Below are 72,089 nucleotides of genomic sequence, written 5' to 3'. Positions count from 1 at the left end.
TGATGATATTGGTGGAACTTTAAAACTGCTTACTACAAAGGCTAATTTGCAGAGGCCCTTTAATGCTCAGATAACTTCTGCACTAGCTATCTGTAACTTCTGTAGGAAAAGAGTTAAAGAAATTGAAGTTGTCTTTGTACAAAAAAAATTACATAGTGGACATGTCCCTACAACTGAATGAACGATTCTAGTAAACTATTACATTTCCTTGTACTCACAGTATGCATCAATCTGTGCCCTTGTTAATAAATGAAATGGGTGCGAAAAGGTTAAGTACTGATCATCATCTCACAATATGATTTAAAAGACAAGTGTGATGATTGCAGTTGGTATGCAAATTCCTCCGTAGCTTTGTGTATGATTCACATTGGTACTATACATAGGATTTTCAGAAGCAGTTAATACTGTTGAAAGGGACACAACTGTTAAGTTTATACATCCACATGGTTCAATCTTCATATTAATGGCTTCAAAGTGATATTTTGTAAGTTTCCTTTTCAGCATATGTTATGAGAAGTCAGTGTGCATACAGGAACAGGAAGAACCAACTGACCAAGAAAACAAATGAACTCATTAATTCCAAATTACAGGAACATTTAAGGAAAATTATGATGAAAAGAATACTACTTACAAACATTTGTATGAACACGTGACAAATGAAGGATGCTATTCATACAAGTCTAGACGAAGAAGAAGATTTATGTAAACATTATAGTACTAAACATGGACATATAGGGTTCATTTATGAATGGTTATTTTAGTTTGTATCAGATATGTTGTGGATTAAAAATCATTTTCCTCCATACTTTGATTTTATCACAGTTGTTTCATTAACATAATGGTCCTATAAGCAAGTACAATAAAACAAAATAATATTTGTATATGGATCCGTGTAATTACTTATCTTTCATATAGAAAATAAGTCGAAACATCATGACCTAATTATACAAGCTCATAATAGAGCCCTGGTGGGAGGGAAGGACGAACGTTTTCGCCATAAATAGCATCAGGTCCCTTGGTAGGTGGTAAATGCTAAGTGAACATCTTTATTATATCTGGTTTTTATGGAAATTATCACACTTACACATGCAGGTATTGCACACTGAAACACTAACATAACAGTTACAAACTACTTTAATATTCACACTACGAATAACATCTATTATACAATTGAGCTCTTAAAATTATAACTAATTATGTTGTGAGATTTGACAACATCGTTGGAATTTAACACATGGTTGGTAACTGGTTGTGACTAGCAGACTGTGCGCATTGTTAATGTGTTAAGCCGTCCTTGCATTGTCTCAAAAGGCACTGATTTTAACAAAGCAAGTTTTCATAAGGTTGAATCAGTGTCAGGTTAGGTTAGGATTTTAGTATGCCTTGAAAGCAAGGGCACATTCTTAGACAATTGTGTCTATCTAACCCAACCTAACCTAACCTAACCTAACGTGTCACTGAATCGACCTTACGAAAACTCGCTTTTTTCTGTTATCAGAAAAGGTTATCAGAAAGGAAGAGCATGGAAATGATATGTGCTGCCCCTCACTGCCGCCTACCCCTTCCATCTCGACAGAATGATCTCTCCTGCCCGCATCACTCCACTGGCCCCCACTTTCTCAGCAACTTCTGATCCTTATTTTTAACGTGGTAACGATATTGTAAAGAATTACGTTCTTTTGTATGTTGCTATGCCGCTGTTGAATAAAATATACTTTTACTCATTTGTCTAGGGAAGTAATGTGACTTACGTGCCGTCGTCAATAACAACCAGCAATATCTCGGTAATAGTTATTTACGATACTAATTCAATATTCCATTTTACAATGCGAGATTGGAAATTTGTCAGACGAGGCCGCAAGTATTGTAATATGAAGTTACGACATATGTATCATACAAAGTTCTATCCACTTTGACAAAAAAATTAATGTAAACTTTTCATGGACAGCTATATATATATATATACATTTGCTTTTGTAACTGACCGATTCATGTAGAGGGCCTTGTAGGAGAAACTTTGAAGAATGTTATTATTGTCGGTATTGTTATAGTGACTAGTCAATGTAAAACATATCACACATATAAATGTTTATCAGGGGCGTATATTGCAGGTGTTCAAGGTGTGCGCTGGACACCCTGTAAATTCGGTAATTTCATTTTTTATTTTAAGTTGTTTTATATAATGCAGCAATAATTTTAATTTATCACAATTTAAATGCGAGGTAATCTCATTGGAAGTTGACGTATATAGTTCAAGACTAATTTTATTTATTACCATTTAAATATTTTAAATTCCTGCTGGTTGAAAGTGCACACATCCCCAGAACGGCTTTCATTTCATAACGTAGGCTACGCTCTGCCTGACAAAGTGGGATGAGGTCTGGTCTGGTTGTCCAGCCCGGACAAAAGAACATCCCCTGTTGAGAGTTACTGCTACAATTCTCTGCGCGCGCACGGTGGCATGGTGGGGATACTCGCTTCTCTCAAGCTCGCACGTCGTCCTGTATACAGGCAGCTCAACTTGTCAATTGGAGCGTTACAAAATATTGTGTTTGACGTGTGTGTTTACTGTTTGTGTGAGTGAATTTACTGTATTTAGGTTTTACTAGGGTTCATAGCTGTGTGCCAGCGCAGGTGAACAATTTAAATTACTTATTTAATGATAATAGCACTTGGAAATGTACACTGTAAAAGATCTTTTGCAGAAGCCATTCTCTTCTCGCCCACTAGGAGAGAAATTACATATAGTGAATAAGGATAGACCTACCCCGCCACTACCGAATTTAGTGCAACAATATAAAACAAAAAGCGAACAATATACTAGACATTTTTCTATTTCACAATATGAAATTGTAGAATCGTTAGCGGGTTGTGGAGCTTCAAACAGGTTATTTTGCTGGCCATGGTTATTGTTTGGTCATAAATAATGCAATTTTGAATAACGTTATTTGTAGTTTCCTCCTTTCTCCGGCATTTGCAGGGCAGTCATTGAAACAAGGTGATTAATTTTTAAGAAGTTGTGGTGCGAGTACTTTGAATAATATTTAAATGTTATTTTCTTTGAATTTTATGTAATTTTTCCATTAGTTTAAGGGCATTTTAATGATCATTTTAAGTAGATTTTTAGGTCATCAATATTCGCCCCATAGTTATTAAATATAAATAATACTAAATTATATATTAAAAATGGCAGTTAATGTTGACCCGATATTTCACTTAGGCCTATAATAATTGTGCGAGATAGACCAACTATATATTTTTAACAGAACACCCAAACTCCAAATCCATTAATATGTCACATCAACGGATGTGTATACGCCACCAAAACATCATAAGATGAAGATTCCAGGTTCAGCATACGCCACTGATGTTTATGATATTAAATTAGCAGCATGCTGCTATTGATTTATTAATTCCAACAAAATCGTGACAGAGATATGAAGATGAATCTGAGAAATCTGAACAGTGGTGTAAGAAAAAAAAAAGTAGAGAATGTTTCTTAAAAGGTTATGCTGGCATATTTTTCAATGAAAAGTGAAAAGGAGAAATCAAGTTCTCTATGGACTCATTATTCCATGCCGCGGTGTACAATCTCATTGAAGAAAAACGTGAACATCGGTAAGTACACACAATTGTTAGTTTTTTTTTAACAGAAAAGTGATGGGTATAAAGCTAAGAAATCCAGAACTTTCTTTAAAGAAGACATATATAAGTTTTTCTTAGAGACAGACGTCCAGAACTATTTAATGATGAAAATTTCATTGGTTTTTGGGGTTTCTGGAGCCTGTTGACATGAGAAGTTAAAGAATTTGAGAGTTAGTAATGTTGACACTAGGGAAACATTAATGTGAATAATAAATAATAAATTTAGCTTCCCTTATGAAAAGGTTGCCAGATTTGACAAAAATTTATACCTAAGTAGCGTTTGTGCTCATCTGCAGTTAAGAAAGGGGGGATATTATCAGATAGGTTAGAATGATTTGAATGCCGCGAGAAAAATAATAATACGGAATGATTGGCATTGATATCTAAACCACAACAGCCATCGGTTAAGATAACTTGAAATTTCCATTATCACTCCCATACAAATGATTTCTCAATATCTGAATCGATCCTTTGAGGGCACTAATGGCTATTTCCTTCACAATGCTGTGTGTTAGGCCCAGGTTTTTACATTTGTTGGCAAAGAAGGAGGGTATGGTACCTCGTGCTCCCACCATCAGACCTATTACATCAATGTGGGACAGGCTATATTTATCTTTATAGAACGGGATTGTTGGTTCATAGATCCGTTTCTTTTCACTGTCCACCTCATGCGGTTGATCTGCATGTGTCTGTAAATACAAAAACCAAAATTGACAGGGAATTTGCTTGACAGAAGGAAATATTAAGGAGTACAACTGTCTACAGAATATTAGAAAATATACTGTTTTACGTCCAGCAACTGCGACACATACAGCTTTTTTGTTAGTTACACAAAAATGGCAAATGTTCTTCACACCCTGTGGGTGTTGGCACTTCTGGGGGCATTCCTAAATGCATTGCTACTTTTCTTGGATTGGCAAATCCGGAATGTTATATGGGACACTGCTTTTGCAGATCATCTGCTTCATTGTTTGCTGACACTGGGACTGACATTGTTACATCGAAGAGGCACGGGATGGTGCTCTAATAAAGTTATATTGAAACATCAATGGAAAATAAGAAGACAACTGCTACGAAAATTATGAGAAATAATTTTGAATATGTATGATAAGACTTTCTTGTGTTAAATTCTAACGTACCTTGTTTATATGTTTCGACCTATTTATGGGTCATCTTCAGAACATGTAAACAAAGTACGTTAGAATTTAACACAAGAAAGTCTTATCATACATATTCAGAAGTGATACAGTGTTAAAAGTAGTGTAATCAAGATGTATATAGAAATAATTCAATTAATTGTAATGTGAAAGAGAATATCAATTGTGTAGCCTCAACATCGGAAGGAATTACTTTGACGAATTGTGAAAATGTTACCATTAATGTGTATAACAAATAACATTTTTATACTTTACAACACTCAATGCAGTAAAGATGATCATTACAATATTTGTTTCAATGCTGTTATGTTTCACTTTAGGTTATCACAGCAGATAAAATCTATTTACTTTAATAAAACAATGTAATAACAGCATCCTTATGGCAGTGTGAGTAAAAGAGAAAAAATAAACACGTAGGCCTAACTAGAACATTTAAAGTTAACAATAAATAGTCATTTAGACTGTATAAAACTTTATCAATAAATTACTTTTAATTAATTTTTAATTTTTTCAATACTATAATAATTTTATCCTTGGTAATTACTGGTAGACTACCTGCTTTAGGCTATTAATCTAATTTACATAAAGATGAACAAGTTCTACACGACCCATGGAAAAAGAGACGAAATCTGGGAGAAAGGACTTCTCTTCCACAGATACCATGATCGACCGCAGTTGGACAAGACCAAACCAGGAATAACGCAGTGCCCTAACAAGATTGTTGGTACATGGTTTCCACTTAGAGAAGGGAACGATATATCGGTATCGAAATTTTGATTCAATATATCGTATAATATATCGGTTTTCTCATAAATTTATAGTTTTTTTTTTTGTGAAATTATTACCATTATTAATAACGACAAAATCCACACTAGACAACTCAGAGAGATGGTGCTAATGAAGGTGGACAGTTACATAATTGTGCAACCTTGAAAATAATATCCAAATCTAATTGGCTGGACTGGAATTCGAATTCAAACTGTTTAATATGCAGCACCAAATTCAAAATTCAATTGCGAACGTAAGACAGACGGAGGTTTATCTACGTACTGGAGACTAAGAGGAAGGCAGAAAATAGGAACGATTGGAGAATACTAGTTTTGCAGTAAAAGAACTACCCATGGGCAGAACACTTACTTATGTATATAATATTTTAATATTGTTATTAATGTTCTCCAAGGCAGGAGCAACTCCCACCCTGAAAGAGAACCGTCTGACCTCAAAACGAATATCAAAACTTTTATTTCTATATTCTGAAATGGAAAGAGAAAGAAGGATTTAATACCGATGTTACATTTGTTTACAGCTATGATTTCTATGCACAACCTAGTACTGATATTCTGTTTTCTTATTATATTTTAGTGCATAAAAATTCCATCCCTATCATCATCACCATTGTTGTTTGGAATGTTGGAGTGTAACAATAACTTCCAATGGGAACTTACTATAGAAGGATTGTATCAAATCAACTGTAAAATTTGTTAAAACTTGTAACATTCTAAGTAGGCTACGGTTTACTTACATTTAAAAATAACTACAAGTTCTGTTTACTTACATTTTTAAAGTGATTACGTTACGTTGTTAGGTAGAAAAGAGCATTATATCTGTGTCCTGAATTGAACCCTATAATTATAAAATTAGAATAATTGAATAGTGTTCGAATATCAAATACTCAAGCATGTAGATTTCATTTAACTCTTTTCCGTTATACCATTTAAGCTTTCCTTACCTCAACCATAATTTTGACTTAGGTTAGGACCTAGATCATACGGTACTGAAAAATTTATTGTTACAATTTTATTGGATTGGTGCATAAGTTCGTAGCGTTTTTCTGTACTTTCATTCATCTGCTGTCCATGTTTCCATAGCAACCAAGTATTTATTTACGCTACGAACTTATGCATCAATCCAATACATTCATGCTTTTTACTGTTATGATTTACTGTTAAAATTTAAATAATTATATTGTAATACAGTAAATGTAAACCTGAAAATACAATTTGTTTACTGAAGAACGATATATCGATATATTTTCTGCAATATATGTCGATTATTGAAATTAGGTTTGCAATATTAATATAAAAAGGGTACTCATATTATTTCCTCCATCACTATTTTCACTAGAAGCTATATTCCTAGCAAGCATACCGCGAGCCAGCGACTAATTATACTTACCTATACGTGCATTGTGCAACTTATGTGGGAAATAACGTAACGATCTGCATGAAATGATCAAATGAACACGATGCGCACGAAACAGACTAGAATCGCAAATAAACCACCGATACAAATACGTATTTGTACGGTTGTACTCTTTTGCGAATTCACACAAAGCTACATAATTAGATTATTGACCCAGCTTTCGCCGGGCACTACTAAAAATTGGTTATAGACTCATCAATTGTTCCCTTCCACGGAAATCTTTAGTAAAAGGCGAAAGATTTATACGATTTGAAAGGAAACCAGAGTAACATCAGAAACCTTCACAGGAATACATAAAGAATAAACTTCATATACTACCTACGAGAGTGAATATATTTGGGGACAGATTTTAGAAGTTACGTTAGGATATACAACGACATTGAAGAACTATCAATATTAAATGCATTCATTTCTATCATACTTATTGTCAACATTACTAATTTTGTTGGTTAAGTTCAAAGAATTTATCATTTAAATCATTTATACCTATGTCTTACTGGAACGTTTAGAATATACTGCTATCTAGTGACAGTTTTGAGAAACACGTAGTTAGTCGTAGTCAGCCACGCTGCCCCACAACAGTTACGTTGGTCGTTTGATCGATTCTAAAAATCGATTAACTCGTGTATACCAACGAGCTGAAACTGTAGCTCAGCGATTCTCAACCTATGGTACGCGTACCACTGTAGTGCCCACCGCTGTGGAGTAATGATCAGCACGTCTGGCTATGAAACGACCGGGCCCGGGTTCAAATCCTAATTGGGACAAATTACCTGGTTGGGGTTTTTCTTCAACCAATTGAAGCAGAATTGCTGGGTAATTTTCGGCGTTGGATATCCAACTCATTTCGCCACCATTAATTCACCTATTATTATTATTATTATTATTATTATTATTATTATTATTATCCATACAATAGCCCGGGTTAAGTTCAAGATGCGGCGTGCTGTATTTGTACAAGAGCGCGGCCGTTCGGCTATTCAATCTTTCACAAAAATAGGAGTGTTAAGCACAATAAGCAGCAGTGTAAAGGCTCATTTACATCGAAAATTAAACATAACGTACGCGTTAACTTAAGAATATAAACGTTACGGTAAAATCAAGAAGTCATACCATCATTCACGACGGGAACATAAACATAACCGCAAACATACTTGGTAACCATGGAAACATAACAACGACGCAATTTCCTCATATTCTGTCGTATACTTCAGCGCTTCACGATTCTGTTCTGTTCGCAAATCACTTAAGCATAAGCATGAAAGTTTGGAGTTTGCAAACTTTCATTTAACGTCTTACGGTAATTTTTATGTCAATTCTTATGTGAATCATTGTGAATTATCCCATTTGGTAGCCTGGGCGCAAACTTCTGTGTTTATATTACGGTTATGTTTAATTTTCATTGTGAATGGGCCTTTAGCCTTCGGTTCCTTCCTCCATAAAAGGGGGGGGGGAACCACATGTGGTACGTGACCCACAGCTGGGTGGTATTTATAGTTTGAAAAATAAAAATATGAATTATCATAACATATAATATATATAGCCGTTTTCAAAGTTTCAAATAAGGAAAAGACCAGTAAAATAATGTGTGTTTGAATATAAAATTATTTCTTTAATGCGTGTTTTAACATTTCTAATATCTGGCCAATTTCACTAGACCTTATTGTTATAATATATGAAGTTTCATAACTAAATATCGAGTTCATGTTTGCTGTAGCGAAAAAAATTCATGTTTTCACAATCTAAATATAGTTAAAAGAAAAACTGAGACTAATAATTTCTTTGTACTTGCTAAAAATGTCTTGAATGTAGATGGCAACTTAAATAATTACAAACTACAACTTTCCAACTTGATATGAATGTTGACGAAGAACTACGAGATTCATTATTATAGCCCTATGTCTGTTCCGGATACTGGGATTAAAATAAAATTAATAATACATGGTTATTATCAAATACTTTATCAGACATATAGATGTACACAATTTGGCACACACATACTCTATACAATAATACAAAAATATACACATACAGTACATTATCTAATTACAATAGTTCAAATTCAAAGGCTCAATACACTACATAAAGGTTCATAGAATTATGCGCAGATTTTTCTGATAAACCATTTCATAGTTGTCTTGTATAATGTACAAGATATTACATATGTCTTCATTACGAGTTTATATGCTGATGAAAACGTGCAGTAGTGTTGTCAGAAAATGAGACCGACTTGCACGTAAATATTATAGATTAAGTAAAATAGGTAGGCAATGTAACTTGTATGTCCTCTGAGTAAAACATTCAAAGCATGTAACAGATTACATAAAAATTGTTATAGGAAATAAGATAATAAGTACAAAAAGCTGCTGTTATAATACCTTTGGATGTGAAATCTCAATTCATTTCTGTAATGATGTAAATAATTAAATAAATCATCAAGGAACTTACGAAACAATCACAAGAATATTAAAATAATAAACATGGAAAGACAGACAAATAAAATGTTAAAAGATAACAACAATAGGCCTAGGCTACCAATATTTTCATGTGGTTCCAAATCATACAAGTTAAAAAATATCAGGTTAGAAGTAAAATTGCGGCAATAAAAACGAACCCATGACTTGTCAGGATATTTTTTCATTAATAAACTTCCTCGTATGCAATCGTGAAATTAATTCAACAATTCATAGCATAATGTTGACAGTTTCAAATGTGTGGATAAACACAAATAGCCTTCATTGGTCTCCAATCTAGGAAGACAAACAATAACTCAATGCAATATTGTACCTATTAGTTTTTACTCCTGTCCGTCGCTATGATTCTGTGGCTTCCAAGACGTTAAGTCCATTGAAACCATGTCCATATGACTTACGTCCTCTAATATTTTTGTCCACTTTCATTTATGTCCACATTTTAAGTTCGTCCATTTTTTTGGATCCATGACTGTTATGGTTATGTCCACTTTTATTTAAGTCCACTTTCATTTATGCCCACTTTTTAATGTCCACTTTTATTTAATACTGGGTCGGCAGTATTTTTAGCTTCCTGATTGTTCTTCGAAACTATCGAAACGACTACCTTCTTTCGTCTATAGAGTACATTGAGCCACAACTATGGATGAAGCAAAATTGACCCAGTCTAAAAAGAGAAAAACCTTTGCTATTGCATAAAAGTTTTTGTTATCATCATTCATACAGCAGTAATGGGCAAATGAGATAGGCCTACTGGAGATGTGAAAAGAGAGATGTGCTTGGCGGGCATTTGAATGTGCGACACCCTATTAAAAGATCGTATCTACAAAATTTAAGTCGAGTAGAAGAGATTGTTCGGAATTACAACCACTGCAACGAAGAAGTACACATCAGAACTTACCTCAAAGCTATTAGATATCTGAAGCTATATGAAGATGATCAGGCAGAAGAGATTGAGTAGGGAATTGAAGTAAATTTGTAGAGGGACATACTGTAATGTATTGTACAATCATGTAGTGGACGTAAAAATGTGGACATAAAATTTATGTAATTGGATTAAAATAAAGTGGACATATACTTTATTGGACATATATTTATGGACATAGTGTAATGGACTTTTATGTAATGGAAATAATAAAATGGACATTAAAATTGTGGACATTATAAAAAGGACCTAACGTCTGTGTTTCATTCTGTGCATAGCTCGTGCGCTTCCTAACCAAGCGGTCCGTAATTAGATTCCCGATGTGGGAGATTTATCTCAATTCCACGGATTAGGTGCTATCCCTCGTTTTGTTGTCCGCGGTGCCCCTGCATCGCGCTGACCACACAGTCAATGATCCGCAATGTGAGACTAGTGTTGGTCCAAAGATATATTCTTCCCTAACTTACACCTAATCGGCACAAAAGGAGGATGTAAAACAATACAAAGAGAGAAGTAATTGTTTTCATTGCTATTGAACAGATGATCCACCTTAAATGAGAGTCATTTGTTTTATGTCGTAATGTAAAGATGGCATGACATGTTTCATAATGTTCTGTAGTTACAGATCAAAGCAACTTGAAACTAATTCGTAAACCAAGGCAAATTCTACAAGGCTGCCTTGGAGGGAGTTTTGATTCGTAGACCTGACCAGCTGACATCGTGTCTCGGAGCTTCAAGATGGATATCAGGTATTGAGCCTTCGAAATTGAACTAAACTATTTGCTATGTATATGAGAACAAAACAGCACAGATTAGAATAGAATCAAAGGAACATCCTTTTGTGCAAACTCCTTTCATTATATTATACATTATATCATGATATAGGCCTACATTATATCTTTACACGCTCGCGGAAAGAGCGGTAGCGGCAGTGCACAGCCCAGCTGACCATACGTGGCTCGCTGAACGCTCGGTTATTATGAGTAGACATCGCATCTTTAGGTTTTTACCTATTGTTTTTCTTAATAGGCTATCAGGTCTATCAGTAACTGTATAGGTACCGGTATCCTACAAGCAAAACTCAGCTCAGACTCGCGCCGCGCATTCTATACCCGTCTTACCCCCTGCAGTAGGCGGGTTCTTTGACAAGCGGCTACTGGTATAACTACTATACTCCAACCACGAGAAAGTCTCTGGGGAATGAGACGCAGCAGAGTAATGCTGCGAATGAATGTTGATGTCATAAGATGTCATAAGGTCACACATGTGGGTACTCTTATCTCTATTGGCTAGCTCTCACAGCACAAACGATAACATTGATACACACATATTTATACTACCCTAGTTACAAAATTGGATCAATGTTAATCTCCTGGTCTTTTAATCCCTCCATACAGGAAATAACATATGCAGGAGAGCGCATGGTTTTTAAACTGGCGTTATAACGGTAATATTATTTATCTACTTCGCTCCAATAGATGACGCAATAGTAAGGACATTCCTTTCACGGTTGATCTGGTTGGAGAACAGTATAACGGCTACGGTTGCGGACATGTGCATTCAAAGAGCAGCTGTAACAATAACCAATTAAGTGAATATAACATTACAAGATGTCAACATCGTCTCTTTCTAAGTCACAATCGGTATCTATCTTCACTGGCACTGTTCTTATATTTAAATTTTAAATATTTAAATTAAATTAAATTAATATTTAATATAAAACGCTATGTCACTCCCTGACTCTGTAGCAATAACACATGTTCACAAAGAAGATAATACGTGCGCATGTGCATAGTGTCGGTGGTGTGATTGGAGACGGGGAGCATGCTGGGAAAGGGAGCAAACGTCATCTGCGCGAGACAGTCACGCCCGCTGATTTCTGCGCACTGAGTTTTGTTTGTTGGATGCCTATATATGCCTGCTATTGTAATAGGTCTAATGAAATTTCATAGTGCCTAAACGCATCTATTTTCACATTACGACCTATTTTCGCTTTTCTGCACCTATAACAGCCTTTTTTCGCCTTTATTTAAATCGTATATCCCCACAAAAAACAGTATTAATTCAAAATATTAAAAACGTTAATCCTCAAAGACGGAATTGGTGAGGGACCGACACTGCCACAGCCTAACAATAAATTATATTCCAGTAGTCGGGTAAACGGGCGCGGCAGTCTTTGTAGGCAGAAAAGTGTCGGTCCTTTTATTTATGGCGGTAGCGGCAGCCATATCAAAAGACCTTGTCAACAACAGCTATCCAAGCAAAATCCATTGTGAAAAGTTAAGACATTTTCTAGATAGTCTAGGAAAGTGCTTCATAATTTTGGTAGGCCTATTGTGCTTCTGTGTTTGTGCTACAAAATGCCGAAACTGTATTAACAAGACAATGGATTTCAGATTTCCAGTGTTTTATGACAGATGGGAAATTGGTTTTGTGCCTGACCTGTAATAAAGAGGTAAATTTAATTTTTTATATGGGCGGCCGGGTAGCTCAGTTGGTAGAGCAAGCTGGCTACGGAGTGGAAGGTCCGGGGTTCGATCCCAGGTGGTGACAGGATTTTTTCTCGTTGCCAAACTTTCAGAACGGCCCTGAGGTTCACTCAGCCTTCTATAAAATTGAGTACCGGGTCTTTCCCGGGGGTAAAAGACGGTCAGAGCGTGGTGCCGACCACACCACTTCATTCTAGTGCCGAGGTCATGGAAAGCATGGGGCTCTACCTCCATGCCCCCCAAGTGCCTTCATGGCATGTTACCTTTTACCTTACCATGTATGAATATGGATTTTATTTTTCATTTCACAAAAATACTTGGCCCATGTTTATGTAGATCTGCACGTTTATATTTAGGCCTAATATGTGGTCATACAAACGTAGGTCAGAATATAAGGACAGTTTTCGGTAACGACATCCCTGCACCACATGGTACTAACTTAAACGCACATTACAAGTTTCAACCATCAGTGAAATAACATTCTAAAACTATAATCTGTTTCATTTTTGCAATGTTAAATGTATTGCAGTTTCAGCAATTGTCTTAAAGCCTATATTTCTCAAGCATTACCAATACTGCCGTTTCTCTATTTATGTAAATTTGTTCGTGGAATATTTTACTTCTAGTCCTTACGATTTATTTTCTTAAATGTTACTGTACCTATTTTAAAACAATAGGAACCTATTTTACATACGTTTCCAACCTATATAGGCATCTAAAACTTAATTTTTAGGGCCTAAAGACCCGATGTCTAATTTATGAGTCAAGAACAAGCAAGATAAACCGTAGGATGGGCAGTTTTTTACAATCTGAAATTATGAAAGTACTAAAAAAAATGCTTAGGCCTACCTTTTTAAAAACAATGTTGAAAGCGTTCCCCATTTGTTGCAAGGCAAGCGATGTTGCGTCTGAACACATTTTGATTGATACGTTGCAGTTTTGCTTCCGAAATGTTTGTTATTTCTTCCCGTTTTCAGTAATTCTGCAGCATTATGTGTTGATCCCGCTCGTGCTAACTTCGAGAGACATTTTCGCGGCGATTGTTCTAATCGAACATCGATATCATGCAACTTTTCCTCTGTTAAAAAAAAAGCATGGCGTTTTCGTCTTTTTTCTTGTCCAGTACAGATCCCGTACTTTTAAATTTATTCACTATTTTATGAACTGTAGTCTTTTAAAGGTGGATCAATACCTGGAAAACTTTCTTGAAATTTTCTATGACACTGAACAGATGATTTGTTGTTCTTTTAAGTTATGGCAAATGCAAATTATTTGCTCTGTATTAAATCTCCGAACCGCGATTCAAGCAAAAGACACAGACAGTGAAATTAAAGTCAACACTGCACCAATAAGAGATGTACTGTTCTGAAATTAAACTCTATACTGCACACAAGAACGCACAACCGTCTTATCATCGACTATGCTTGTCCTTGAGTGCCAGCGTGGACAGCTACCTACTGCAGACGCTGGTTCCCTATGCACTGTAAAAAACGGCCCCTTCTACGATTTATTTCGCTTGTTCTAGACATCCTTTTATCTGTCTTCGACTCTTTTCGTTACACGATTTGACTTAACCCCTCATTCAAATATTTAACACAATTCATGTATGAATGTAAAATACTACATTTCAAACAGTGCCTTCCCTATTAAATCAAAAGGTCGTACTTGCAAGAATTATGTTTTTGAGTTGAAAGATATATATATGCTTGTCTGTTAAATTTAAGTGAACGATTAGATTCATTGCTGTTACAACTTTCTGGCTTAGTAATATGACACAAAACGTTCCTCTTAACTAAAATATAGGCCTACAATTTTTACACATACGATATTTAAAAAACGTTTGACGTGAATTTAAAAACGTAATTCACGGATTTGTAGGTCCATTAATAAATTTAATATAAGGCTGTACTTATTCTATCTAATCTGATGGTGTTCTAGTGTTACAAATAACACAGAATAAAAATATAAATTACATAGAGAGCCACAAAGAAGAAGAAACCACGACGCGTGGGCTAAGAAGTGAACAGGAACTATCTATGATCCATTTTGGGTGAAAATGAAAACATACAGAATATGGTATCATGTGTGGAAGAATGGATACCGCTTTCTATGACGGAAAGCGCTCTTATTTCGGACCGCTTCGAAAACAACGGCCATGATCATAAAATTATAAGAAATACACGGCTGAAGGACAATTAATCCTCTGTGCAATATTAAATCTAAACTATGTACAAAATATTCATATTCCAGATTCGTACAGACAGAAGAAACTTCGCGAAAAAAAACATGACATGCAATAACACGACAGTCTTCTGTATAAACAATGCCACGTCATAGTAAAACGACTCCCACAGATAGCAGGACAAGTGCGGCAATTGAGAGCTATGCTTCAACTGCTAGTTTTATTCCTTAGTATCCTAAACCAGAGCAATGAGTAAACAGAATATCAGAAATGAAATACGCAATGAAAGAAAGAAAAAAAGAAGTGAAATATCCCTTTGGTTTTTGTGATACTTTACGACAGTGGTCGTCAGCACTCTCTGAAATTGGTAAAGGGTAAGCGGAGCAATGTGATATGCCCCGTTGTGCAGCAGGAACTGGTAGAGGGCATACTCGCCATGAGCCACGGATGCACCATAGTGCAGTCTCTTCTCCGCGGGTAAGAGACGCTAGCCCGAGAGTGCATTGTGCTGATGACCGCTGCTTTACGATAAGATACGTGTAGTACAAACAAGTCATCTTTAAAAATATGATTAAAAAAAAACAGATACTATGTTATCTTACTTATAGCGAAATAATCTCACATTCTTCACGAAAATTAATAATTACATTTTTGAAAAAAATATACACATACACTTTAATAAGCTACAGTATGTGTAGCTTAAATTCGTGTATTAATAGTGTGTTATTTTCATCAATCAATATTTAAAAACATAAACTCGATTTACTAAAGTTTAAGAAATGTAAAATGCGAATTTCTGTACTGTATCATATAGAAGAAATGAGGAAGAGCCTGCCTCGATAACCACAGCTGTAGACTAAAGATGAAAACAAGACGACAAGATCCAGATAAGCAAACTGGCCCCCGAAGGGGTGTGAAAAACAGAGAAAAGAAATCCCCTATCCCTGTCGAAGTTCGGACTCATGACCAGCGGAACAAAGTGAAGAACTAGAAGATATCCTAAATGGGATTGCCGTCTTTGTCCTTGTAGAGGTCGTTGTTGATGTCGTACTTCTCGGGCGCCGCCGGACAGTCCACGTTGTAGTACCAGTCGCACACTCTGTAGTTCTGGTTGAAGACGGTGCCGTTGGGACACAGGAAACTGAACTTCCTTCCGGAGGGCAGGCACCAATGCCAAACCTGCACAGTGAAGCCAGCACACTCATTAGTTCATATTTACGCAGACCTGAGAGGAAGGAAATATATACACGTTTATTTTATTATAAATGGGAAATATTCTGATGCTGCAAGAAACTAGGTCTCGACATTTTGGCAGAAATACGTTTTCAGCACTTCTAATACCAAAAAAGTGGTCTGCCGTCTGCCTATCAGCCAGTGGCGTAGCATGAAATTCTGAGCAGGGGAAGCTAACTCAAGTTGTCTTTCAAGTATGAGGAGACGTATTGCTAAAATAGTCTTAAAATAAATAGTAGTCGATGTCAAGTCAGCAGTCCGAAGATTGGTTGGAACCTCATAAGTAACACCAATAAGGCATGACCTCAAATGGTAATAAAATATGATGCGGAGTTCCCGGGTAGCTCAGTGGTAGAGCGCTGGTACGTTCAACCAGAGGTCCCGGGATCGATACCCGGCCCCGGAACAATTTTTCCCTTGAAATTATTCAAATCTGCTTTACAGGGAGCTTCACCTGAAAGACTAGATTTGCATAATATATACGTTACTGTGTTCGTTAACAGAAAACCACAATTTCAAGTCACACAGAGATTGTGTGCACTCGTTGTGGGTCTCTGGCGTTTCGTCAGCCCACGCGAGTTGTGTGGATATAAAGGGAAAAGTTGAGACGGTGTCGGGTGGAGTTCCCGGGTAGCTCAGTGGTAGAGCGCTGGTACGTTCAACCAGAGGTCCCGGGATCGATACCCGGCCCCGGAACAATTTTTCCCTTGAAATTATTCAAATCTCCTTTACAGGGAGCTTCACCTGAAAGACTAGATTTGCATGATTTCATGGTTTACACATATCTCTAAGAAATAGACACATACGTACAATTTACCATTAGCTCACTCCCTGTCATATTTAGAGAAATCACAATATTAACGGTCAATAGATACAGTCTTAGTAAAGTTATGTCAATCGCTATAGCGATGGCAGAATTTCATTTGAACGACATAACAGAAACGAGATTAATATGAGCCAGTCACGTGGGTAGAAAAATAAAAATGTAATTTAAAATAAAGCTTTACTTGAAGATTGGAGAGAGAGGAAGAAAGACCTGGAACACTATGGTCCGTCTCACAAATCTGTGGAGTAACTTCGCACATATGGGGGCGGAGTCTATCTTTGCCGGAGTGTATTGAGGGCAGCATCAGCTGGAGTGGTAGAAGGTAGAGGTCAGATAGAAATTATCCCAATCGATTGCTCGCTTCGTTCAAGCAATGCCTTCCCCAGAGCAGTCATTGGCTCTAGCCCTTCCACATACCACTTGCGCAGAAGTCTTGTTTCGTCTTTTTACTCCACAGATTCTCGGGACAGACCACAAAACTGAGACGGTTAGAAGAGACGTCGCTATTTTCAGGATTCGTGAAGAGTACCTGGCACTGGGCCTCGGGATCGGCGTAGTACCCGGGCACTTTGTCGCTGCACGAGAAGCTGAGATTGTCAGGCACCTCGTTGTATATCGGGTAGTCCACACTGTCGCCACTACCAGCGGTATCCTGCAACAAAAGGATTGCTATACTGTATTACTTCTATACCATGAAGAATAGCTGTGACCTCTCTGTGAAGACAGAGAATGAGATAATTCCTGAATTTCCCTGTTTAACCAGTTAAAGAGTTTTTGTTACCTCAGTATCGTCAGCAATCAGTCAGCACTGTCGCGTGATTTCGTAAACTATTTTAGAATGCTTTTCATTATGTTTCAAAAATACTCATAACGTTCGCGTAGATTTCAAAACATGTTTGCAAATGTAGGTTGTTGCAAGTGCCGAAAAATTCTACGATTTTTCCTCGCGATTCCACAATAATAATTGTTGTCGGCGGATTCTGCCGAAAAATTCATTTCTTCAACATGCCCCATACAGGCCCATATGCATAGCGTGGTATAAGGTCGTCAGGTGAATGCGATGGATACGAAAAATCTGTTCCACGGAAAATTATACATTAACCAAAATGTTCCCGGGGAAAATTGAGGGAATTTTTGGTAGTGTGGTGAAACTTATCAACAACTTGTAACAAAACCGCGTTACTCGGCGGAGCTTTGTGAAACTTAATATGCACCTCATCTGAAACTTGTTTCAAACTAGTGCCATTTGCGCGTTCTAGCCCGTATGAACCGAAATAATACTCTAAAATAAACACTTTTTCCTCAGTTGTGAGAACCATTTTACCAAATCTTCACTATATTATGTATTAACAATACAACAATGAGTTCAGATAAACAAACTTCACCATGGATACGATAAGTACATGCGCAGTAACAGTACGAGAATTTCTGTACTGTTTGTTTTGGCGCATAGCGTACATGCACAGATTAAATCCAATATATGTATAGCAAAAATAACTAAAATGATCTCTCAATTAATAACACTTAATAAAAGAATTGTATTCCAATGGATACCATCCCATTGTGGAATCCTGGGAAATAGGAATTCAGAGGGGGCAGCATTGCTACTTACAGACCTATTACTAAATCTACGTATTACTTTGTGGAAAGATTTATTAAATCTACATACTAGACTTCAACAAACAAAATTTGATAACACAATCTCAAGGAAAAAATGGAACTCCTGCACAGTTAATTCCCGATTTACCAAGCAAATCGTCTGAAGCTGCATTTAGATTGGCAACAGGTCATGACTGTTTGGCACCTGCATGGAATTGGAATATATCAGTCCCCTAACTGCCCATTGTGCAATTCAAATCAAGAAATGGATTCGGAACACCTCAAAATCTGTGCTTCAGTGGCTGACCATGACGATATCTTTGAAAAATATTGGAGTGCAAGAGGTCAAATGACTTTATTGTCAAACGCCTGACATTAGAAAACAACAACAACATATATATATATATATATATATATATATATATATATATATATATAAATTCTGAATGTATCGGCATGCGCTTCCAGTTCAACTGAGTAACTTAGGCTCGTAATGAGATTTGGGATTGCGCCATCAATTTTTTGAACCTAGTTTCGACCACGTGAAAGTGGCCATCACCGGATACAGCGGAGTTGTAGCACCGGATGAGGTAGCAAACAAATCCAATGTCATCACTTCCGGAACATTTCATTGTTCGAATTTTTGTGCATGACACTAATGTATTCATGTTTTATATGAGGTGGGACCGTGAACCGAACCTCCTTCCGCGGTGATGTGGCGCACCAGTTGTATGGGATTGTGCGGAAAAGTGAGCTAACCTGCAACATAACCGCTGCGATTTTGTTTCTTATTCCTAGGACAGTAAAATAAGTAGATTTCAGTTATATGATCATGTCTCGTGACCAGAATATTGTACGAAATGGAAATATAAAAATTGGAGATTTATCCTTTGAAGAGGTGGAAAAATTCAAATGCCTGGGAGCAACAGTAACAAATATAAATGATACTCGGGAGAAAATTAAACACAGAATAAATATGGGAAATGTCTGTTATTATTCGGTTGAGAGGCTTTTATCATCCAGTCTGCTGTCAAAAAATCTGAAAGTTAGAATTGATAAAACAGTTATATTACCGGTTGTTCTTTATGGTTGTGAAACTTGGACTCTCGCTTTGAGAGAGGAACAGAGATTAAGGGTGTTTGAGAATAAGGTTCTTAGGAAAAATATTTGGGGCTAAGAGGGATGAAGTTACAGGAGAATCGAAAAAGTTACACAACACAGAACTACACGCATTGCATTCTTCACCTGACATAATTAGGAACATTAAATCCAGACGTTTGAGATGGGCAGGGCATGTAGCACGTATGAGCGAATCAAGAAATGCATAGGCTATAGATTATTAGCTGGGAGGCCGAGACGTGGGTAGGAGGATACTATTAAAATGGATTTGAGGGAGGTGGGATATGATGATAGAGACTGGATTAATCTTGCACAGGATAGGGACCGATGGCGGGCTTATGTGAGGGCGGCAATGAACCTCCGGGTTCCTTAAACACCATAAATAAGTAAGTAAGTAAGTAAGTATATATGTATATAAGGTAAGTCTCCCTAAGGTCGCCACCTTAAGCAAATTTATTTTTAAATTGATGAAGTCATATTTCCAAAGTAGGCCTATAACAATTGAGTTGCAGTGTTGATACTAAAGAACATCTGAAATAAAAATTTCGTAAAGAATTTCGTACAAAAAACAAAAGAGACAGGGGATGTAACTGGCGAAGTTAAGACTCATATGTTCCCGAAGTTCGGCACTTGTCTGCCTGTTGTAAATTCAAATAATATTTCGTCTTCGGCTAAATTTTCGGAGATTCATTCCCACGCTTCCTTTGACCTCGCTCTTACGTTCTTTTTTTTACTTTACTATTTAACGACGCTGTATAAACTACTGAATTATTTAGCGTCGATGGAATTGATGATAGTGAGATGGTATTTAGCAAAATAAGGCCGAGGATTCGCCATAGATTACCTGACATTCACCTTACGCTTGGAAAAAGCCTCTGAGAAAATCCAACTAGGTAATCAACCCAAGCGGGAATCGAATCCACGCCCGAGCGCAACTCCGGATCAGCAAGCAAACGTGCTTCTGCCTGAGCCACGCAGATGGCTTCGTACGTTACTTCAACCCCTGACTTTGGCATAGCCTATTTTTATAGGAAAATCATTCTCAGCAATGTAGGCCTAATTTCACTAAGAACCAGCGTTCAAGAACTTTTTTCTTAAAATACCAAAAATGATGATCAGGGCCGGATATTTATGGAGATCGCAAAAACCACGGTATAATATAGCCTATATACAATAGATTTTTATTAATCTTTACGAATTAAGTGATTCTGATTAATTAAATGTGGATAAAACAATCACGACAAATCGCGAAATAGAGTTCTAATAGCGAAATATGAACACATTCGCGAATTATTACTATTGCGTCGTTTTATAGCGAATTTCATATTCTGAGTTTTTATTTTCGGATTTTTTTTTCAATTTGAATTTATTATACAGTAGAATTTCAAATTTCCGGATCGCCAATTATCCGGATCACGTTTCAGGACAGTTTGAAATTTTTATTCAAAGAAAGTTGTATATGTTGAGGTCTTTTTATTTCGTGTACTATACTACTATATATAGTAAAGTTCTATTCTATATGGAATATGAAGAGTTCTTATAATTTTAATCCATTAAAAATTGTATTTTGTTTGAATATGTGTGACTTATAAACTGTAGGCCTACAGTCATTTTGCACTTTTAATACATGCAGTAGCTTACTACTGTTGTTTCTAGACTCTTTTCATTTCCGACCCAATTCGGATTCCTGCATATCCGAATCATACTACCCCGGATAATTGGAGTTCTACTGTATATCCAAGTAGGCTACATTAAATGGTAGTCCAGGTGTTCTGACCACATTAGTGAACTCAAAAGACGGAGAATTCAACATTTCACTAATAATTTGGAAGTGTTAATTTGAGGGCTGCAAGTTTTTTTTTTTTTTTTTTAATGAATGTGTGTTAAATACAGTCTCAATCCAACAAATATTGTCTTTTGGCCTTACCGCACCTTATCAGAATCCAACGAACCTTTAGTGTTATTTGGAAAGTAATATTCATACTGAGTTAATACTCCAATTCAAAATAATTATATTTTCCAGAATTTCCATTAATCTCCGCCAAGAGTACAAATCAATCTCCAACAATCTCCGCCGACACCAATATTAAAAAACACAAATGATAAAATTAATCGTCCACACCTGTGGAGTAAATGTCAGCGCGTCTGGCTGCGAAACCAGGTGGCCCGGGTTCGAATCCCGGTCGGGGCAAGTTACCTGGTTAAGGTTTTTTTCCGGGGTTTTCCCTCAACGCAATACGAACAAATGCTGGGTAACTTTCGGTGCTGGACCCCGGACTCATTTCACCGGCATTATCACCTTCATATCATTCAGACGCTAAATAACCTAGATGTTGATACAGCGTCGTAAAATAACCCAATAAAATAAAAAAAAATAAAATTAATCACCATAAATACCTGCCCCTGATGGTGGTGGTGATTATGCGATTTAAACCAATTTCTGTAAATATGTTGTCTTCTGTTTTGTAGGCGGAGACCTGATTTGTTGACATCACATCTAGGAAGTCTCGCCGTGTGTTTTTCTGGTAGGACTCGTCAACCATTGGGGTCGAAGCTGGCACGCTACCGGGTCATAATACACCGGTAGCCTCATGATAGGCCTAATTAAGAGAGAATGGAAGGCATGACATTTGCTCTGTACGGACATTTTGTTTTTGCAACGAAATGGTTCTGAGAGGGTTTCGCTCGGAGGACAAATTTCACAATACTCGCCGCAGATCTCGATGCTCTACTGTTTTACTTTCTATTCATCAAACATCCGCTCAAATGTCAATCGACAATGCATCACATGGACATAATTTTTTGATTGGAACGAATAAAAAAATTCTCAAGATATTTTCACGAAATCCATCACGGTGACTCAGTGTTGGCGAGCTGGGCTTAGAACCCAGACAGCCCGGGTTCAAATCTCACTCTAGTCTTAATTGATAATGTAACTTCTGTTGGACAAGCCTGTGGTCCAGATAACACAGGAATTTTCTCCGGGTGCCAGGAGAGACCAGAAATGTCAAATGATAACCAGGGGCCTGTTTCACGATGTTTACAATCTTTGTAAATTGTAAACTTTGTTCGTAAATTGTAAACTTCTGTTTCACAATCTTTGTTTGTAATGTTGAACTTTACAAAGGAAATCAAATCTTTACAAATTAAATTTTGCGCATTTTACAAGTAGCCTATTCTGTTTCCCAATGAAGGGTAATTTTACAAACGTATAAACTTTACTTGTAAAGTTTGCACATTTTCTACAATAGCTCTGAGATGTGTAAAGTTTGATATTGCAACAAATTGTGAATAAATACAATAAAGATATATTTATTAAATTAATTTTTGAGTAACTGGATAATATTAAGAATTAAACTAAAGCAGTTTTTATGTTATTAAGTAGCTCTAATGACTCAGACGAAGATATTAAATTTAGGCCTAATCAAACAAAGACGTAAGTAACGTAAAATTTTCCGGTCAAGAATTAATAATACGCTCGTATACTAGCTGTAAGTTCCGTGCGTTAGCAGATAAGCACGGAATTTCTAAGATATCAGTGTGCAAAAGTACCCACAGAGTAGTTGATGTAGTTAAAAGAGTTAAATTCGAGGCAGGTTTTTGATCACCAAAATGTTATTTACTGTAGCACAGAATTTTTATGCTCTGCTGGGATCACTAATGTTTGTGAGGTTATGGATGCAACATTAATAAATACTGATGGATCAACACAAAAAATGAACCTGATTTTGTGGTTAGACATTGTAATTATTTTATCAATTGCATATTTGTACGTGGACCAAATCTGTTATTTACTTATTTGACTGAATCTAGCGCTAACTTTGGTCATTTAAGTAATAGATGTATTGGTATACTCGACCAATCACATCACACGAAACTCCGTTGTCGCCAATATACTTTTAATTTTTTTAACAATACTTTATATTTTCTGTTGGTGAAATATGAATGAGCAAGCTTAGAATAATATATTTTAATACAAAATATAAACATATGTATCGATAGTGGTAAAAATACAGCGAATTTAGCTCTGCTCCTTAGCGATTTTTGTAAACTGTTGTTGGCGATATTGTATAGGCCTAAACAATAATGCTTATTTGTAAATTTCTTTAGCTGATTTTGCAAAGTTCGTCAAACTTTGCAAATTAATAAGATAGCATTGTGAAACACAGTTTACAAGCATTTGTAATTTTTTACTTGTTATTTGTAAATTGTTAATTTGTCATTTTTAAGGATTGTGAAACGGGCCCCCAGTGGCAATGTATAAAAAAACTATAAAAGAACCGTTTGTGAATAAAGTTATTTGGAATCAATAATCTACATCGTTTTATTAATTATTACTGTAGTCAAGACATGTGAGCTCGCAATATGGCGTATTCAACCATTAAAACAATGTCAAATCGCTCAAATCTACCCATATACGCAGTATGTAGGGTCTGTGCCTATCGATCTTATATACCTACAAACATTTATCCTAATAAAACGAAAGATGAATGTTGAGACATTAATCAAACAAGCACTTTTCTGGGAGAGAGCTTCTGTGATGCTAATTAGAATCGTAATAGACCTCCCAAGGCTTTATTACGTCACACGTGGTATTTGTCACTCAGTTCGCTTCCTGTTTCCAGGAGTGAGCGACGACACCTGCTCCATGAATCATCGGCAGCGCTTCCTTCCTATCTTCCCACATCTAATTAATTATTGCTATCTGTTTCATACTCTTTGTTCTTTTTTTCTTTCCTGTTCCTTCCAGTCTCTTTGTTATCTTCCTTTCCTCCTCTTATTTTCTCTGCTTTTCCTTATGTTTCTCTTATTTTTTCCTCCTATTTATTGTCAAAATAAATACTAAAATAGATATTCTAATGCAGTGTTTCTCAAACCTTTCTGAAGTGGGGACCACTTTTTAAAGTCAGAACAGTTCCGCGGACCACCTTACTCTTGTTCCTTTCGAAAACAAATTTATCATTTTTGTAGCATATTTTAATACCACTATACTTACATTTTAATGTAGAAATAATTGATTAAAATTAATTTAAGTCAATTAATTTTATATTAGCATTAACTAACTAAGTTAATGTTAATAGAAGAAAAATTTTTATATCGTCATTTGCAAAAACAGAAATAAAAAAATTAATGCAGAAACATGCCCGATTTTTAACAAGTAAAGATGCAATTTTGCAAGTTCTATTATTGGTGTACGACGTACAGTACATGACCATTTGAATGTGCAGACTGGGTGTCAGCAAAACTATTAAGAAAGTCATAAATACATGAAAAGGTTCGGTACTTTGGTCCTGTTTGAATTCGGGTAATCCCTAGCTGGGTAACAGGCACAGCGCCAGATTTGCACGGAAAAGATGGCGAGAAACACTACGTTCATAGTGCTTTAAATCCCTCTTTTGTTGCTGAGAGTAGAGTGGGAAGGCGATAGACGGGTAGATTAAATAAATTTCATAAAATATCAGTACTGGGAGAAAAAGTAAAAGGCGATTGCCATATGTCATTTACAAACTCTGAGATTTTCAGTTATAGTGTGATACGCAATTCGATTGAATTTTATTTTTTCTCTGTCTTTTTTGAAGGACCACAAGGGCAGACATCGAGGACCACAGGTGGTCCGCGGACCATAGTTTGAGAAACGCTGTTCTAATGAAGTTTGTTAGCGCACTGATACACGTTAATGGATATATTAAGTCGATTTTGATAGAAAGTGAAAGCATTCACTTAGAACAAATTATTATTATTATTATTATTATTATTATTATTATTATTATTATTATTATTATTATTATTATCAACAGATTCGGTTAAATTGGAAAATATTCAAAGAAAATTTATTTCCTTATGTGCTTTTCGATTTATACCCAGTTCCTCTGACTTTAACTATGAGATTACCTGTAAATATTTTAACTGTTGTAGCCTTTATTCTAGACGTCAAAATCTTGATTATCAATTTCTTTGCAAAGTTATCAATGGTGATATTGATTGTGAGTCTATCATAAACAACATCAGCCTTCGTATTCCTACAAAAGGTTTAAGATTTCAAAAAAATTTTTATAACAGAAATTCTAAATCACTTTCTCCAGTCTGTAGATGCATAAAATATGCCAATTTGCATGGGCACAATTTAGATCCTTTTAAGGTATAGTTTCGTATTGATTATTAGTATTTACTGTTCTTGTTATCTATTTTATTTATGTATGTTTTTGTTTATTTAAGATATTATTTATTTGTTTTTGCACCTTTGTATCTTCTGTTTGTGTATTGTGCTGAACTATAATTGGTCTCTGGCTGTTGTTCAGCACACAAATATTAATAATAAATAATAATAAATAAATAAATTATTATTATTACCATTATTATAATCAATATTAATCTCTTAATCTGATTTCCGACAAGATTTACTCGAGTTGTCACACATGTTTTTCTGTGTCGGAAGATTGGAGATCATGGTCACCTCTGTTTATGGTAGGAAAAAGTGAAATTTCACCTTAGCTCCGACGGCAGTTTCTAAATTTATTGAAGTCGTGACTCTTTTCTTTGCCTTTCACGGTCGTGTGGACTATGGATTGTCTGTATGTACACAGAACCAACTTCTATATAGGAAGATTGAAAGTAAATCTCCAGTCAGTAGTTAGTTTTTGGGGAAAAAAGAAAAGAACTGCTTTCGATGGCAAGTTCGTCCCTGTATCAATGATGGACAAAGTCACGGAGGGCAGGTTTCCACCGAATTCATAGCACCATTGCTCATCACCGGCCTATCATTGTCTCATAACTCTGAATATGTTTTATTTTACCCGTATATTAGAAATAAGTATATGCATATTGTTCGACCCAAGAAAATCCCCTGAGATTTGTACTAAACTATTAATAAGAACCTTGAAGCAGCTTTCTTCGAATACTCTAGCTTCCCTGTCATTCTACTTCTTATTCACTCTTGATTGCTGCTTATCACAATATTATCGACCTATCGCATCTGGTACTGGTATGATATGATATGATATGATATGATATGATATGATATGATATGATATGATATGATATGATATGATATGATATGATACGATATGAAATGATATGATATATGATATGATATGATATGATATGATATGATATGATATGATATGATATGATACGAAATGATATGATATGATATGATATGATATGATACGATATGATATATATGATAAGATATGATATGATATATATGATAAGATATGATATGATATATGATAAGATATGATATGATATATATGATATTATTTATTTATTTAGCTAATAATTGTAACATAATAGTACATTATGCAACGAGCCTATAATGGTAGTAATTAAGACGCAAGTATGATTGTTTATGAAACGAGCGCAAGCGAGTTTCATAATTTTCATACGTGCGTCTTAATTACCATTGTAGGCAAGTTTCATAAGACTTTTTATGCTTGACCATATTTCTAACTTGAAATTATTTAAAATTAGGTCTTCTTATGGTTATGTGCGAACTGACCTGAATTGTGAGATGTGCGCAGACGAGAAAGTATTGATTTTTTCCGAGGCCGAATGTCATTGACCTTGGCAGAGAATAAGTTGAAGATTACTCTGATATAACCTGGAAATTGATTTAGAATTGAAAAACGAGATGACAAATTGAATTTATTTGAATATTATTTACAATTAACGCTAATTATTATAGTAACAGAACATAACCTTCTGCGACAGTATTGGATTTCCAGCCTCCGTGACTTTTCGCTAATTGTCTTTCGATTGCATATCCGAGAATAATCGATATAACGGTACAAAGCTGACTTGTCATTGGCTGAACACCTGAACTTTAATAAGTAGGTGTACTTTAATGACATGCATTAAAGGACTGCTACTAGGTGTATAATTACTGAATTTCGGCATGGTCGAGCATAAAATATAATATATACAGAAAAACTTTAGCTCGCCCCTGAAAGAGTAGAACTCGTGCTCAGGGGCGGATTCCTCAATTGAAATTAAGAAGTATATAATACAATTTGGCTTATGTCTACTATGCAATAAGAATATATAAATTTAAATTTACAGTTTTTCAATTTTTATGAAGTCCATGCATAACTTTTTAAATTTAATACTAGAACTATTAGAATTGACAAGATTAGGATAAGATATGATATGCTATAATATGATATGATATGATATGATATATATCTATTCCACCAGCTTACATCGGTCGTGATGGCCCTTCACATTTCTGTACACAGTGCCATCACTCCCTTGGATACGTATTCTGCTTGCGCTTTTTTAAACATCCGGCTATTACATATAAATAACCCTGATCACTTTTCTATCACGTCCCTCACCTCAGTTTCCCTCCCTTCCTTTTCTCCATACCCCTCCCTTTCCCAGTTATCTATCTTATTTTTACTAATTCCATTTAACTAAATAATCACTTCTCTCATTTTCTTATAAATTGTTCCCAATATTGTTTACATTAAGTTGAACTCTTCCATAGTTGTCAACATATTTATTCACTTGAATCACTAACGTTCACTGACCACTTGTGATACTGGTATGTGATACGTCCAATTTCTCTTTTATCCTTCATAATTCTGTTATATTCTTTCAAATACAACTGTGAAAATTGGAGTGAGAAAAGTGGCCAGCAGGCTTGGAGTTCACATAGACACTTCCTCTCAGCCCATATTCCCTTGCAAGAACTCGCGATCTCGTACCATTTGTTTATCCTCTCATTTCTCCTTCTCAGTCATTGTCATTGGTATAGGTCAGCCATTTTCAACTGGTGTGCCGTGAATGATCCGCTGGTGCGCTGCGAGTAAGTGAAAATAGTAAAGGTTGTCATAGCAAAAAGTGGAAAAGTAAAAGTTTAAAGAGTTGTAAAAAAAAAACCGAGTCCACAAGAGTCAACTTTCAGGAACGCGGCATAGGACAACATTCAGTAAATACAGTAGAGATGTGCGAGCGGCGGAGAAGAGATACTAACGCGCATGTAGGGTTGTAAGTTCAGTAAAAAATTATCGTACCAACCTTAAAAGATGATGTATTTTACTTGCCTTTATGAAAAAAATCTTACATTACATACTTCGGCAAAACATGAAATAATATTGTATATTGTCATATTTCCTAAATAACAAATCAAGAAAACCTGCATAGGCCTAATACCATAATTATCTGTAGTAATCTCAAACCTCGAGTGACATTTATTAGGACTATTTCGTGAATAAAATAAAAATATAAATAGAAGTATATCCCTAAAATTCGCTCACAAAATGTTAATAATTGTATAGTTATGAATATTTCATCTATTCAGACATTGTGAAGTCGAAATAGATGAATAACGATTACTGCAATAAGGAAATTGAATGTTATTCAGTAATGCCAATTGAGAAAAGCGAAATACAGATTTAAAAATGTTAATTAAACGTACTACGCTTTTCTCTTGTTATTATAACAGAAATACGTTTTCATTATCTGCTGAAATCATAATTTAATTTAAACATTTTATAGTATAATTACAAATAACCTGATTAATACATTAATTAAATGAACAATTGTTATGAAGGAGTGTCATTTTCTTTAGATATAATGGACATGGAATAAATTGGAAGATGAAAATGTAGATGTGAAAGTAAATACACATTTCGCACATTATTTAGTATAATGGATTCATGCTCACTGATTTACGTGGAAACATTTGGCGACACTGACTAAACAAAAGAGCGACCATGCGATAAATTGATAGTGATAAATCGAACTGCAGAAATTATCGCTATGTATGACTATGATTGGTTGGAATTCAAAATTTCATCACACTTCATTGGCCGAAAATGGAATGACGTCATAAAAACGAAAAAATATTCTATAATACGACGAGTCCTAATAGTTTTCCGATAATTTAATTGAGCTTAACGAATGTTTGTTGTCAAGATAATTATTTCGAGGCCGGAGATCGAGAAATAATTATCTAATGAGTAAATATGAGTTTAAAAAGCGAAATCACGAATTGTATTCGGCAAGATAATCTCTATGCGAACAACTGCAATTCTGAACAACTGAACATTAATATATTATTCTTAAGGAATTTAAAATATATCGGTTTGCTTTATTGCCGTGATAACAGGATTATGTTAATTTTCATACAAATTCTTATGCACAAATATTTTGAGCCTAATTTTTTAATGATTTGTTAGGTTTTTATGGTGAATTTCTCCAGAAATAAACTTCTGGGTATTCCATCGTGTCCTGGAATTTAACACTGCAAACGTTTTTACGTACAAGTTGCATACTCAGGGCAAATAGGAACGGCCTGAAGTATCACCTACTTTCTTGTGCCCATTATGCTTATCTATTTCAAACTCTCGATCTGCTCTAATGATGGAATCTGTATGTAGTTCCGAAACGTTAATGATATGTTCCAAGGCACGGTGGAATAACTAAACGTCTACTGCTGGACCCAAAATTGTTTTTTAAAGATGTATAATTATGCAAAATAAAAGGCCTAATTAATACAGGGTGTTTCAAAAATACGGGGCATAATTTCAGGTATGTATTTCCCACATGTAGACAATCAAAATAGTTCATTACAACATGTGTCCGGAAAAGCTTCATTTCCGAGTTATGGCCTTCACAACATTGAAATTCACCGGAACGTTTTTCTTTCCGCAGGTCGTTGTCATTACAGAAGATGTTCAAAACGTCCACCTCCTGCTTGAATACAGACCTCTCATTGACCTGCGATGTCTCATTGACCTGCGAACACGATCCCAAACTCCAGGAGTAATCTGCTGTACACGTTGCAAATGATAAGGATACAATTGATACTCTTTCAACAGTCTCCAGACAGTCGTATGAGGAACATTGATTTGCAACGCTACCCTTCGTGTGCTGATAGAAGGAGTCATGTTCACAGCCTCCAGAATCTCCTCCTGTACTTCTGGAGTTGTAGATCTTGGTCGTCCCCTTCCCAAACCAGGAGAGTTAAATTTTCCATACTCGCACAGACGGTAATGGAGACGTACAAATGTCTTCCGCTGTGGGTACCTCTCCTGGTACAAACGACGAGCCAGCGCAGCAATGCCGTCCACCTTACCGTACATGAAGTGTATCTCTGCCAGCTCTTGATTTGAATACATGTCGCACAGTCGTTGCCTACACAACACTGAATGTAACCTTCGCCTCGGAATGAACTGTCAGAGTGTCCCCTTAATGTCTCCTTTGACGGCAACGACATGCGGAAAGAAAAACGTTCCGGTGAATTTCAATGTTGTGAAGGCCATAACTCGGAAATAAAGCATTTCCGGACACATGTTGTAATGAACTATTTTGATTGTCTACATGTGGGAAATACATACCTGAAATTATGCCCCGTATTTTTAAACACCCTGTATAATAGAAACAATTGAAGTTTCGAGACGCATTGCTTATTCCAAATTTTTTTAACTTTATTTAATGTACAAAATAAATTTAAAAAATCGTTAGACTGGTTTGAAGTGCATCGCCATTTTTTTAAATAAAGGCTCTTTACTGTTTTATAACTTTTGAGGAGGTGGAAAAATTCAAATATCTTGGAGCAACAGTAACAAAAATATAAATGACACTCGGGAGGAGCTTATGTCATCCAATCTGCTCTAGGGTTGCAGTCCCAAACTTTACAGTGCCGGAGCTCTTTATGTTTTTTAACCTATGGGGAAGGTGGAAGGTTTGGATGCAAAAAAAATAAGACAAAGAAATAAATGCCATAAAGTAAGACTGTCAGGATAATGCAAGGCAACACCAATCAATACCTACTCCATTAATTAGCTTCTGAAGCTCAAGTAAACCGAAATGGTCACTGTAAGGGTGATTATTCTGCGCAATGTAGACTTAATAAGCTGATATAAATTTCGCTTTTGTTGCTTCAAGGTGGGCTGCACTCGTTTATTCGCCAACATTTTCAATTGATTGGTTTTCAGACGTATCAATAATTTTTGTGCTATATTATGAGCATTAGATTTCTTGTGTTCAATATTTTTTTTCGTAGTGGCTTAAGTTGATCTGATCTGATCTATTCGAACCGTAGTAATTTACTGAAAATGAGCACCATTCATTAGATGCAGAAATACACTCTTTTTTTTAACACACCTAATGTAGTTACTTCATGACACACTTTACAGCCTAGCTTACAATCGATCCACGGATAATCTTCTTTTTTTTTTTCTTGACCACATATTTTCTTCATTCCCATACATTCGGCCACTCACTTTGCAGGCCGACTTTTTGGCTTTTACTATTTTACTATTTTGAACATTATGATGTTGAATATTCTTCGCAGTCATACCCGAACTGTATCTTCTATAACAATATCTCTGGTTGAATTACTAGGTTCATCAAATAGAAGCGATGGGCTTGAGATATCAACAATATCAGGAGAGGAAGCTTTTGTAACTCCACTAGTAACAGCAATGGCACGAGAAAAGAAAGCAGTTACTGGTTTTTGTCTATATTTATTTTGCTCCATATTTACTCAAGGGCAATACATAAAAACAAAAGTTTCAAGCAGGCTTTTAGTCACGTTATAGGCAATAAATTAACTGTTAAAAATTTACTTCGTAAAATAACTGGGAAACAAACATAACACCATAGACAATCTCCTGTATCGTACAAAGACGCGAAAACTAACGAAATGAAAGTGAATTAAGAATGTGATCGTTTCGCGCAGGCGCACTAAAGTTTAGTTTGGTGGTTGTTCTGTCACTGATTCTTCCCCCATTTCTCAACACACACCCCTTAATGTAAAAGAGCGGCTTAAGATGGAATTAAATATTACAGCCATCTTCACGTCAATGGTGACAGGACACGGGATGACTAGAGCCTACCTCCATCGATTCAAGTTACTGGAGAGTGCAACATGTCCGTGTAATAGTGGAGGTCAGACTATAGATCACTTGCTGTATGATTGCACAATATTAAGAAAACAAAGGGGAATTCTAAGAAACAGCATCTCGAAGACAGCAAGTTGGCCACGTAACAAATATCAACTTATAAAATTTCATCTTCAACCATTCATTGCCTTCATCAATTCAATAGATTTTGAACAATTGTAGCAATGCATTTATAACTAGGATACACACATTTATCATTCAACTTTTATACAATTATCAATTTGTTAAAAAAAACCAATTGCAATATATTCCAATCATGTATATATATATATATATATATATATACTTTCTTTTCTTTTTATTTAGGTTAAGCCATATATATATGCATTTATATTAACTCTCTATGTTCCTTAGGTAATATCAATGTATCCAAATGTATATTTATCGCAGGAAACGGAAAATTTAAAACATGTAGTATTACTCTGTAATGGAGCATGTTGTTCAAAAAAAAAAAAAAAAAAACCCTAGTGGTCTCGCGACCCTCTACTTCCGAACTTGTTCCGATTTTCTAAAGGAAGCACAGAAATATAATCGCTAAATATTCTGACATTAACTAAGATATCGTTAGCTGGGAAAGTATTGTGATGTCAAAATAGATTTTAAAATTTCAAATCAATGTCGGAGCTCCGCTCCACCTTCGAACACAGTGCCGGAGCGTCGCTCCGCTCCACCTCCACTACATCCCTGGTCTGCTCTCAAAAAGGCTGAAAGTTAGAATTTATAAAAAAAAGTTATATTATCGGTTGTTCTGAATGGTTGTGAAACTTGGACTCTCACTTTGAGAGAGGAACAGAGGTTAAGAGTGTCTGAGAATAAGGTGCTTAGGAAAATATTTGGGGCTAAGAGGGATGAAGTAACAGGAGAATGGAGAAAGTTACACAACGCACAAATGCACGCATTGTATTCTTTACCTTGCATAATTAGGGACATTAAATCCAGACGTTTGAGATGGTCATGGCATATAGCACGTATGGGCGAATCCTTGATATGATTTCCTATTTAGAAGCAGATATTTCTGGCATGGCGTCATTCTGACGGGAAGTAAAGATGAGAATCTCTTAATTTCTCAGTGAAGTTCATTGTCTGCATGTTTCTGAGATCCTTGGCAAGCAAACGAGTCTGTTCCGCCGTCTGTGGGTCACGGTGACAGCTGAAAGTGAAATATGAACCAGTCGCCATAGCTTTTGCGAAAGTGAGGCTTTGCACATCTACCACCAAGTTCAGGGGTAAGAAAAGACGTTCGATGGACCGCATTCGGCTCGCGACGCCGCAGGACATTTCATTCTCCTTCATATGCATCACTTTTACTTTCTTCGCATTCATCGTTATCGACCACTTCATTAATCATGTACTTCAAATTTTTCTCCATCGTCATCAGTAGAGTCCGGATGTTTAGGCATTTCTAACAGTTAAAATAGGCAGGTAAAAAAGGCAATAAAAGCGTAAAAAAGCCACAATAATCTTTGAAAAAGGCATAATGGAATGCCTTGAATGGAATTCTCTACCTCAGAAGATTAGGGGCTGCCAGACAATAACCACTTTCAAGAAAAGGCTAAACGATTTCTTACGGGCGCAGTCAAATTGAAGTTATATTGTGATCGAGTTTAATAATTTAATTTAATTTAGGTATGACTATCATTATTATTATTATTATTATTATTATTATTATTATTATTATTATTATTATTATTACTATTATTATTACATAATTATTTTATTGGTGTTGTGAAGATGAAAAGAATTGTCATTGTATTATACTGTATTAATTATGTATTATATTGTCTTGTATTGCTTTGAATTGTATTGTATTGTATTAATTATGTTATATTCATAGCATTGTAGTAATTTTCCATCATACTGGTTGAGTTGAAGAGAAGGCCGAATGGCCTTAACTCTGCCAATTAAAATAAACCATTATTATTATTATTATTATTATTATTATTATTATTATTATTATTATTATTATTATTATTATTATATATTTTAGCAATATATTTAAATTATAACAAAATAACTCACATATTTACTTCGTAGGTGACACATGTTGACTTATAAAATACTTTTTTTCGTGATTAACCGTCTTTTCACAAACCTTACATAACAAAATTGTTCCATCGGTTGAAAACACATGTACACCAAATTCACTAACGTAAGTATGAAGTTTACTTTTTAATAGTTTACTGAATTTAGGTATTCTAGCTGACCGATCTTATACTTCTGTCACCTGACAATAACTGACTGTTCCTCACTCAAATTTATTTCTTCTACAATAATAAACACGTGTAGCACAAAATTGTAACAGTAAGATTTGAAAATATGAACGCACACAATTGAAAATGCTACGTGACAATTTCTATGAGAACGAGCTTAATATTTAATATTATAAAGCTGATTGTTGGTATCGTGAAGACATGACAATATTATGCAAATCAAGCTTTCAGGTATAACTCCCTGTAAAGTTCGTTAACAGAAAACCAAAATTTAAGTCACACAGAGTTAGTGTGCACTCAACGTTGGCTGCTTGACGGTTGTCAGCCCATTTTGAGGTCTGTGGATATAAAGGGAAAAATTGGATCGGTGTTTGGTAGAGTTCTCTGGTAGCTCAATTGGTAGAGCGTTGGTACGTTAAACCAAAGGTCCCGGGTTCGATACCTGCCCCCCGGAACAATTTTTCCCTCGAAATTATTCATGATAATATTATATTTGTAACTGTGGATTGTCGATCATTAGTCATATTACACCAATAGTATTAAAGCACGATTATTAGCAGATTAAGCACCGAAATAAATTACTTATATTTACTATTGTTAGTGAAGTTAGTCATTGTTTCAAATATTTAAATTTCATACACATTACATTACAATTAATTAGAAAATTGCAACTAAACAAGAAATACTGCTTTAAAATGACAAAAAAAAAGGCATTTATTAGTAAGAAACACTTTAAAAAGGCAAAATAAAAATTGATCCTATCACTTTGATTTACTCCAAATCGCATTTATATCTATGGAAATAATGATTTACTTCCACCCGGTAAAAAAGGCATTTTGCCAAACGTCCGGGCTCTAGTCATCAGTGTCATTTCTTCTTTTTTATTTTTTCTCCTCTGAGTCATCGTTTTCAAAATTAACATATTTCCCATCTCATCTTCCTTTTTCTTATTTCATTTATTTTTCTTATTTTTCTCATCTTCTTTTATACAGACTAATTCTATCACCACTTTCATTAGCTTTTGAGAATTTGTAATTTTGGCCCGTTTCATCTTCATTCACACCGGTATGACGCGTGAAACAGCAGGACTTGCTGTGTCCGTGTGTCGCGTCACCAGCTAAGAATAGGCTTCACCAAATAAACACAACATCCAGTCTCTATGAAAGGATATAAGTCTAGAATTCCCTACCGGAAATTGAAGCCATTACTCTAGATATGTATCCGGAGAAAATAATGATTTTACTTGTAATAATTGAATCAGTCGGAGCTAAAAGGAACTTTTCAAGAGAAGCAAAAAACATTCCACTATAACACAAATATTATTATATTTTTAGGTTATAGAAGACAAAAGAATATTTAAAAGTTTTAGTTCCTTCTTCCACCGTTCGATGCGCATGACATCCGTTGTTCAATTTCTTGCATAACCCAAAACTGCATATTTTTACTTAGTTCCATTTAGCTACGACCGATTCAATTATATTTCAATTACTGTTGAATAAGATCTTAAACATTTTCTTAAAACTTTAACGCGCTGTAAATATTATAATATTTATCATGTTAAGTAAACAGTCCGAAGACAAGTTTGAACCTCATGACACCAATGAGGCATCATTCACGAGGCAACTAAGCCAGGAGATAATGGGGTAGCGTGGCCAGTTCCTTTCGCCCTCCATTGCATACATCGCTTACAAGAAAGATAGTTCACCATCGCCACTAAAGAGAAACTAAGAGGTGGAACTTAAACTGAGAGGATTCAGTCCGGCATTGGAACTGGAATCCGGTGTGGCTTAGTGGATAAAGCGTCAGTACGTAGAGCTGAAAACCCGGGTTCGAGTCCCGGTGCCAGAGAGAATTTTTCTCCGTTCCACCCATCCTTCATCCGATAGTCACCTTTAACCGCTTCTCTTACTATATATTTTACCAGTTTTGTGAAAAAAAGTGTAATATTTTTTTATTTTCGTAAAGAGGTCATTTAATATTGCAGAATCACTGTACATCACTAATTTTCTTACATACCTAAAAAATCACTATGAAAGAGACATACATTCATACCTGAATTATTATCCCGAGTTATCTCGTGCACCTTGATTTCAGCTTTGGTAGTTGTCCCACTTTGATTTTCTCCTGAACTATTTACCAACTTATGTTTTCTTAATGGATTAATTTATGAGCTACAATACCAGTGCTGTTATCAAGGCGTTAAATGTTGCTTGTCGTGTGATAGACTCGAAAGCAGGGTATTACGCACAGTGGCACATTGCATTCCGGACAGTAGTATCTGCTCTCCTAATATGAGAGCATTTTGGGAAGAATGGTGTAGCAGTCATTGAATATCTGTACCAGTACATCTGTTCTTCAGATTTGTGAATAATGTTCTGCAGTATCACTATGCCCAAAAGTACACGTATTTCAGAGTCTGCAGTAGGCCGCCACTAATTATTTTCAGCATTCTGTGAACACTTATTAGCATGCCGAATCGTCTCCTCGAATATAATGTTGATGAGGTCATTATTAAAGAATAATTTAAAAAATTGAGAATTATCGTTATCAGAAACAATGTTAAAATTTCAGGGAATGGAGACCTCGGAGGTGCAGAAGAAATGGTGCCAGATGTCTTCTATTCAAACCACTGTCGAAAAGACGCGACATCAACTGATCTGAATTTGTTTGTTGGTCTATAACTTCGTCTTCTGATACCGATGTTTCATTTCCTAATCTTCTACAGGAATATATTCCTGATCAAAAGTGTCGGAATCACTAACTTGATCCATCTTTACACAAAATAGCACAAAAAACACTAAACACAAACAGAAACCGCCAAAACTAACTAGCATCTACTCACTACTGTGTGTGAATGCTATATGAGCATAGAATTCCACTCGCAAGGAAGGAGTAAAAAAAACACCACCAGATATAGCAATATGACTAACTTCTGTAGCCATCTAGTGAGGAAAAGGTTAATGAAAGAATGGAAACGTATATATTCGGGATATAATCCTTAGCAGCGAAAATGGGACTCAAACGAGTTAACTCGGGTTAATAAATTTTGACACAAGTTAGCAACCCGAGTTAACTCGGGTTAATCAGGGAAGTGGTTAACGCAACATTTTTGTGGTTTAGAGGGCGTTCTCAAGTCAAATCAGCGTTGTATGTAGCGTTATAATTATTGAAGAATGCATGGGCACAGGAAACTCATTTTCGTTATCAGGCAAACAAGAGGCGTTTTGAAAATGAGCTCCTCATTTAAACGATGTTGTCATGATTTCTGTATGTTCTGGTGTTCGCGAATATTTTGTAACTCGACTTACTAAGAGAAATAACAGGAACAGTAACCTACTGAGAACTGAGCAATGTGAACTCTAGACACTCAGTGACATAATGTCTCGTTACTTGTACAAGTCTTTCTGCTGATTGTATAATTTTATGAGAAAGCACAGCATTCCACCTTAATACTAGGGTGCAGGGCGCCTTCATTGTTCCAGTGTAATACATAAAGACACATTGTTTATGACAAACAATTGAGTCACTGCAAAACTTGACTTATTAACATGTACAGCGGTGCAGTTGCTACATTCAGGGCATGCGCAGCAATTACTTGAGAAACAAGGCATATTTAGCTTGTAATTAATTTCCCACATTACTACTTCTTGTCAGCAACGAGTCCTGAAGCATTGCAATAGAAAGGCAAAAAAAAAAGAGAGAAAGAGAGAGATCAAAGGTGAACTATGACTGAAATTTGAGGGTTTTGGACAAACAAATTGATTTCTAGATTTTTATACAGTAATCTCACTAGAAACACAGAATTAAATTAAATTAAACACAGAATAAATATGGGAAATGCCTGTTATTATGCGGTTGAGAAGCTTTTATCATCTAGTCTGCTGTCAAAAATTCTGAAAGTTAGAATTTATAAAACAGTTATATTACCGGTTGTTCTTTATGGTTGTGAAACTTGGACTCTCCCTTTAAGAGACGAGAATAAGGTGCTTCGGAAAATATTTGGGGCTAAGAGGGATGAAGTTACAGGAGAATGGAGAAAGTTACACAACACAGAACTGCACGCATTGTATTCTTCACCTGACATAATTAGGAGCATTAAATCCAGACGTTTGAGATGGGCAGGGCATGTAGCACGTATGGGCGAATATAGAAATGCATATAGAGTGTTGGTTGGGAGGCAGGAGGGAAAAAGACTTTTGGGGAGGCCGAGACGTAGATGGGAAGATAATATTAAAATTGATTTGAAGGAGATGGGATATGATGATAGAGACTGGATTAAACTTGCTCAGGATAGGGACCAATGGCGGGCTTATGTGAGAGCGGCAATGAACCTCCGGGTTCCTTAAAAGCCAATACGTAAGTAAGTAGGCCTAAGTAAGTAAGTAATCTCACTAGAAGTTTTGTTTTATCTAGGGAAAATCAAAACTCGAGTGGGATTTAATTGGCTATTACACGATTAGAAGAAATTATATAAAGATTAGAGGAAATGAAGTACTTCAATACAATAAAATATTAATTGACTTACTAAAAAACTAAACTGTCTTGAAAATGTATTATTGTACCATTTCATCATTACAAATACTACGCTAGATGGCAGTAGTGTGTTATGATGAGCTGTTCTCTTATTACCAATTGTGTCAACTATACAATTTTCACTGAACTATATGGACGATTACTAGTCAAGAAGGTTTTGTTGATTATCATTACTAATTACGTCTAGGTTCTCTTTTCCAATAGTCGATTTAAAAATATCCTCCCGTTCTACTTTAGCATTAAGATCCCCCAATAAAATTTTCATGTAATATCTAGATAACTATTATAGATTTATTAATTTGTCCTACAGAATAATATCTGTAATATTGACAATTAATAATTAATATTTGAGGAGAAAAATTCGCTCCGGCGCCGGGGATCGAACCCGGGTCCTTGCGCTCTGACCACTGAGCTACGCCAAATCCAATCCACAGCACCGGACCGAACCGGACCGAACCCTCCTCCTTCAAGGTTTCCCTTTGTGACCTGACTCCAAGTTAGGCATATATGTTGACGTATATATCCAATGTCAACTGTCATCTAGATAAATGATCAAAAGTGAGTTCCAATTAACATTTTGTAGGTTTTCCGCAAGATTTTCTCCTGAAATTTGTTCATTCTCTAGAAGAAAGGCTGATAAAAGATACAGGAAAAAATTGGCGACTATAGCCAAATGTTTTAAAATAGGTTTATCCTAAATAAACCCTATTCTTTTATGAACATAACTGTTTTATTATTTTTATAAACTTACTTTTGAAAATAGTTGCAGAAGGTTAAAATATATTCTTAACTTTTCAATAACCCTATATATTTACATGTATATTAAAATGAATGTAAATAGTTGACAAAACCATAATAAGTCAAATAAATATAATTTTTGCGAACCAATCAAACTATCGCAGTTGTATGTAACATCATTTTGCATATAACTCCAAATCCTATTTAGCTATACAGCATTGGGCGTCTGCTAGAAGACGATCGCCTTGATATGTTCAACAAACATAGGCAAAATAAGCCTACACATGTATTGTAAAGTAGAAAAATCTTTATTCCTGTCAAGAGTCGAAGCAAAATTTTCTAGGTTTGTAACTTAAAACACTACTACTATTTATTATTATTATTATTATTATTATTATTATTATTATTATTATTATTATTATTATTATTATTATTAGTGACGTTTCGTCCGTCTGGCGCCGCCTACTGGAAGTTTCCCACGCAGCAATGGGATGTGGTTAGTTCCCACTCGGATTTTTCTTGTGGGTGGCGTCGTGGCATACGTTACACCATCAGTTCATTATGTCTCATTTCTAGTAATCGTGCTTTAACAAAAGAAGATAATTAAACGTAACAAGCCCTCGGAATTGTCTGAGTGGTCTGACATACTTCTCTCACTTTTCTGGATATGCAATCTCATTTCCAGACCACTTTACGAAAAGAAAACCAGTCTTTAGAGATTACCATCTGCGTGTTTTTCTGTGAGTCCAACATAATGTCTGCACTCATGAACTGAACTTGTCCAAACTTCTTCTATTCTCCAGAGATTAAGCAACTATTCTCTTTCAACTCGAGTCTTCAAAATTAGGCAAACTTTTCTATCTTCGACATAGAACTACTTCCTACCTTTAAGCTAGTATTATTTTCTTCAAACTTCATATTTATACTCCTTTTACTTTCAAGATATTAAGTCCTTAATCTTAACATATTGACATTTTTTTCCATCAAGTTTACAATATAAGACAAAAGAACTTTTGGAAGTCGAGATTATGGTGCTTTTGAAAGAAAGTTCATACAGTGATCCACTTCAGTTTTATATTGCGTTATTATTTTAGAAATTCATTTATTTCCCTTAGCTATCTCATATTTGTTAGTTAGGCCAAATTAGACGGAGTTACACAGTAGTAGACCAACCGACAATTTAAAAAAATGAGATATTTGCACAAATCTGTTGATGGCAGGCTAATTTTACTCGGAAAAATCAAGAATGCTATATCTGAATTTTTCTGCTATTTATAAAGCAAAAATACGTTTATTGCATAAAATTAATTCCTTTATTTTGCTTTGAAATATTAATTAAACTGCTGGTCTCTTATCAAAAATCGGTTAGCCTCTTTTGGTATTATTTGTGCTATTTTTTGTAATAGTATGAATGTTATAATACTTATTGCATAAAATGTAAACAAAAAAAAACATTTATTTCAATAGCCTATATCTCGAAACAGGTTTTTGGCGCTTGGCCTCTTATTGCGTAACTCCGTCCAATTGTTGTCCTCTTCTTTAAGAAAATAATATTAATTTCTTATAGAGCCATTCCTCTTTTATCAATAGTATTGTCCACACCTGTGGAGTAACGGTCAGCGCATCTGGCCGCGAAACCAGGTGGCCCGGGTTCGAATCCCGGTCGGGGCAAGTTACCTGGTTGAGGTTTTTTGCGGGGTTTTCCCTCAACCCAATGCGAGCAAATGCTGGGTAACTTTCGGTGCTGGACCCCGGACTCATTTCACCGGCATTATCACCTTCATATCATTCAGACGCTAAATAACCTAGATGTTGATACAGCGTCGTAAAATAACCCAATTAAAAAAATCAATAGTATTGTAATTATTCAAAATTTCTAGTAACATTTTAATTTATGAAATATGAATTGACAATAATTCACTAAAAGAGATCATTAGAATACAATCCATAGCAGGTTCTATAAGATTTCTTGAGAATAGTGTGGCTTGCGAAACAAATTTTTTCTGATTATTTCGGAATCTACTTCCATCTTTCATGATATCTTCACCATCACCATAAATCATAACTATCATCTCACATTTATAAATTTCTTCCGTAGCTGAAAATGAATGTTTAAACATATCAAATAACTTGTACGCTATCTACCAAAAAGTAACTGGGCACTGTTTTTACAACTTCAGAACCTCGTGGTACCACCTCTTGTTGCTATAACAGCAGCCACCCTGTCAGGCATGCTCTCCACTAGTTTGTGTAGGATATCCACTGGAATACGTCGCCATTCCTCTTGCAACATGGCACTCAGTTGGACAATGGAAGTTGGCCTCATGTTTCGGCGGCTACTATGCAGTGGTAATAATGTTCACCGGATGGACTGAGAGTTCTGATCTCAATCCCATTGAGTATCTTTGGAACGAATTTGACCGGCGATTGAGGTCTCGGGAGATGCGGCCAACTTCCATTGTCCAACTGAGTGCCATGTTGCAAGAGGAATGGCGACGCATTCCAGTGGATATCCTACACAAACTAGTGGAGAGCCTGACAGGGTGGCTGCTGTTATAGCAACAAGAGGTGTACCACGAGGTTCTAAAGGGGCAAAAACAGCGCTCAATTACTTTTTGGTAGATAGTGTACATGTGTTTGTACAAAAGATATCAACGGAAGTCTTTTTATGTCTATTACTAGTATAGATCTATTATGCATTAGCCTACACCTTCCCGTATGGACTGGAAAGATCAATAGAATCTGTACGGATAGGTTCTTACCCCCAAAATTATCATTAGAGATAATTACGCTGTTTCAAGACTGTCACCAGATATTGTAGAATGTCTCCGAATGCTAGCAAGTGTCGTCAATTGAGTGTCCCCCGATTGGCATCCTATCATTCCTCATATGCTAGCAAATTTCGGTACCAGGGCATTTGTCGAAACACTTCTGTATATCAGAGGGCCTCGCCACTTGGCGTCCACGAATGGCGCCATTGTACGTTCATAAATGTTTATAGATAAGTAGTAGTCTGGCTATCTATCTTTATACAGTACCCTCGAATATTTTACATCACTTTGTGACGTGTCTTTATTGAAATAAAATAAAATAAAATAAATTAGAAAATTGACTATATTAGTGAAATGAAATTTATAATATTGAGCGAAAGGTAGAAATCTCACACAAACCTTATGTCTCTTTTACAAGTATCACATGAGTCAGCGCTTGGAATGGAACCCCAGTTCGTACTCTAGTACTGAACTATAACAGGGGAAATTAAACTTTTATATCGGCTTGTCTCAGATTCAGAGTGGAAACGCTTTTACTTTCTACAGAGAAGTACAAACTAGCCCCTGATTGTGCGATTACCAGCGTGGTAAACTCTTCGAACAATAGAGAGCTGAACGCTCGTTTAGAAACGGAACCAGTACCTCCCAAAGCAATGCATCTTACTAACGACTCCATGGCAACTAATGTTCAATAAGTACGAACAACTGACTGTCTCTCGTGTGTGAACTCATGGGTCATTATTGCGCACATACAAGTGAAAGGTTGAACACGTGATGTGACGGAGAATACACGGAAGTTCATCAACCAGGGCACTTAATTGCAAAGTATTAATTTCCTCTTTTCTTTTAGTCGTAACTCAGTCAGCTGATAACTTCTCATCAAAAGAGACAGGAGTTCCATCCTCGGCAGATCATGTGATCTTCGTGGATAGCTACTACTGATTCTAGAATTAATAATGCAATCTGGATTCTAATTAATAAATCTTAATATTATACAGGATGTTAAAAAAAAAGTGTCCAATATTTTAGGAGGTGCTAGTATGCACCAGAACAAGAAAATAATGTCTAATAAACATGGGTCCTACAACACATACTTTCTGAGATCTGAACACTTGTTCATAGGAGGTGCTCAATGTGACGTCCATTCGTGGCAATGCATTCCTCTGCCCCTCGGCGTAAGGAATCACGCACTCTTTGAAATTTGTTTTATACGTTAATAAGAAAGTCCTGATAACGATTCCCAGTTAATCTCTGTGGTAGCACATATGTCCCTATTAATCTATCACCATAAGTTGATTGAGAATCGGTGCTGATGCCTTGTTTCTTCAACTGCATGGGGATTTTCACCAGCTTACGCATGCAAATTCACAACACCATCTCTGCTGAACCCCGCTTATATCCGCAACTAAACTTTTGTTTTCAGTATTCCTTGTGACGTATCATTATTCCATGTCAGGGGTGTCAACTACGGTGATTATCTCGTAGTCTGCTGGTTAAATTATGATTAAAATATGGAAGTTTCCATATATGACAATCTACAATGCATAATCTGAAAGGACAAATGAAAATCGTAGATGATTAATATGGCTACTACAAATCAACAGCGGGCACAATGTGTTCATTGGTATGCTAAATTTGAGAGCGTTAGAAGAGTTCAAAGGGAATTTCGACGTGAGTATGGTGTACGTAATGTACCTAAATACGATTCCATAATGTTCTGGTATCGAACATTTGTAGAAACAGGTTCTGTGTTTAAAAAAACGTGCAGGAGATCGCAGGCGAAACCCAGTACGAGAAGCAGCTATCTCTTGGCTTGGTCCCCAAAGTCCTCAGATCTAACCCTTCCTGACTACTTCGTGTAGAGTTTTGTTAAAGACATTGTCTCTTCACAGAAACCCAGGAACATTGATGATCTGAGAGTAAAACTTACTCAAGTTTTTCAACAAATGATTCCTCTTATGTTACAACGGACATGGGTTGAATTGCATCACCGTTATGAGTTGTGCAGGGTGCGCAATGGGGGTCATGTTGAGCTCTGAGGAATCTCCCTTCTTTCAGTGTTGTATGCACAAAGTTTCAACAAATAAAGTTCAGTAGTAAATGTTTCACGGTGTTTTTATTTTATTCATACCCAAACGGATCACTCTATTTACGCCATAGAAGGAGAGAACTAAATAAAGAAAAGGAAAAAAAAGGTATTTACATACAGACTGGTAGTATCCAGGAACAACTGCGAGTTATTAATTAAGTGAATGAAATCAGAAACTATAGTATAGATCAAAATGAAGAAAATATGTACTTATTAGAATATAAATTTATATGCTATCAAACATAATGTTTAAATACACCGGAACTACAAAAGAAGCGTTAAAAGAGAACAAAGACGGAATGACCAATGAGCCTCAGAACTGGCCATCTGGGTAGCGTAGTCGTTACAGCGCTGGCCTTCTGTACTCGAGGTTACAGGTTCGATCCCGGTCCAGGTCGATGGCATTTAAGTGTGCTTAAATGCGACAGGCTCATGTCAGTAGATTCACTGGCATGGAAAAGAACTCCTGCGGGACAAAATTCCGGCACACCGATGACGCTGATATAACCTCGGCAGTTGCGAGCGTCGTTAAATACGAGTAAACCATAATTTAATATAACTGCCCATCGGAGACCTGGTCACATAAAGAAGAAGTCATATAAATGCATGAGATATGTACTCTTATGAACTGAGGGCAAATTCCTCTCACAAACAGCTCTATTACAATATCCAGGCATTGCGGGAGGTAATTCTTCAAGTAGAGAACTCCTTGAATTTCTCAACTACAAGTTCCTGTTTCAATTATTTCGCTACAGAATGTCATTAAGGCACAAAAAAAACTTCATTTGGAGCTCCGAGCCGGTGCAGGTTGTGAAATGGTTGCTCCTAATGAAGACTTCGACACCCTAGGCTCTTGCAACAGCTCTAATTACCGATGCGGTTGAGAAGCAGACGAGAGCGCCAAGGGTGGCCGGCAGGATGGGACTCAACCGGCTTTTTAATCGGCGGAAGGGGATGAGAAGAAGCGCATAATGAGGCGTCCGGTTTCGTCATAGACGAGCAAGCTTGCGGAATGCTTCAACAACAAAAGGAATCCAAGTTCAATTCCTGATAGACGTTGCTATAGAGACCTCGGCTACAGCAACATTATTATGAAGTACGGTTTTTATCTGTATTCTATTAACAAGTATCATTTTATAACAACACATTTTTAGTAACAAACTCGTTTATAGCGACATTAGTGACTGTAACTTCTTTAAAAAAACGTGTGATTTACGTACATTAAACAAAGACTGTCGTTCAGAAGAATTTCCAGGTAGCCGGTAGTGCTAGTGCTACTACTTTTCACAAAATAACTTTACGAGCTCTAAAAGAAAAGAGGGTGTAGTGTGGTATAAGTCAAAATATTTATTATATTATATTGCATTGTGTTGTATTTTATTGTATTGCAATGTATTACTTACTTATGGCTTTTAGGGAACCTGGACGTTCATTCACGCTCTCACATAAGCCCGCCATCGGTCCCTATCGTCAGCAAGATTGATCCAGTCTCTACCATCAAAACCCACCTCTCTCAAATTCGTTTTTACATTATTTTCCCATCTACTTCTTGGCCTCCCCCAAAGTATTTTCCTTCCGGCCTCCCAACTAACACTCTATATGCATTTCTGGATTCGCCCATGCGTGCTACATGCCCTGTCCATCTCAAATGTCTGGATTTAATGTCCCTAATTATGTCAGGTGAGGAATACAATGCGTGCAGTTCTTCGTTGTATAACTTTCTCCATTCTGCTGAACTTCATCCCTCTTGGCCCCAAATATTTTCCTAAGAACCTTATTCTCAAACACCCTTAATCTCTGTAGAGCAACTGATAATATAACTGTTTTATAAATTATAGCTTTCAGCTTTTTTTAAAAGTAGACTAGATGACAAAACTTCTCAACCGAATTATAGCAGGCATTTCCCATATTTATTCTATGTTTAATTTCTTCTCGAGTGTCATTTATATTTGTTACTTTTGCTCCAAGGTATTTGAATTTTTTTCATCTTTTCAAAGGTTAAATTTGCAATTTTTATATTTTCATTTCGTACTATGTTCTGGTCATAAGACATAATTATATATTTTATTATATTATATTATATTATATTATATTATATTATATTATATTATATTCATTCATTTATAGTGTTCTGCCCAAGGGCAGATCTTTCACTGCAAACCCAGCATTCTTCAGTCTTTCCTATTTTCTGCCTTTCTAGTTATGGTGAGTATCTGTATACAGCAATATGAAGGAAGGTATACCATTACTTGTATGTTTATTTTGATGGCATTAAATATATATCTTATAATTTATTATTATTATTATTATTATTATTATTATTATTATTATTATTATTGCGAATATGCGCGTAGCTTAGCAGGATCATTACCAGAAATCTCCGTATATTCCTTTGTCATTTTCATTCTTTTTGTCAGTCTTCATTATTATTCCCTCTCTCTTCGTAGCCTAAAACAAAATCTAGATCATATTTTTCCAGACATGGCACAGTTTTCAGAGAGATGCATCACGGCATTTCCGCAAGAAGGGGTCTAACACGACGCCGAAACTTCACACCAGCATTCCTTGTCTAAATGCTATCGCTTCACATGAATTTTCTTTAAAACCATAAGACATACCGCTTAAAATGCCGATTTTTTTCTGGGTACAAAAAAAATAAGCAATGATTCAGAACTCGGTCGTGCCTAAAAATGCAATTACTTCATGGTATCCAAACACAATGTTAATAATAACGGCTGACATTTTTAACGCACGCCTTTAGAATTCAAAACGGATGTAAAAATTATAGAAAACACAAATGATACTTACACCTTAAATTGACGAACTCGGGACCTACGCCCCATGTTACGTCATGATAATGATGCCGCCACATGACAAGGTCTTCACACTTTAGTGACCAGCTAAATAATACTGTATCTTTATGCCGTTACGCTTGAACTATGAAATAAGAATTATACTCGGCAATAAGGTCGAAGACTTTAAATCCATACATGATCAAGCTAGACGTATGTAGAGCAGGGACGTACATTTTCCTGAACTTAATTACGATCGCTCTAAAATTTTGACTGTGAAGAAAGGATAAAAACAGGAGGCGTTTTCTATTTAAAGAAATAAAATAGAATGGAAAAAGGTTTTTTTTTAATTTTTAGTTGGACCCCTTTTGAGTAGCCGTTTCAATTACAAAATTGTTACAAAGTGGCGAATTCTTTCCCATTATACGATGTACGCATTGCACAAAAATTCGTAACTTTTTTATGTTACAAATTATATTACTTTTATGTAGTTAATTTCGCCGAACTATGTATTAATCAAAAGCCTTGCGTAAATGAATTCACTTTATATCCAGCCAAATAAGAGATAACATATCGTTTTCTAGATTACATACCAATTACATTCTTTAGACATTAGATTTCATTTGTAAATATATATTTTTAGTGAATATAGGCCTATGCTACAAATTCACATGAACCTACTTGCTTATTGCTACCATTTCTGATAACCTACTAACTTATAGAGCCTATATATATACAGGGTAATTCACGAGGATTTACCGTCCTTTACGGAGCTTATTTCCGAAGATATTCTGAGCAAAAAATGTCATATAAGCATGGGTCCTATTCTCAATATTTACAGAGTTACGTTTCGTTATTGGAACGCATTGCTGTGAACTCGTGATCTTGGTCAGCGTGCAGTCAGCAGCCAGCGCGAGCGCTACGGAAATCAAAGATAGCCGTATGCAGTTACGTAGAGCGACAAGTGCCGTTCACAAGCGTGCGGCCAAGTGTACTCAAGCGGACGGCGACATTTTTTAAAATGTGTTGTGAACTCTCCAAGACTGTAAATTAGGATGCAAAATTGAACTTCAAATAATTAAGTCGTTGGAAGTTGTGTGATTTGTAATAATTGTGGTGATAAGTGCGTAAGAATAATGTAATTTTCTAGTTAAAAATAGAAAAAGATGTCTGTAAGAAGCAACTAAGGAGTTCACAGCACATTTTTAGCTTCATAATACTTGCCAATTAAAGAAATGATACTTCTGAATAGTTCATTCTCTATTTGTATTATTCTTTTACCTTCAAATTAAAGAAAAATAGTAATATGCGTTACAAGAGCGATATGTTGAAGTTTTCATGTTACAGGAAAAGTTTGAAAAAGCGAAACGTTGTATAGTACATCATTTTGTGCGAAGATCGTTTATTACATACCTGAAAGAGGAATTTCTAATTAGTTGCAATGAAATCTCCATCTTGGTTTCTGTTCTATGACGGCAAATTAGCAACACAAAAATATATATCTCCGACATTGTTGCTTTAAAATGTTTTCTGTGTTTACTATACTCCAGCAGGCCGTGATATACGTCTGTCTTTTTTCCCCCAGTCTATAAATGCGAACTTAAAACAAACGGTAAGGTTATGTAATGATTTATTTTTCATTTTAATATTTTAAGAATATTACTTATATAACATATTGCAGTAATAACATCGGCATCTGGAATCTTGTTGATTTTTCACGGCTTCCTTAATGTTACTTGCATCACGAATGCAATAACTTTAGTGGAGTTGTAGAGTTTACTTAATTTTTGCAAATATTTAAAAACAATAATTAACAGTGCAATTTAGGTGAAATTGCAGTAGTAAGTTTCCAATTTATAATTATTACTATATTGAACGTCTCTAAAAATAATATGTTAAAAGCCTAAAGCAGTAAAATGAATATGGCGCTTAAGCGGTAAGAAGAGGGAAATTGTTATGTGTGTTAGGTTGGGAATACTGAATGTGGAATTTTACACTTTCCGCCGGTTGGTTTTGTGCGGAAACCAAGTAAATACGCACGATCTCGTACAAACGTATTTTACAAACAACTTTAAGTTATTGTAACTCTGAAAATATTGAGAATAGGTACTATGTTTATATGACATTTTTTGCTCAAAATGTCTTCAGAAATAAGCTCCGTGCTGAGAAAGTACTGTTGCATCGTAGTCAGTCATAGATCCCCCTGCAACAGTCGACTGATGCGGATCCAAGTACCAACCGTTTATTAAAATCTGTTTCATAACATGGTGATTAGTTGTCTCATACCACTTTCACGAATTTTAATAATTTCAAATCAAATATAACAGATTCTTCTCTTGTTTTACATAACTTTATAGTAAAGCGTGTGTCTAGTTGCTAGGATATTAATGAGAAGTGGTAGAATTTCACATTATAGGCCTACTTTTATTGCTTGAATAACTGTTGATATGAGAAACACTAACGACATCCATTACGTAACTATGCAGATGCTCTTTTGTTTACAATTTTCGAATCGCCTGGCAACGAGCACAACAATACAGCGGCCTTGGGCTTGCTAACGGGCGGTTAGCTGAGCGGAACAACGTTCAGATAAATTGCAAGCGTTGCGACATTTGTTTGTTTTGAGATGCACAGGCGGTGTCTGGACGGCTTAATTACGTGGTCCAGTCTCGCGGAACATTGCGCTAGCATGCCTACCTCTTCAACTCCGTGCACACAATTATTTTAACTGTGAATCCGTTGATTGTTAATATGTTTAGAGAAGGCACTTGAATTAGTTTATTTTCAGCAGATTTCGTGAGAATTTGGTGTATAAAGCAACGGCATGGCAGTTTTCCTTCTATCACTTATTTTCCTTCAGAATTTCCATTCTATAATGCCTGAATTTGCTCCATCTTATAACAAAGATTACATTCTTAAACGATATATGTGTAGTATTTGATCAATAAACAATATTCAGCGAAAAGACAGAATAAGGAAAGGAGAAGGACGTTTGAAAAATGACTATACCGAACTTAATAAATTAATAAGGGAGGGAATTAAATCAAACAAGCATTAAAAAAATAACAGGGAATTTAAGAAAATCTCAATGTTTGCGTGAAACGTCTATATTCAAACTGAAGTAATCAAATACTGCAGAATAAGTGTTTTCTTTAACACCGTACATGCTATTTTCTCTCTTTGGCATTACTGTAATAAAAATCTAAACACGAAAGAAATTAATTAAAATGTGAAATGGCATTTCTATCGATCACCCAAGTGCATGTATCACACCGTATGTTATAATATTTATTTACACATATCAGACTATAATCTTCAATTGTAACCACAAACGTAACGCAACACATAAAATAACTATTATATATTAATATTAATACTGATATTAATTAACTATTACTACGTTCAAATTTCACTAGCTTCCATAATCGGCTGAGAAATCTAGAATAATTTTAATTTTATAAAATTTCACTACTGTCAATGGCTGTTACTGCTGCCAACATAACAGAAAATCACTACCAGTTGTAGTATTTCTCAGTACCGAAATTAGAAACAAAGTTGGCAAAAGAAAATTCAATCTTCAAACTAGAAAATCACCATAATTCACTAGCATGTGTAATAATGGGGAAAAAATGGTTAGGTTTCACTTTAGGGTATTAAGTAAACTGATCCGGACTATATATAAGGATGAATGAATGAATGAATGAATTAATTAATTAATTAGAACTGATTAAATAGTAATTGAGGGCTTTGCCGGAAGAAAGGCGGATAGACCTATACGCCCTTCTCCGGGAAAACGGTTTAAAATGTAGTGAATAATTATTGTAGCGAAATTTTATTTTGATTGTACAGACGTGGACAAATTATTAACAAAATGGACGATTTTTATGATAATTCTGTTTACAAAATTTGACTTTTCAATTTTTGACAATTTTGGATATTTCCATCATTGCAGTAGACAGATATATGCAAAAATGTCAACTGTAGTTTAAATTGAAGAGTCAAGTTTTGTAAAAATATATAATAAAAGTCTTCAATTTTGCTAATAATTTGTAAATTAGCAAAATTGTCAACTGCATTGAAGAGTCAAATTTTGTAAAAATATAAAACAAAAATCTTCAGTTTTGCTAATAATTTCGAAATATCCAAAATGTTAACTGTAGTACAAGTTGAAGAATCGAATTTTGTAAAAATATACAATAAAAACCTTCAGTTTTGCTAATAATTTGTAAATATGCAAAAATATCAAATGTAGTCCAAATTGAGGAGTTAAATTTTGAAAAATATACAATAAAAATCTTCAATTTTGCTAATAATTTGGAAATACACAAAAATGTCAACTGTAGTCTAAATTGAAGAATCATATTTTGTAAAAATATATAATAAAAATCTTAAATTTTGCTAATAATTTGTCCACGTCTGTACTGTACATACCTGCAGGACAGGGCTGCGTGCGTGTATAACATTTTATTCAGGTGCGTTTTAAAATCTTAGATTGCCTGTATCTCAATTCGTCATATTGACGTATGCGCCCTTTTTCTGGCAAACTCCTCAATTAATGATAGAACGTATTTATAAATGGAAAGAGAGAAAGAGCAAGAAGGGTTAGAATGAACGAAATTAGAAAAAAGAGACTCGTTAAAATGCTTAGAGAAGACATTCGAACCTCTTTTACTTTCTCGCTCTTTGATTAGAATGCGGGTGAACATAGGAAAGCGGAGGAGAAAACGCCAGCCGAGACGCCACCGGCAAGGATCATGCTTTGCTACAAGCAGAACTCGTGCGGGCGAGTGAAGCATACCGACCTCGCTTCACCTTCCTGTCACAATGGACACGGGTCAAGCTAGAGCTAGCTGACGACCTCTTGGAGCACGATCCAGTTCTTCTCCCGCTGAAATTGAGATTTTTGGACAAAAAAGCTTGTCTGTTACCGTTTGCCCTGCTGTCTCATGTGTACATTCTCACATCGCATCATCTCACTAAATATTGGAAGCTTAAATTATATTTTAACCCTTACCAGCATAGTGGTTGTTCAGAAGAACCACCGGTTTCTTTCTTTCTAAATTTTATGGCACAGATACGAACCACCTCTTGAGTATACATAAAGGTGTCATCTGTGTTTTGAAATTGTATGCATAGTAAAAATCTTCCGAATATGTATTATATCAATCATATATACGATCAATGAATCGATTGACAAGTTAAATTGTGACCTAGCCACTGTCTCCACTTGGGCGGCCAATTTCGGACTCGCACTTAATCCAAGTAAGACTCAAGCCATAATTATTGGACATAAGCGTTTAGTTAACTCCCTTAATAACAGTAATCTTTCAGTTGTTACTCTTAACAACACGCTAATCCCTTATTCATCTGTCGTAAAAAATCTTGGCTTCTTTTTTGATAATAATCTAAGTTGGAATTTTCAAGTTAAAGAAACGATAAAAAAAATCTGTTCCTCCATTCACTGTTTGAGTCGCTTGAGAAACTTCTTGCCCCAGCAACTAAAACTTACCCTAGTGCAAACCCTAGTAACGCCGCACTTCGATTATTGTGACGTTTTGTTAAGTGACCTAAGTTCTGAATTGTCAGTCAAGTTACAGCGAGCTCAGAATATGTGCGTCAGATACGTGTGCAACATCCGACGATATGATCACATATCACCGTCCTTCGCAAGTCTCTCGTGGCTCCGACTTAAAGAACGTAGAACTTTACACACTTTGTCTTTACTCTTTCGAATTCTGCACACTTAAACACCAAATTACCTTTCGTCTCGTTTCTCTTATCTATACTCGAACCACGACGTAAATACCAGATCACTTATCTGTGGCACGCTAAGTATACCTCTTCATAGAACATCTTGTTATTCATCATCTTTTACAATATTCACCTCGCGTCAATGGAATCCCTTGTCACAAAGTATTAGGGGCTGCAAGACAACAAACAACTTTAAGAACAGCTTAAAAGATAACCTTATTAGCATTTCACTCCAATCATACTGATTTAAAATATCACTGACTACATTGTTACTTTTTTCTTTAGACATCATCCTGATTGTGCTGTATTTTCAAAATTGTCTCATAATAATCTCTTTCTATTATCTAATATCATTTGAAATATATTAACATTCTATGTATTTTAGTTTAATTCTGCTACACAGTTTATTTCAGTGTTTAATTAATAGTTCATAGTATTTTGTTGTTTAATTTGTAAATAACTCTTGTATACATGTAACTCTCATCTAAATCAAATTGTTGAATTCTTCGTAAGTTCATGCATATGTATATATACTTTTTGCTGGTTGAGTGGAAGAGAAGGCCTTACGGCCTTAACTCTGCCAGCTAAAATAAATCATTATTATTATTATTATTATTATTATTATTATTATTATTATATACCTTTTTCGTGTTAAATTCTATCATAACTGGTTAACATGTTTCGGTCTTTTATGGGCCTTCTTCAGAACTGGTTGTTGCTGGTCTTGGCGCCTTTTGTTTTGTTTCCTGTTGAGGTGTGTTTGTGTACTGTAATGTGGAGTCAAAGAGTGTGTGTTCTGAAATTGAGTTGTGTGTTGAGAATTTCATTTGGATGTGTTTTTGTGTGTCTGTATATTTCGTATTGTTTTAGTGTCTTTAGTTTCTAGCTTTTTGGTTGGATGAGTAGAATTTCCATGTCTATGTTAAGAGTAAAAATGTTGACAAAAATTGATCGAAGCTTTGTTATGATCCATGAAATGAAAAACATAAACAATTAATTTGTGCTGCAAAGGGTTAAATAAGAAAGTATGAGAGAGGACACAAAATACTGAGAAAGGAGACTTATTAACAGTTATTATTATAAATAATTCTATTGATAGTTTAAAAGAGGAGACAAATGACATTTTAATAAGTAAAATGTATTTCGTACAAAAATATAGACAAAGAAATAAACTAAAAATAGAAGCAACCATAAAGAATGAAAGGAAAGGGAAATGAGGAATAGATGAAAGGAGGAACAAAGAAGAGAAGCGTGATGTAAACGAAAGTAAACAAAAAGATAAACAACAAAATGAAGTAGAAAAGACAGAAGTTAGGAAAATGACAGAAAGAAAGAAACATAGAATGAATGAATGAATGAATGAATGAATGAATGAATAAATAAATAAATAAATTAATTAATTAATTAATTAATTAATTAATAAGTGATTTAATGGTTGCACGAATTTACGGTATGCGCCAACTGAAATTATTATTGCTCATCTGCTGTACACGTTTTCCTAGCAACGTTTGAGATGGGCAGGACATGTAGTACGTACGAGCGAATCCAGAAATGCATATAGAGTGTTAGTTAGGAGGCCGGAGGGAAAAAGACCTCTGGGGAAGTCGAGACGTAGATGAGAGGATAATATTAAAATGGATTTGAAGGAGGTGGGATATGATGATAGAGAGGGGATTAATCTTGCTCAGAATAGAGACCGATGACGAGCTTGCAGCAATGAAACTGCGGGTTCCTTAAAAGCCATTTGTAAGTAAGTAATTAAGTAATAATTAAGTAATATTGTAAATATAGTATAATAAGGTAATAATATAATAATAACATTAGCGACAGGGCCTAAAACCGAGGATGGCCTCGGGTTTCAAAATTTATAAATCCTCCCGCGATGAAACTTACTTCAGACAAGAAAATAAAGACATCTGAAGAGTTCGCGGGAAAAACGATGAATGTCACAGTTTTCTTAAGGTTGATGTCATTATCTAATTCAATGAATCACTGCGAAATTTAATGTTGTTCTTATGAAAAATGGTAAAAAGGAGAATTATCACCACGAATACAGTAATCCTTTCCTTTATTTTCTATAGAAACAGCACTACATCTTGCAGTTTTTAGATCATTATCTATTCCTTAATAGAAATGTGACATTCATCGTTTTTCCCGCGAACTCTTCATCTGTTTCCTTCAGTACGTCGAACAGGTTCCTCAACCTTAACGATTCAGACTTATGAATCACGGAGACACTCATCTGAACCACACTCGAATCTGCTTCCGCCGGCAAATCTGCGGTTTGCATACAGCGATCCGACCCGATGCGCCGGCGTGACTTCCTTCCTCATGTCTTACTTTCAAAGCAATTATCAATATTAAGAAAGCATTCGAATTAATATAAAAATACTTATATCACTTACCTGACTCGTTGATATGGAAAATATGACGAAGAGTGCGGCCGCACACAGCGCGTATCTCGAGCACAGCATCTGAAAAAAAAAAAAAAAACCAAGTGAATGAAGTACTTGTCCAAGTGTTGTGACGTGAAGTTATCAGCCATAATATCATGGCATTTTAATGTGAGATGAAAATTCTTAACAGTCCTTCTTCAAAAGGGAATTAAAACTTATTTTTCATGTCATAGGTATACGGAAAGGATAAAACCTAGCTCTAATGGGAAGAACTTCAGGAAAAATTTCTCGATTACCAATTCCTCGCTCATCAAATTCCTTCTTTATAGGATGATAGCTCTGTGGGATTTTTTTTCCTATTAGGTTATTTTACGACGCTTTATCAATATCTTAGGTTATTAAGCGTCTGAATGAGATGAAGGTGATAATGCCGGTGAAATGAGTCCGGGGTCCAGCACCGAAAGTTACCCAGTATTTGCTTATATTGGGTTGAGGGATAACTCTGGGAAAACCTCAATCAGGTAACTTGTCCCGACCGGGACACCTGATTCCGCGGTCAGACGCGCTTACCGTTACTCCACAGGTGTGGACCTCTGTGGGCTAATTTCTCAACTGACAATACAAATGTGTCTACAAGATAATGTCTCGAAAGACCATAGAGGACTCCGATCATCAATGAAAAACAAAAATGTAAGAAGACAGATAAAGTGAGTTAGTAAGTTTCAAAATATCTAGGACTAGGCCCTGAAAATAAATAAATAAAAATGTTATTTTCTGAGAGTGAAGTTGTAGTGAGCCATGTATTTTCGTAGTACGATTGTATATATACATACACACTCACACAACATATGATATATTGGGTCTCTATGTATATATAACTGTAAGTAATGGTATTAATTTCAGGGGGTTGTTCTTTGAGATATTTCAAACAAAAATGTTTAATACAATTTTGCTCGTTTTTGCTTCCTATTCGAGATAAAAAATGTTTTACAAGAAACATTTCATAGCGTGTTTTGGGAAAGCCATTGATTTAATTCCCAATATGCTCAGTCAGTTTAAGAGAGCAGTGTATTGTGATAAATGATTAAAATAATTTCAGTTTTGTTCTTTAAACGTGCGCAAATTTGATCCGAACAAGTGTCACACTGTAAAATTCCTTTGCAGAAAGAAAAGTTACATTTGTTCGGATCAAATTTCTGCACATTTAAAGGACAAAACTAAAATTCTTTGAATAATTTATTACTATAATACATTGCTCTCTTAAATTGACTGAGCATATTTGGAACTAAATCAATGGCTTTCCCAAAACACGCTATGAAATGTTTCATATAAAACAATTTTGATCTCGAAAAGGAAGTAAAAACGAGCAAAACTATATCCAACTTTTTTTTCCCCCTGAAATTAATGGCATTGCTTACGGTTCATTCTGTATACAGTATACAGGATGTTTCCGAGGTGGTGTTACAAACTTTCAGGGATGATGGCAAAGGGCACATGTATCAATTTGAGATAAGGAACCCTGGTCCGGAAATGACCGAGTCGAAAATTACAAGCAAAAATAGTTCTGTGGAAATGAAATAATTTTATTCCTCTGTACACCTTATTTATGTGTATTTATCTGTACATCTTACACATACTGTATTCATCTGACGTTGTTTACGTTGTCTACCTACAGTATTCCATTCAGTGCGCTGTCTGAGGGGTGGGGACAGGAAACTACAATAAAGCAATGCAGATAGCGTAATGTGTAACGGACATGGTCGGTCCTGATATGCACGTCTGTAGACAGCAGTGTATGTGTACAAGTTGCAGTGTCCAGTCGATCTGTCCTAGTGAAATGGAGGAGTACACGAGAGCGGAATAAGCAGACCTGATTTTCGAATATGGATGAGCCAATGGGACAGTAGATAAGCTCACAGATTGTATCGGGACAAGTACCCACGTAGGAGTCATCCGGCCAATACCATTTTCCATGACTGTTCCAAAAGTTAAGGGAAGGAGGGCACGTGGTCTTTTACACCACTGAATTCAGAATGATTGATTGCATAAACATGGACATTTTTGTTCCACTCTGAGCACTGAAAGCCTAGAAATATTGAACTAAACTTTTGTACTGAAACTTTTTAATTGCACAGGCATCACTACCCGCTCTCCTTAAAACAAAACAAATAGTGAGCTGGACTCATGCTCTGAAGTTGTCCTCGGCCATGGGTTCGAATTTCGTTTCATCTCAATATCTGGTTAAGTTTTTCTAAGGTTTTCCCCAATTTTAAGACGAATGCCAGGTAATTCGACGGCAAATCTCGCACAATACCATCTCGCTATTACCAATTTCAAAGAAGCTAGTATCTTCTGATTGAGGTTCTGACTGATATGTACGTACTTCTATTATATCAGGCAATAATCTCACTTGACGATATTGGGCCAAGTGCCATTTACTAAAACCGTAGAAAACAAGGGTTAAAATGAAGTTATTACCATAATTCAATGGAAACATATAGCAAGTAATATAAAGTATACACATTAAAACTAAATGATATGTAAATCTTAATTAAACTATGGTATTCACTTAACTTTAACCCTTATTTTCTCCGTTTCTAATAAATGGCGCTTGGCCCACTATGGCTCTGAACCCTTCAATTTGTGTATGCATCTGAAATCTGACTAGTGTAATATGTAACAAGTCGGTAACGTATGCAATGAAGAGGGAAAGGAACTGGCCACCCACCCCATTATCTCTTGGCCTAGTTGCCTCATAGGTAGTGCTTTCTTCGTATCACTTGTGAGGTTCAGACTTGTCTTCGGACAGTTGAAGTTGACTAAACAACAACAACAGTAACAAAAACAAGCTAGTAACCGATGGAATAAATACAAAGTAGGGGAAAAGACGCCCAGGTTACATTGAGAAGGTGATAAAATATATTCAATTCTCTTAAGCTTTGGTTTTCCTGAACCGACGCATGCGACGTGCGAGGTGCGAGGCCCGCCTCGCACAAATTCGGACTACACTAGAGATAGTGAGTGGTTTCTATGGCTACGGGATGCGAGGTCTGCGCACCTCGCAGCCATAGAAACCACTCACTATCTCTCGTGTAGTCCGAATTTGTGCGAGGCGAGCCTCGCACCTCGCACGTCGCACGTCGCATGCGTCGGTTCAGGAAGACCATGGCTTTATCTGGCCTTCAACTCGGGTCTGTAAGATTTGCAACCGGATAACGCTGTCACTTGAAACTGGATATTATAAACAAACAACCTGCAGAGCAGAGCAGACGCGTGAGACTCATTCTGCTGACAGGAGTTATTCATTCAACGTGCAATGAAATCAATTATGAAATTTAAGCAGAAGTCTAATTAAATTTAATGAAAATCCGCTCAGCGGGAATCGAGATGCATCACGCTACTTCCCAACAGAACAATAGAGATGCATAAGCAGCCGGTCTCTATTTTCATGGCTCTGAGCAGCTCAGGCTAGGAGACCTTCCTGCATGATGAAGGCTCTGGCTAATTAACGAGGTATTGGACTAATAAGGACCTTCATCACTAAATTACACAAACGAGCAAGTTATGAAGAGGACTGACTTGTGGATTATGTTGGATTTCTATATAAAGAATGGGACTCTGTGATGAAAATCTCGAGTGGGCGAAGAAAGCTCAATTCATTGGTGTATAGCCCATGAATGTCTGATCAGTGTAATGTGTCGGCGATATATGCAATGGAGGCTGAAAGGAACTGGCCACCCTACCACATTATCGCCTGGCCTAGTTGCCTCACAATTGGTGCCTTGTTGGTATCACTTGTGAAATTCAGACTTGTCTTCGGACAGTTGACTAAACAACAATGAATGTGGTTAAGACTCACAACAATGGAAGGTTGTGTAAGACCTTCAAATGCAATTGAATGGGGATATGTTTGTCGTGCGTAGGGTTCAGCATTGTGTTTCGGCAATTGGTTTGTTTACATTGCACTGCGATTCGTTGATTGGTTAATCATATAAAGCTACAATCTCACCCTGCTTATACCACGGCAGAGTTTCCTAACATGCATCTGCACTCTCTCTCTCTCTCTCTCTCTCTCTCTCTCTCTCTCTCTCTCTCAACAACGAACACTCTATGCATACCTAACCTTCTCGTCTCTGTGGGTAAATTCCACCAAACAACAAATAGAATACCAAAAGTACTCTTACAATATCACTCAAGGACGATGAAGACCAGAACGTCTACAGAAATGACTTCTAGACCCCGTTTAGCTGAGACCGAAAGGATAAAAATGGCCTAATTTCGTTGTGTGACGGAGATGTAGCCCCTAAGCAGAATTTTGTCAAGAGAGAAGGGATCATTATTAAAATTGTTTACAATTTACATTATCGGTATTTTCAATTTTGTGTATTATTATTATTATTATTATTATTATTATTATTATTATTATTATTATTATTATTATTAGTATTATTATGTTAAGGTATGTTTATTAATATTATGCTATGTTCTAATAGAACATGTTCATGAATATCCTTATAAAATCTTTGAAACGTAATTTTCTCACAGCCATCCGATTTTTAACACACAAGTTACACTTCATATTGTGTCGGCTTCATTTTGTTACAAGGTCGGTACTAGGCGGTAGGTCTCGCTATAATAAAGATAGCATTGTTATAATTCGAACATGCCGCAGTACTAAGCATAGGGATTATATTGAAGGAGAGGTAGGAAGACTATGCCTTATGTCGATGTAGATTTTGTTACTCTGGCAGTGAAAAATTAGAGAAGAGAAAACGATTATGGATAAAGAAAACTCAAACCTGAGCATATAATTTTTTAAGTTCAAGGGGGGGGGGGTCGGCGTACGCCCCTGATGTAGCCTATGGTATTCTAAATTACAATACCAACCCAAAAATAATTCGACGCTTATATAGTCTCGCAGCTGATATAATGTCGTTGAATAATCAATTAAAAAGTTTGGGATATAATTACTGATGTATCCCGTTGTTATAAAATCATCTACGAACGAGCGTCTGGCTGCGAAACCAGGTGGCCCAGGTTCGAATCCCGGTAGGGACAAGTTACCTGGTTGGGGTTTTTTCCGGGATAAAGAAAATTTTACCCCTCAACCCAATACGAGCAAATGCCGGGTAACTTCCGGTGCTGGACCCCGGACTCATTTCACCGGCATTATCACCTTCATTTCATTCAGACGCTAAATAACCTAGATGTTGATACAGCGTCGTAAAATAACTCAATGAAATAAAATAATAAATCTACGAACGAGTTTCCTTCTACGTAAAGCATTCTGGTTCTAATTCCGAACGTAAAAAACTAAACGGTACTGCCGTTTTTCGCTCATGCCCATACGTCTCTGGAAGAAGTGCGGACTGCTACACATTGTCCTCTGTCACCAGACTGTACAAAGAAATACGTCACACGGGGAACAACTGCGCGCTGACGTTCCTTTTTTCAAACAGGACTGTGGTTTTACTTAAGGAAAATCTACAATAAAGCGACTGTGGGAAGGGTTTCCTTCATATATTCCGACTTGATGTGCTGTTCATACTTAACAAACATTACTATATGATCTCCTGAATTCCATGCAGCAAGCTATTATTTTTTCGAAACTCAGATTGTTGTCAAGAGGAAAATGACCAACTACTCAATAAATTACAATAGTGTTGATCTAAATGAGGGGTTGGAAAGCAATGGTGGATCATTAATGTTTAGGTGAGGGGTTTGGACTTTTTCCATTGCTGGTTGTCACAATCAAAAAATTAAGACACAACGTTTCGAAGGGTGGTTCTCCCTTCGTCTTCAGGTGAAAGGAAGGAGAGAAAGGAAAAAAACCTACTGTTGGGATCGTTACGTACAGCTATTCTGTATGACTGATCGATTGATTCCTAGCTTCGGTGGAGATTCTAATTAAGAAAAACCCGAAGTCATTAGCAGTATGTTGGCACTAAACCAAACGGAATAAAAAAGATGGGCGTGAAGTGGCTAAAAATTGATGAAAGACACACAAAAGGAGGGGGCCCCCTCCATTTGTGTGTCTTTCATCAATGGTGGGAGAACCACCCTTCGAAACGTTGTGTCTTAATTTTTTTTTATTGTGACAACTAGCAATGGAAAAAAGTCCAAACCCCTCACCTAAACAAATTACAATAGTATTGTTACCTTTATCCTCTGATCAAACATGTACAGTACACCTTTCTTTGAAATTACAAATATTTGGTAGGCCTACTATAATACGTTTTATTAATACATAGCACACAAATTTCAACTTTTATTGCACTATTACTATTACTATTATTATTATTATTATTATTATTATTATTATTATTATTATTATTAATGAAACTGTTTCAAAATGTTATAAATATTTTAATATTTATTTTCATTTTAAATATTTAAATAAGTGAAACAAACATATTTCCCGAATTACTTTCATTGTTTTCGAAATTTCAATCGAAACATACAATAAAGAATTCATAATAAGATATATAAAATATCTGATAAAAGTCAGGCAATATATAATTTCATTGAATAACATGAATCGTCATAAAAATAATTATTCATATTTCATCGGAAATCTACATTTAAAAATCCTCTGAACACATTTTCCCAATTTCTACTGGAACGTCTGGAACTAAATTTTGAGGTTATGCGATTATACAAATAATAATAAAAGTACTTTTAACATGATAATTCGATTTTATTCGAGCACTCCGTTGAAATTTGACAAATTGTGTACGGTAATTTTGAAGAACCTCTTATGAAATCAATGTGCTTGGGATGCTCCTCAAGAAGGTAAATGTTAAATGAACATAATTTGAAAATTACTTGCTAGAAATTCCTTGTATTCGAAGCTAAGGCATTGATTCCCTTTAATTTAGCAAAACACTCTCAATCATAAGGTGTGCTTTAGAAGATAGCTGACTTTTCTAAAGAGGAAGAGATAATAACATGCCAATAATACTGACATTATCTTCAGCGTTAAAAATACAATGAGATCTGAAAATAAATACATTATCTTTTCCAATTTTGTGATATTAATTTAAAATAAGTTGCAACAATTGCAAGTGTAATTCCATTTGTGTTATATACATTTAAATAATAGGAATATATATAAACATATAAGCAAGCATGACACTGAAAACACCCCAGAAGGTTTTAATTCAGAAAACTGGACCAAAAATTTGTATATTCTTTCAATGAATTTGTATTTTTCCCCCTGAAAAATGTATATAACTCATTTTAAACTATATTTTCGTCTTTAAAAAAATAAAGTTTGATATTAATTACTTTGACAGCTTTATGGTTGATTTCAGGACTTTCGTATGTTTCTCTTACCTTCATTTTTGGAATAATGACGAGTCTACCCAGAACGGCGTACCGACGAGTAAATCCACAGAGTGTAAGTCTCACAGAAACAACACACGTCCACTCTAATAAAATAAGTGAAGATGTTTTCGTTACCAAGGCGACGTCGAAGAAAGTGAGAGAGTGCATCAAGGCGGAGGTTCTCTTATAGCCAGGATCCCACTCTCGATTGTTACTCAAGACTTGGAGGGGGCCCATTCATACGTTGCAGCAAGGAAGTTGTCGTCGCAACACTTAAGCTACTGGCTTTAATTCTAAGTTAAAGTTCTTATGGCTATTCTTGTTTTATTTATTTACATTTTATCTTTCGTTCTCATTATTTATTTAACATTATTTATTTATCTACCTCGTGTTTTTCTTCTTATTCTTCCAGAAGTGCTTGGGTCTAATGTTTACCATGCTAGCCGCTAGAGCCGGAGGTTAGCGGGTTCAAATCCGACCGAAGGAGATGTATTTTAAAGGGTATAATATTCTTAGCCAGGAGGGACGTGAAGCTGTGAGTCTCGTGTCGTATATTTGCGGCATTTTAAAAGAACCGTATCTAGGAATTTATTGGCAATGTTGAATTCTGACACTGAATAACTTCTGCAGTTAAAAATGTTGTTAAATAAAATAGTTATTGTTATTGTTATTATTATTATTATATCATCATAATCACCACCATTATGATCTCTTTTCATTCTTTACAAGTATGACTGGTCGATGTGTACCTAAAGTTCACTTCAAGTTACACCCCGCTTCCTCAGAAGCAAATTCGGAGTTATGATTTTCTTCTTAAATAACTCCTCAAGAAAAGCAGCAGTTTCATATTTATGTTCTAATAGTTTGATAATTTAATATTGAAACATATAATTTAAAATTTGTTTAAAACAGCTAAATGAAAATTAATTATTAATTATCAATAAAACTAGCCGTACCCGTGCGCTCCGCTGCACCCGAAAATATAAAGTAATCACATAATTAAAATAGGACATTTGATCCAGGGAACATTCGTACTTGAAAGAAGGATAAATCGTTTAATATGTAAATTGTATTTAAATAATTAAATTGCGATCATTTTGGTCCAGAGATCACTCATTAGGTGCAATAACAATTCCTTTAAAATGTTTCTTAATTTTTATTACATGCAACCATAGTTTAATGAAGATTGACATCATTTAGATTTAATGTGTACATAAACATTATTTTAAAAAATACAGGAACGAATATTCAGAATAGCCTATCAAGTTTTCTGTGCATAAGAAGCTATTTTAATATTACCTGTTCTCGATTCACTCAGAAGGTACTGTAATAACATTATACAGAAACTACATTTTTCAATGTTGAAATATTAATTAATTATATAAATCGGTTAATTTAGCTTCCGATATCACTTCATACAAACACAGAAACATTTTCTGTAGGCTATGTTTCATAGCTTTCGATTGTTGTTGTCCAAGGCCCCTTATAGACGAAGTCATTTGTTAGATGGCAGATATTTTAATTTTAAAACTCATTTATCCCATTAAATATCAGTTCTATCAAAATTTTTCAAAGAATAAAACTTATCGGAAATCATTTTCAAAGAAACGTTTGTTATGTAACAGTTTTCACAATAGTCAATAATAAGCGAGATATTTCGATTTATTTAATTCAGGCCCCCTTATAACACCCCTTTTAAATAACGTATTTTGAATGCCATATATCCTAAAATTTAAGTTACAACGAACTTAATTTATATTCCAATTTTCATCGAAATCCGTTCAGCCATTATCACGTGAAAAGGTAACAAACATCCAGACAGACAGACATACAAACAAAAATAAAAAAAAAAACGATTTTCGGTTTCAGGATGGTTAATTATACATGTTAACATCAATTATTTTTGGAAAATCGAAAATTACCAGAAACATTTTGGCTACAGATTTATTATTAGTATAGATTAAGCCGAAGTTGCGCAACCTGACAGGTGTTCAACAAGCAATTCCATGAACTAGAATGTGATTCTTTAATTTAAATTTGAATTTTGATATTGTCCGACAGTCTCTGACATGGTCAGGGAGAGAATTCCAAAGGCGTGGAATCGATATGCTGAAAGATGATGAGTAGAAGGATGTTCTGTGCAGAGGAATAGAGAGAAGGTACATGTTCCGGGTTCGAGGTAGTGAAACGTAAACAAAACGAGGTGCTAGGTTAGAGGGTGTGGTGTGAAGGTGTGGATGATTTTAAATAGTAATAAGAGGAAGCTGAAGAATATTCTTTCTTTAAGTGGATTCGAAGACAACAATTCTAGTGACGGTGTTACATGATCGAATTTTCTAATGTTACAAACGAAACGAACGCAGATATTGTGAACACGCTGTAGTCTATGGGCAAGATCAGTATTTAGATTCGTGAATAGAGAATCGCAGTAATCGAAGTGGGGCATCACTGGATCAGGTTCTTTTTAAGGCTTAGAGGTAAAACGTTGGTTAAGTTTCTGAGGGAATGAATTATGGAAAAAGTTTTCTTACATATTATGTAGGTCACTTGACTTTTAAAATTTACTTGTTTCACTTGTTTTTATGAAAAAATTCCTCCCCTTCTACCCCAGTTAGGAACCATTGGTTTAGTTTTTTTTTAGTTATTTATTCAACGGCGCTGTATCAACTACGAGGTTATTTAGCTTCGGTGAGATTGGTGATAGCGAGATAGTATTTGGCCGAGAATTCGCCATAGATTACCTGGCATTCACCTTACGGATGAGGAAAACCTCGGATAAAATCCAACCAGGAATCAGCCCAAGCGGGGATCGAACCCGCGTCCGAGCGCAATTTCAGACCGGCAGGCCAGCGCCTTAACCGACTGAGCCACGCCGTGGCTCCATTGCTTTAGATCAGGCGTTCTCAGTCTGCTGTCGCGAGCACTATGATGCTCTTTGAATGACATTTGGTACTCTCGTCATGAGTAAAAAAGTGCTCACGAGCACGATCGTTTCTGAGTCCTTTTTTCAATTCAAACTTTATTGTACGAGCCGAAACAAATAGTGATCGTATCCATTCATTATAATATTTTAGCTACCTGATAGGCTTTCTTGTATTTCACAGTGTATAACCCCTTTCAACCCGGCGTGGACTTAATCAGAAAAATCAAGATTATTCAAGTGAATAATATGGCTCTTCGTGCTACAAGCGACTTCTCTTTGGACATCACCGAAATTCTGAGTAGCATTCAAGTTGAAGGATATCATTATCCTGGTAAGTGTTTTAAATTATTCAGTTGCTTATTTATTTTATTTCTGTATTCATATATTAACTCTGGAGGAAATAACGCAGAATAAATATGGGAAATCCCTGTTATTATTCGGTTGAGAAGCTTTTGTCATCTAGTCTTCTGTCAAAAAATCTGAAAGTTAGAATTTATAAAACAGTTATATTACCAGTTGTTCTGTATTGTTGTGAAACTTGGACTCTCACTTTGAGAGAGGAACAGAGATTAAGGGTGTTTGAGAATAAGGTTCTTAGGAAAATATTTGGGGCTAAGAGGGATGAAGTTACAGGAGAATGGAGAAAGTTACACAACACAGAGCTGCACGCATTGTATACTTCGCCTGACATAATTAGGACAATAAAATCCAGACGTTTGAGATGGGCAGGACATGTAGCACGTATAGGCGAATCCATAAATGCATATAGAGTGTTAGTTGGGAGGCCGAAGGGCAAAATACCTTTGGAGAGGCCGAGACGTAGATGGGAAGATAATATTAAAATGGATTTGAGGGAGGTGGGATATGATGGTAGAGTCTGGATTAATCTTGCTCAGGATAGGGACCAATGGCGGGTTTATGTGAGGGCGGCAATGAACCTCCGGGTTCCTTAAAAGCCAGTAAGTAAGTAAGTATTCATATATTAAACCTATTCCTTTTCATGGTCCTCGCTCACTTAGTATTATATGTGGGCGGTGCTCACAAACATCAAAAGGTTGAGAACACCTGGTTTAGATAATATGATTGTGCCGCAGGATTTTAAATTACAACTTTAGTGTGTCAAATGTTAAAAAAACGCTGGTCTAGGTGCTAAGTAAGCCCCAGCACTATGGTGCAGCCGAAAGAATTAAATCAGCGAAGGAAATGCATCATCCCATCCGGAATCGAATCAACGACCTTCCGGCTTTGCAGAGTAACGCCTTAACCGTGACACTACCGCACGCCATCTTATTTCTCGTAGTTCTGTATAATATTATAATGACTCTATTACGACTTGATTCTTGTTTTAGAAGACCGCAGTGATAAATTATTTTCCCCAGTCTAACGTTATATAATTTAGCTAAGTTTTTTCGTTCAGCTTTAAAGATTACGCATGCTTTCTTATTATTAGCCTACACGTTTTAGCATTTCGCAACAATAAGAATGATATTCCCTGTAATAGTTAATTTTACGGTTAAGTATAAGTTCGTTATTAATTTTGTCACGAAGATGGCACATACTTTTTCATTATGCATTTCACGCATTTTGCAACAAAGAAATTCTTTAATCATGTTGGGAATGATATTAACTTTTGTAATTTTCTTTCGTGAACTATTATATACAAGATTACAGAAGAAACAAAATGATGAAGTTTCGTTTTCTAGATTGTAAAACATTAGTTATTTATGCAACTTGCATTTAAAGTGAAACTTTTTTTTTTTGCACGAGTAAAGATTCTGAGCATTGGTTGTCGGGGAGTGCTGAAATTACACTAGTGCAAAAAAGTCCACGCCACATATACTAAGTTGCATACATAATTTTTCTAACAATAATAAAAAAATGGTTTGACATAAATTATCTTTCTATCAACAAAAACAAAACCATAATTATTCCATTCTCACTATCTGAAAAATGTAACAAACCTCCTACATCTATATTAAGTATTAAATTACATAATTCTAATAATTGTTGCCTTATACAGTGTAAATGTCCGATTATTAAGGAGTCCTCTGAAGTTAAGTATTTAGGCATAATTTTCGACAATCATTTAAAATGGAACCAACACATTAATTACCTTTGTAATAAATTACGTAAAATAATATATTATTTTGTTTTATTGAGGAATTACTTGTCAATAAGTTTATTACGCACAATGTACTTAACTTTATTTCAATCGGTAATTATGCATGGAATTATAAGATGGGGTTGCTTATTTAAATCCAATTTTATTTTAATCCACTTTATTTATTACAGAAGAAAACAATTAAAATGTGTCTTCATAAACCTATTGATTTTCTATATAAAAAATTGTTTTTAGACTTTAATGTTCTTAAAATGAGATAAATTAATTATATTATATATATTTTTTTCATTTTATTGGGTTATTTTACGACGCTGTATCAACATCTAGGTCATTTAGCGTCTGAATGAAATGAAAGTGATAATGCCGGTGAAATGATCCGGGGTCCAGCACCGAAAGTTACCCAGCATTTGCTCGTATTGGGCTGAGGGAAAACCCCGGAAAAAACCTCAACCAGGTATCTTTCTCCGACCGGGATTCGAACCCGGGCCACCTGGTTTCGCGGCCAGACGCGCTGACCGTTATTCCACAGGTGTGGACAATTTATTATATTGTATTAATAAATTTCATACATAAAAATCGAAATAATTTTGTATTGTATTCTCATAGTTATGAAACAAAAGGAATTCTTTAAGATTGTTTGAACCAAAATGAAACACTGCTATACCTGGCAAGGTAATAAAATAAAGTCCCTTCAAATGAGGGTGGAGATTATAGGAGGGTTGTAAAGTTTCAGGATTCCTTTCAAAACCTTGTTATTGTACAGGCTACCGGAACTCAGTTTCTTGAAAGACAAGCTCTGTGGCGGAACTATACAGCACGAAGAGACATATTTTGTTACTTTATTTTGCGATACAGAATGTATCAACTAGTCCCTTCCGCCACTGGCATTACTTCACTCCCCCCATCGCAATAACAACACAGACGAGGTAAGACATATCTCCTTTCTCTCTCTTTTCACAGTGAGACAAGATTCATCACACAGGCTTTACAGTATTTAATCATAGTAGTAATTTAGGCCCAAAGATATATAACAAATTTATATTTAAATAACTTAATCTTGTTAATTCTAATAGTTCTAGTATTAAATTTAAAAAGTTATGAATGTCTCGTGACCAGAATATTGTACGAAATGGAAATATAAAAATTGGAAATTTATCTTTTGAAGAGGTGGAGAAGTTCAAATATCTGGGAGCAACAGTAACAAATATAAATGATACTCGGGAGGAAATTAAACACGGAATAAATATGGGAAATGCCTTTTATTATTCGGTTGAGAAACTTTTACCATCCAGTCTGCTGTCGAAAAATCTGAAAGTTAGAATTTATAAAACAGTTATATACCGGTTGTTCTGTACGGTTGTGAAACTTGGACTCTCACTTTGAGAGAGGCACAAAGACTACGGGTGTTTGAGAATAAGATTCTTAGGAAAATATTTGGGGCTAAGAGGGATGAAGTTACAGGAGAATGGAGAAAGTTACACAACACAGAACTGCACGCATTGTATTCTTCACCAGACATAATTAGGAACATTAAATCCAGACGTTTGAGATGGGCAGGGCATGTAGCACGTATGGGCGAATCCAGAAATGCATATAGAGTGTTAGTTGGGAGACCGGAGGGAAAAAGACCTTTAGGGAGGCCGAGACGTAGATGGGAGGATAATATTAAAATGGATTTGAGGGAGGTGGGATATGATGATAGAGAATGGATTAATTTTGCTCAGGATAGGGACCAATGGCGGGCTTATGTGAGAGCGGCAATGAACCTCCGGGTTCCTTAAAAGCCAGTAAGTAAGTAAGTAAGTAAGTAAGTAAGTAAGTAAGTAAGTGAGTAAGTAAGTAAGTGAGAATGGATTTTATAAAAATTGAAAAATTGTAAATTTAAATTAATTTATATATTCTTACTGCGTAGTAGATATAAGAAAAATTGCATTATATACTTCTTAATTTCAATTCAGGAATCCGTCCCTGAGCACGAGTTCTATTCTTTCAGGGGCGAGCTAAAGTTTTTCTGTTTATATTATATTTTACGTTACAGTTATTAGCAAAATAAATAAATAAATGGGTGAATGAATAAATAAATAAATAAATATTTAACTTTAAAAATGAGACAACAAATGTCTCAGACCTCAGGAGGCTAAAATGACTGTTTCTGTATCTGGAAATCTATATTTTTGCATCATCACATTACTTTCTCTCTTACACGCAATCTCCAGTTCATAATCACTTCAGAAATTTCGACAAATAATTCGTCTCCGAGCTCTGTGGAAAGAGCTGTTACTTAGTTCACATACTGCAAGGTACAATGTTAACCAAGGTAACCAGTCCGAGAACCTGTGAGCTCTCGTGCGTGCAAAAACATGAATATTGTTTGCAAGACACAAACGCCCCATTACATTCCCACTAATTCACAATGAAGACAGAATTACAACTGATAAATCAACTGAGTTTTGTGCATTACGGAGCTTTTCACAATCGGTATTACAAGAAGAAGAAGAACCCCACTCCCTACTCCGACGAGGGTCCTTATTGCTGGCAATTCGCAATCGGTTGACGATAATTGCTACAAACAGGCCTTAATTTGCAAATCTTAATAAAGATGTCGCGCTTATCTCGACTAACCATCTGAACAGATCGCATTGCTATGTTCACGGTCATTCCGTAAATTTACAAGCACGCAGCGTTTCTTTTGCCGGGCAAGAACAATTGAGATTTACGATAGTGTTGCTTCAGGAATGGAAAAGAAAAATTCGCTACAAAAAATCAAAGAGTCTGTAACATGTTATTTAAATCCGACATTGTGAGAAATTTTAACATTCACTGTCAGTGAATTTTCTTGCTTCGTTTAAAATAAATTTATTATTAGGTTATGTGATTCGTTGCTAGGATACAACTGAAACTTAAGTGGTCTATATTTTATCCTACAACACAGTAAACAGTGCAATCAAATTATCTGGTAGAATCACTTTAAGCACCTTAATCATTATAATTAACCCGGGAATCAATTTTATTTGTCGCGTTATCTAGCAGTATGTCAGTATGTATGTGTATGTATGTATTTATTCACACTGCAAATGGTTATACCCGGTGGCAGTGGTAAATAATTACACTCAATAATGACAATTAATAATAAACACAACTAATAAAAACAATAACAATTAATAATAATAATAATAATAATAATAATAATAATAATAATAATAATAATAAGGAGCATCCCAAATTAAATGAAAAACGATCACTTAAGATAACATTTAAAGTAAATCTAATTTGTAACTTAACCCTAAGTTTGAACTAACACCCACGGGTATGATAGGTTCATACCTGCACAAGTACCTTTCGGTACTGCATTTATTTCGCTGTCAACTCACTCATTGCACTGATTCTATCCTGATTTCACTAACACTTCAAAAACATTTCACTGTTCAAATACTTTGCACTGCCACTATGAACTATAGAACTTCACTGACACAAATATACTTCACACTTCACTGACATAACACACTTCTTCACTGATACAACATTTCAAATAACAAAATATCAATTACACCCTTTAAATAGTGTATATACTATATTACAGTCTATTAGTAAAGTTCTTAAGACTATTTTTAAATACATTTTTGGTTATTGGTATTTAGTAAGTCTGCAGGTAAAGTATTCCAGTCCCTGATAGTACGAT

The 72,089-nt window shown here is 35.6% G+C and overlaps 1 protein-coding gene and 1 non-coding gene across 2 annotated transcripts; both read right to left on the bottom strand.

Annotated features, from left to right (window-relative positions):
* Nucleotides 1-7,154: 7,154 nt before the first annotated feature.
* LOC138709954 (U5 spliceosomal RNA) lies at nucleotides 7,155-7,273 on the bottom strand. Its single transcript, XR_011335001.1, has one exon. It is a non-coding gene; the product is annotated as a U5 spliceosomal RNA (small nuclear RNA).
* Nucleotides 7,274-15,702: 8,429 nt separating this feature from the next.
* On the bottom strand, nucleotides 15,703-63,532 carry LOC138705775 (U-scoloptoxin(01)-Cw1a-like). The gene is made up of 4 exons (XM_069834410.1): nucleotides 63,375-63,532; nucleotides 56,049-56,117; nucleotides 17,660-17,782; nucleotides 15,703-16,250 (listed from the first exon to the last, which is right to left on the bottom strand). The coding sequence occupies exons 1-4, from the start codon at nucleotides 63,378-63,380 to the stop codon at nucleotides 16,071-16,073; spliced, it is 378 nt and encodes a 125-aa protein (XP_069690511.1). The 5' UTR covers nucleotides 63,381-63,532; the 3' UTR covers nucleotides 15,703-16,070.
* Between the last annotated feature and the right edge of the window lie 8,557 nt (nucleotides 63,533-72,089).

Source organism: Periplaneta americana, chromosome 1 (assembly GCF_040183065.1).
Source record: "Periplaneta americana isolate PAMFEO1 chromosome 1, P.americana_PAMFEO1_priV1, whole genome shotgun sequence".
Lineage (NCBI taxonomy): Eukaryota > Metazoa > Arthropoda > Insecta > Blattodea > Blattidae > Periplaneta > Periplaneta americana.
The sequence above is the reverse complement of the archived record's forward strand: the minus strand, read 5'-3'. Positions and strand labels throughout refer to the sequence as shown.

Excerpts from the sequence above, each read along its gene's own strand:
- LOC138705775 (XM_069834410.1), bottom strand. Across the intron at positions 17,783-56,048 it reads TTTCCATATCAACGAGTCAG|GATACCGCTGGTAGTGGCGA; the intron begins GTAAGTGATATA and ends CTTTTGTTGCAG. Across the intron at positions 16,251-17,659 it reads ATCCCGAGGCCCAGTGCCAG|GTTTGGCATTGGTGCCTGCC; the intron begins GTACTCTTCACG and ends TTCACTGTGCAG.